Genomic DNA, 72,089 nt, shown 5'->3' with positions numbered 1-72,089 from the left:
AGTCTGGTCTGGTCAAGCTGACCTGTCAACGGGTCTGGACAAATTGACCTGTCAACAGGTCTGGTCTGGTCAATCTGACTTGTCCACAGGTCCTGTCTGGTCAAGCTGACCTGTCCTCAGGTATGGTCTGTAGCAGTCCCAGAAAAGCAGACCTTGGTGTAGTATGATAAGGATAAAGTGAATTTTCAAGTCTGCTAATTTAAAAAAAAATTAACATAGATTGGCAGTCATAACATACATTAAGGACTGCTCTAAATAACTTTGAACAGGTTAGGACTGCACTAATCTGTATAGTGAAAATTTGGCTAAAGTTGATATTTGTGATTTATTTAGCTCAATCTTGCTCATACGAATAGATACGGTTCTTAGAAGAAATTTTCTCAGTTTTGGATTGAACAACCGAAACTTTCACAATTTCTTAATGGATTAGAGGCGGTTCTAGTCATCAAAATATCTTTTTAAAGTTGTTAGTCTATGTACCAAATTTTACCTATATTTCCCAAAACTCAAATTTTTCACTTTCATTGAGGTATAACAGATAATTATATTAACAAATACACATTTTTTCATATTTGTCTATACATTTTGTATAGTTTTGATGGCCGTTGTTTATATTATTTAAGAAAAATTGATCTTTTTCAAATGAAAATCCCCCCCCCCCCCCTTTTTTTTTTGTAAAATCGCATACATTTACTCGGGAAACTCATTTAATGATGGGTTTCCACTTTTGCGATGAAAAATTGAATAAGGAAGACAACAGATGCAAGTTTGTAATCATTCTACTGCAAGAGAGTATCTAAATTAGAATTAAATATCAAATGTTTTTTTTTGTCATGAAAATGGTTAGTTGCTTTGATCTTGATTTCCAAAAAACTGCGCCATATTTTCTTTAGACTACCAAATTGATTTTAAAGTACACCCATTTTCTTATCGAATGATATATGATATAGCCGTGCTGTAGTTCTGACGATTAAGTTTTAAAAATCCTGACACTGGTCACCGGGCTATTAAACCGATGTAGACATATGCATTGTTATAATGGACAATTTTGCTTACATTATGTATGTTTAAATTGTTCCTCCACGAATCCTACCAATGAATAAACATTATATGTATAATAATGAACTCTAAGTTATTGTTTTTAAACACCAACTTGCTGATTTGTTTTGATTTATTATTACTACATTGTTTGAAAACTATATTTTGACTTTCTACAAGATAATTGCGATGTCTTTGAAGTAATATAGATGAACATAACGAACCATTACACGCATTTGCTACTCACTCAAATGGTTATTTTCGTAAATCCGATCCTGATTATAAACGTCCTGCTTGAAAGGTTTTGGTTTCAAGACATTTTCCGTTGCAAAGCTTAACATTAAATTAATTTATACATATTAAGATCATCAAGTGAATTGTGCGTCTTTAAAAGTAAATTCTCAAAGACAGTTTGAGCAAGAAAGGAAATTATTTAATGGGTATAAAACCATAATGAGTTAATCACGCACATTGTAATAGTTAGAAATAAAGGTAAAATATGAGGGATTTCCTGATGTTAAGGATGTTATCGCCTAAATAATTTCAATGCTACAACTTTTGACAGATGATTGATTGATGCTCTAGATCTCTTGACGCACAGTAGCAAATACTTAATGCATAAACAGGACGAGAACAAATAGAAAATAAATACACAAATTAGGTTTTGCAGAAATGTACGACATGGAGGCATTCGACTGCCACTTGAAAATAAATATAAAATGTTTAAGGGGCAAAAATTGTGCGAATTTTTACATCCCGTACAGCCAGACTGAATCCGCTGGCGTAGAGTCGTTATATCTGTTTGGCTCTGGCAGATATTATTGACGAAATAGGTGACCAAGATATCCGTATGATGTAAGGGAGAGAACTGGCATAGAGAAGTCGTGTCACTAAGACGGAGAAACTGTGACAAAGTTGTATAAGTTTTGAAATCCGAAAGTAAAAGAAGGCAGGAAATCGATTGTTCATTTTTTTATGTTTTAGGGTGACCGTTCCAATATTGACGAATACATCCGACACTTTATAATTTCTTTTATTCATATTTATAAAAAAAACAAATTGTGAAGACGCAATCAAAATCAAAATAAGTATAAACAAATTCATGCAAAAAGGTTCCCGTGTTTTGTTAATTGTGAAAGAAATGTTATTTATGCATAATTCAAAAAAACAAAAAAAAATGAAAAAAAACAAAAATGTGCAGACAATTACACATGATACTTTCCGCAAAATATTAATTTCATGGATTCCATTTTTTTTTAAAGTCATTTAGGCCTGGTTGGCTAACATACCACACATTAATATTCTTATACTATGGTTGAATTTGTTAATGTTTTATTTGAATAAGCCAAATTAATTGGTTTATAACAACATGGTTTAGTCGGCGTTTTCATATTTTCATTCAACGACAGAAAGATCAATTACATTAAGAATTATTTTACAATTTACTTCAGAAAAATATTTCTGTGTACTTTGATCGAAAGAAAATAGAAATTATTAGGTAAACACAAACATTTAATACTGACCACATACATATGTAAGCCATCGTTGAAAGTACAACAGACATGCCAAATCAAACATTAAGCTTATCTATGTTTACCAGCATATCTGAACTCTACTTAGTCGATATCAGCAACAACAAAGAGCTATTCTAATAACAATATTTTAGATGTAACTGTCTTGTTGTCATGTGAAGAAAATTACCCAAAAAGCTTACAAACTAAAAGGCTAGCGACTAAAGTACAAACCTTGTATTAACTTTTCATGCTTGCATTGTTTCAATTATATGTTTTTTGAGGCTTGTTGTTATGAACACACAATAGTTCAGTCAAAGTGATAATCGAATTAAACGCCAATTAAAAACCTTTCTATCGATAAGATTAATCAATAACCCTTTTCACGAAGTCCTATTCTACAGACTTTACAAAAGTTTACTTTTCAACTAATTTTTATAGCTTGTTCTTATCTTGTGCTGTTAAACCACTGTGCTAGTTTTGAGGAGGGTTGACGTGCCAGCAAAAATGTTTAACCCCGCCAAAAAATTTGTATGCCAATCCAAGTCAGGAGCCTGTGATTCACTGGTTGTCGTTTGCTGCTGTATATCATATTTGTTTTTTCGTTTATTGTTTTGTTAAAAAATCAGGCCGTTAGTTTCCTCGTTTGCATTATTTTACATTTGTCATTTCGTTACTTTTTAAAGCTAAACATGCAGTCTAGGTTTTGCTCATTGTTGAAGGCCGTACGGTGACCAATAGTTCCTTAATGTCTTCGTCATTTGGTCTCTGGTGGAGACTTATTTCATAGGCAATTATACCACGTTTTACATTTGTATATGCTGTACGAGAACATTTGCATTACTTTTATATTACGGCTTCTGCATCAATTGTTTTCAACTATGGTTGCTAGTTAGTATTTTAAAACTGTTTCTGCAACTTATTTTGTAGAGCTTGTATATATCAAAGTGATGGCATGATTGACAACGATGGTGTGCGATTCTTCACTGTTGATGTTAGATTATCATTATTTAACATTTATCATACAGACTTGCAAATGCCATCTATTCAAAGGCTTGAAAAAGGTCGTTCACTCATTCTCTAGGGTGAAACAAAATTTGTTCTGTCTTGTTTTGTTTAGCCGAATGGTACATGACTTTGTATAAAAAGTTGCTATGATTGGGAAGAAAGTGTATAAATGTATTAATATATATATATATATGAAGGTCAGTTTAGTTATGCGAATACATTATGAGGTGTATACAGGCAAGAATACAGTAGATCTTGGTGGCGTGTCCCTTTGCCAAAAAAACACCTCAAATTAAAAACAATGTCGGGAATGAGAAAATGGACTTTTAAAACGATGTTAAACCCATATATTTGATTGAATAGTGTTAGTATCAAGTCAAGGATCGATATGGCAGTCAATCGTTATTAAGTACTGGTCAGTGTTATAAGGATCGCATTAACAGCAAGCACGCAAATATGTAACACTCAAAGCTTTTTGTTCCGTTTCTGTTCCGTTCATTAAAAAGTCATTTGCACTGAGAAGAGTGGACACAACACCTGCATAAATGTTATTTATTACTTTTTTACCACCACTTTATATGATGTTTCATATTTTATAATTGTTGTATTGTGTATAAATTTGTATTGAATTAATTATATGCCTTCAGCCGCTCGGGGTATACATATGAATTTCATTAAAAAATAAACAGAAACGTGTCCTTTCCCTAAACAGTGTCCAACCCCCAAAACGTGTTCATATGTCGTCACGCTACGCCCAATAATGCCTGGCTGGAATCTTTAAGACACCCGAAAGTGTCCTTTTCATGATTGCCTATCATCTCCTTATTTTGAAAATACCCAAAGTCTCCACTTTTACTGATGATTTATGAAATTGATTCGTTATCAATTGAGTGTAGGCTGGAATACCCTATAGGGGACGACCATTTAATTCTTAGGGAGGGGGTGAGGTGGTGGAAAATTTAATGAAGTCAGAATATTTATTTTCTACTTTAAAGAGATCATATAATTTATTTTCACTCCGACCAGGCCCAGAGTATTTATTTTCTGCTTGTCCAGAAAGTGACACAAAAACTACTCCCCTCCCCACGAATCAAATGGTTGCCCTCTAAACTAATTAAGTTTTTTTGATACAGATCACTTCTTGTTAGGATATACATTATATTGCCATAATTGTGTTATCACAATATAATAGCATCACAATCAATGAGAATCAAGGGTGCTATGAAAGGATAATTTAAAATGGCAAAATGTTTTTTAATCGATTTTAATCAAACAATATATATGATTTCCATTAAAAGGGATATCTATGCTCCCTTGCATTTGCCACTGCCAATATGTTCTTAACTTTTGCAAAACGAGTAGGGTTATATTTACGTCCAGTGGCAAATATTCAGTGCATATTCAGGACCAGAGCAAATTTACAGTTTATACAATTTGAATGTGTTTTATAAATGTCACTGTAGGTTTTATCTATTATCCTTTATGTGACTTTTCAGACCATCTCTGCCATTTTACGAGGGCTCCATTTTGGACTTTACCTTGTAACTCAGAAACTCCGAGTACCCAAACAATTGTTGCATTGATGTCCTTGAATAGTGCTTTTGCCTTTTTGTCTTTTGAACTCCAGGAAAACTAGCTTTATATTAAAAAAAAACAATTTTGCAATTGAAAATCTATGCTTTACTTATTTTCAAGGAAATCAATCATTCTAAGTCAAATCTTAAATTTGGTTCTACATCAAATAAATCATACTATAAGCAGACAGAGTAAATACAATAAATATATTAACACCCGGTGTAGCTAACTTTTACGAATTCCGTCTATCTGTTATAGGTATATAATTCCTTGACGTGGTGTATATCTATTGTTTGTTCTTATCGAGGCTACAAAATATAAAAAAAATATTCAATTAACGTTTAAATGTTATGATAGCTAATAAGTTTAAGATGCTGCGTACGTGATGTTGAAAAGGAATACCAGCATACAAAGGTATAAAGGTTTCATTATCTTTCTGTTCACAAATTTCCGTTCATTATTGATATAAAATCAAAATGATATTGGAAATAAGTTTTAAATGAGGATGTAATGGGAGACTTTGAATAGTATACGGCAATAAAATAAAGAAATTTATTAATTAACTACACTGTTATTGGACTTAATATGATGAAAACTGTCTATGCAATATAAAGGTGTCAACTCGGCCAATACAGAATAACTCGGACAATATAGATTTTTTTTTCTGTAATGGCCGAGTTCTGGTCCGGCCAATACAGGATTTCGGAACGTCTCTAGTTTTTAGATCGAAAGTCACGATAAACACAAACTGAAAGTAAACAGTTGTTTGGAAGACGGAGTTTTCATTTACTCACCATTAACATGCTGAAACGTTCAGTATGGCATATATTTCAGGCTAAAGAAGGTCACATTCATTTAAAAAGCATTTTGAAAGCAGACGATGGAATTATTTCAGGTTTGGGGAACGAGTAGATTATCACAAAGTTCCTTTCTTGTCGACCTCATAATTTCACGATGGTACAAATCGATTGACTGTTTACTTTCGCTTCTCATGTTTTGTAAACTGTCATTTATTTTAACCCGAACCAGGCATATGAATTCTGGAAGGGTGACCTGTAACTGTGCAAATCTTCGTTCTTTGGTCAGTTGGCTTATGGATAGTTGTATCATTTTCAACTCCTACATTATTTTTTTTTAGATATATTCAATTTGTTTCTGCATAACACATGCAATAGCAGTACCTTTCCAATTACTATTTATGTGTTGTGTCTAAATTTAAATTATAACACTTTATAGTGACTGGAAAGGGTAGAAAAATTCATCAGATGAGAAAATGCTGAAGACACCTGGAAACGGCACCAGATCATTAGATATTGCATCTTATAAAAAGAAACTGAGATTTTGATAGTTCCACTTCAAAGTAAAATGTTTATCTCTTGTGAAATGAAATTAAAAAAATATTGTAACACTTTAGTTAATTAATAAAGATACTATTCCGTGTATTTCTGTATTGGCCTTGTTATTGGTCCTCGGCCAGCTGTAATGGCCTTCGGCTTCGCCTCAGGCCAATACAGCAAGCCTCGGACCAATAACAAGGCCAATACAGAAATACTCACGTAATAATATCCTAATATGGCCTAGGGTTTGGACATATGTCTTTTCTAAGACCGTTCGTTGATCTTCTTGATGTTTTGTTTAACAGATTTCAGTGTGATGTTGTTGTCACAATGACAAGATTGTGGTATACCAAAACCTCCTTTAAGAAAAAAAAAATTATATACCTGTTTGTGAGTGTGTTTGTGTTTGTGTGTTAGTTGAAATGTAAACAAAGGACAGCCGTATCTCGAATGAGCAGATGTAAAATAACAGTTTTTTTTTAATTGCATGAGGTATACGGTTGGTGACGCTCGTAGAGTAGTTACTCCTTACCCTCTCGTGATCGTATATTGTAGAATGCGTTGTGTATATAGAGTGAAGAAAGACGTCTATACAAATGAACGATTTAATGATAGAATCACAATGGCGTTTACACATAGATACCATGACGTTACATTAACAGCGCTAACGTGTATAAGTACATGTATAATTCCCGCGGTACTTTCAAAGTCTCTACTTAGCCCCATCATATTCGGTGCAGTGAGTTTATGCAATTAAAGTCTCAATGAGCAATGTATCGAAGTTAAGAAAATTGTCTGTGAAATGAAAAGAAATAAAATGACTGAAACTTTACAGTTCATAAATCACATATGAAATTATCACTGAATCATGTTGCGTTTGAAATTGTGCTCCTTCTTCCATCTCGTCCGAAAGTGTTGTAGTATTTTTCTAGTGTCCTTGAGGTCCCTGTGTTTATTTGAAGTTGGTGGATATGAGTGTAGACAGTCATTTAAACTCGGACTCTTTGTATTCGCGTTACAACTGTAATAATAAACAATTCTACTCTGAGTAGTTGTAGAATCTTTGTTGACGGGGTGATGCGAAATGTTATGAATGTGCTGTGGCTCGTTGTCGGGTTTGTCGTTTTCTTTTAATCCAAAGGACTCTAATTTCCCAAAACCTTTCACTATCATGATCCTCTCCTTCATGACTTGTTAATACATGCATCATGTTTCAATTACGTTGTCGTCTTGCACATGAAGTAAGTGGTGCAGATAACAAATATCTTATTTTTGAACTCATCGCTGTCGGTCCGTTGCCTTGAAATATATCGTCCTTAATGTCATCCCACTAGTGGTTTGCTCAAATGAGTAATGAAAGTTCAAAGCTATTATCCTCTGACAAAGGGTGGGCTAATTTAAATCCCTTCAAATACTGTAGTTTCTGTAAAGTGAACCTGCAATTATTCTGGTTCGGTGCTGCTATGATAGGTACAATCAATACCTGTAAAAATATTTTCTCTCCTGAGTCTGCTTGTAAGTATACTGTGGCCTTGTTCATGTGGCGAACATTCTTGTTTGAATCTTCAAAGGCGAATATGTTGAGGGTTTTCTTTCCGTCTGGCTTGACTTTCAACTTGTCGGCTTATTCCTGTTCTATAAAGGATCGTTGAGCTACTTCGTCAAAAAGTATGGTAGCGTCGGCGCACTGACTCTGTGGCTATATGGGAGCTATTGCGGTTTTCAAGAAGACGGTCGAATTTTGTTGAATAGCAGATGAATGCATGATCGGCGTGCTATTTTCTCTATCACTAGTTTTCTGACTCTGTGATTGCTGATCGGATGCTTCTTTGCACAAACTTGTGTGGTGCTTACGGTTACATTTACGACAGGTGTTTTTCGATCTACACTCTGATATCTTATGGTTACCCAAACAATTGAAACATAGATGTCTCTTCTTTACTATTCATTCTTGATTTGCTGTCTGTGAAAGTTTTACAATCTGCAGGGAAATGTTGATTATTGCAATACATGCACCTTTTACTTTGAAAATAGTTGTCAGTTTTTGGTTTATTTCTGTTATTTCTCATACTTATTCCTGCATGAAAAGTTGCGGTAGGGATCAAATTTTCTGCAGTCTCATTAGCACTGGCTTCTTTAATAGATATTTCTCTTTGTATAGCCAGTTTTTCCAAGTATCCAGTCATCGTTTCCGTTTTCTCTTGTTATGTTAATTTTTACGGTAATAGGGAGCTTACCAAGCATAACTGGGATCAAGAGGGAACCATACGTATCTTGGCATTGTCCCAAAGCTTCCAATCCACGAATATAGACCTCTGACTTATCAGAACAATTACTGAGACTATTTAGTGTATATGAGGGTGCTTGCAAATCTAATAGTGCTTTCATATATGCGTGAACAATTGTATGTGCTTTCTCAAAGCGATTTATTAATAATTCTACGGCTTTGTGGTAATTTGCGCTTGATAAGTTCAAACATTTATGACATTCATGGTGTTTGCATCAAGAAGTGACTGTAGGTAAGTAAATTTTTGTACATCAGTTAGAGTATGATTGTTGCGAATGGTGATTTCGAACGAATCCTAAAAGTATTGCCACTCAAGAATATCCTTAGAAAACTTAGGTAGGGGTAGCTTCGGACAGCGGTGATTTTGACTTGACAGTAAACTGGTTTGTGATGAAAATCTTGGGATGAATTCTGTGTTCATTACAGGACGTGTTTTGGGATTGACATCAAGCATGTTCATGACAGGGCGTGTGCTTGCGATGCTTTCATGAGATAGTTCTGTACATGTACGTGAAGTTTTTTAGGCTAACTTCTTATAACGGCGTAAATTTGTTTCAAGTTCTAAATTATACTCATCTGCATCTGTGATTTCAACTTCTACATCCTAATCCGATGTGTTTTCCAAGATCTGTTCATTCAGTTCAAGAATAACACTTTGTTTTTTCACTAGAGCATCAATGATTGGACCTGTAATATCAATGTCCATCTCCGAGTCTGTGTACAACTCATCGAGTTTCTTAAAGAATTTCGTGACGGCGCCTCTATTTCCAGCTCGAATAGACTTTATTCTCGTTGAATCCATCTTTTATCCTGGTCTCGGTACCAATCTCGTGATCGTATTGGGTAGAATGCGTTGTGTTATGTATAAACATGATAAAGTGGAAAAAGACGTCTATAAAAAATTAACGATTTAATGATGGAATCACAATGGCGTTTACACATAGTTACCATGACGTTACATAGACAGCGCTAACGCGTATAAGTACATGTATAACTCCCGCAGTACTATCAAAGTATGTACTTATCCTCAACAACCCGACCAGAGCCCAAGAACTCATCTCCGCATTCAGAACTAGATTCATATCGCTTAGTACTTATTTTTTTCTGCCCATGTTTCAATTCTTTGCCTTTTTATCATTTGCATTTTAGCCATTCTGTTATCTGTACTCATCCAATTCAGTAATTTAGATTTTAGAGTTCTGATCTTCTTGTTATTCTTTTAAATTGTTTTCCTAAAGATTCACTCTATTGGTAGAGCAGTAGAAATATCATTCCGAACTTAAATTTAGGCAAACCAAAAATTGGTGCGATGGGAATTATTTTCTCTGAAATAACTAAGAAAATGTATTAGATGAATCATAACAAAAACAAACCTATTTATAATAACATTTTATGCAAAAAAATCCTTGTTTCATTCTTATGAAAATAGAGATAAAAACACCGTGACAATCATGCTTGTCTTAAGGATTTCTATCAACGAATATGGATATAAAATTTGTTTGTAAAACGTGTGATAATACCAAAACATTTTATTATTACAAATATAAAACTATGTAAAAGTAATTTGTTAAGTGGTAAATTACTGTCAATACACATTTATTTTACACGAATAGATGAAGCAAAAAAAAAACATAACATCATTGTTAGATTGAAGGGTCAGTTATCTTCAATACTCAGAACTATATGGAACAAATTGAATAGATACCAGTAAAATTAAAGAGTTTATTTGAAATTCATATTTAAATCGTCAAATCTCAGTGATTTAATTACAAGATTATGTGTACAGTTACCATACAAACAATTTTCAAGAAATATTGCAGACTTCATAATAGCATGACATAAAAGTTAACTGTAATTAAATAGAAAACAACCCTGGTTTACAGTACGATTCCCTATATGCATGTTGCATACCTCGTACTTGGATTATCGTCATGTTCAACCAACGGACTTCTTATATGGATTATATATCGTAAAAAACGTCTTCTCACGAATAGTAACATTATCATTGCCAATCAATCAATCAGCGATTTCTTATTAGGAGCGACAATAGCACCTGTAAAAGTAGCCCACACTCTACAGACAAACTTTACTATTGTTGGGTATGGATGCTTAGCACATCAGGTCGTGATGATTTATATACCACTTGTGTCTATACTTCATTTGGTGGTAACTAGCTTTGGAACGATATCGCAATTTGTGCGATACGAAAAAGTCAAATATCATAACAAATAGTAAAGTAGCCGTATTGATTGTCCTTGCATGGACTGTTCCACTCTGTGTGTCTGTAGCACCATTTTCAACCGCGGACGTGTTTTCTTACGGAAACAATTCCGACCCATCATGCTTTACGCTTGATCTTCTTTCCTGTCCTTATATTGCATTTGTTTTCACAGTTATTGACTCTACTTGTATAATAATGACTGTGTTATATGGAATAATATCAAAAATAGCTTGTCGTCATGCCAAGGAAAGACGGTGTATAAACGTTCAAATGTGTAAACAGAAAAGCACTAACAACATAAGAGAGTTGAAAATAGTTGGTGTATTAATAGTAACTGTCGGTTATTTCTTAATATCATGGACACCTTTCACTGTTGCTGTTTTTGAACAATGCATATCTTCCGGATATTCGTTATATTAGTATCCTGTTGTGTTTCTTGCTTATTTCAATTCTACAGTTAATCCAATGATTTACGGAATAAGAAACAGGGATCTGAGAATGTCATTGATGGAGTTATGTTTTGGTAGGAAGCATGATGCACAAATTCCTAGTAACGTTACAAAAGTAACAACAATTGCACAATACGAGGATTCCACTGGACATACAGCTTTTTAACTTAAAGTTTGTAATAATGTGGCACATATGGTCCGGGTACACAGTTATCGTCCTTTGATTTTCGTTGTCCACGAATATAGTCCCTAGTGTGGACAGTGTGTTACTTGTCGATTTTTTTTATACCCCTTCCGAATTTATTTCTCCATGTTTTATGACTCAAATAGTAAGTAGTGGGGTGAAATGACACTGTAAAAAAATTTGGGTCTTGAATTTTAAAGTAAAGTAGTGATTTGGTCCAGCTGAAAAATGTTAAAAATGAGCACTTCGGAAGCTGTCAAAAGATTTGAAGACCCCCTTAGCATGAAATTGTCCATATTTTGAGTTAGAGCCGATGAAGTTTTCTATAATTTTGATATAATTTGTCCCAAAGTAGTACAACACACTGTAAAAATATTATTGAGAAAGCGCAGGTGGGATTTTTTTTATTTTCATTTATTGTCTAAAAGAAATGCACTACGAAATAACTGTGTACTCGGACCATATTGCTAAGTTTATTTGATAAAATGTACAATGACAGGATGAAGCTAACGGTGCAGCCGTAGTGTTTTTTTTTTTGCTGTGCTTAACTTTAACCCGGAGCATGTGGAACGAAGACGCCGGGATTTATTTTTACAGAACAAAACTATATTGTCATAAGCAACATTTGTTACAAGGATTTTTTTTCTAAATATTATTGAAGAAATATGAGAATATTAATTTTAAGACATAGTTCTGTCTGTACCTCTACATGCACTCTAACGCTGCGGAATATTGTTTGCATAGAAATAGTGGATGATAACCTTAAATTCCAATACCATTTTGTTCACTCAGTTATATATAGCTACAATGGACAATTCAAAAGAATAAATAACCTAACTGGCATATTAATACTGAAACAATAACGAAAAAGTATGGTAGACAGCACAAACGACTATCCCTGAATTAGTGGCTCGTGACATGCGGAAAAGAATGTGACGGTTTTGGGAGCACTCAACCACCACCTTACTGGAAACAGTGGTGTAATAACAAAACGCACCTAAGAATAAATCAGGTTGAAAGTGCTTGCCTCTTCAGATATCTACTGAGTACGTTAACCACAAACCATGCTATCGTCATGTACATCGTACTGATTTAATCTGCTTGTAATGTTTTGATATCTAATAAATTATTTCATTTTGAGATTGATAATGGCAGCCTAGTAAAACTGTTCTTACTTTAGGTAATATATGTATTTATTAAATAAAGCTGGGATGATTGGTTTACATGATTGACTTAAACCACAGTTTTTACTTTTTTGTTTAAATTGTATTGAAAAGAAATATAAGGTTGCGACCTCTAAATAAACTCATCATAGATACCAGGATTGAAATTTTGTACGCCAGACGCGCGTTTCGTAAAAAAATACTCATCAGTGACGCTCGAACCAAAAAAGTAAAACGGCCAAACAGAGTACGAAGTTCAGGAGCTAAGAACAGGTTTACTTTTTTACATAATTGATGTAGTAGTACTTCGAATCCACCAGGATTTAACTATATTGACTGAGTTGTTGTTCCTATTTAAGATAGTAATTATGGTGATTCAATTTGTACCGTCTTTTTGCAGAATTAACTTTTCATGGTTAATGAATGACAGTGTAAGAGAGGCTAAAAATACCAAATTGACATACAAGCTCATTAGTCAAAAACAATCTAACAATGCCATAAAAAGACAAACAAAAAAAAAACATCAAAAGACAAACACCAGAGACAATTAATAAAGGAAGTGAATATAAGCACCACCTGGTCACCCATCATACGTACGACCTTTAACAATAAGGTGAACTCATACCTGAAAGTATAGGCTATTAACACATTTACCAATTCATATCGATGCTTGATATATTGTTTCTATGGAACGCCACAGCTGTCTTATGTGGTACTCTGATATTACGTTATGTTGTTTTATTATTACTTGATGATATTTTGTCTTTACATAATATGGTTTTGACATTACGTAATGATGTTATGATATAACGCAATATGGAATAGTCATTACTTAATGATATTTCGATATTACATTATATGGTTTCGTATTGACATGATATAGTTTTGTCATTATTCAATATGGTTTTGTCATTACTCGGTGTGATTTCACAATTATTTAATGTTGTTGTGTCATTAGGCAATGAAGGTTTTTACATTACTTGATGTGTATGTGGCTTAGCGTAAAGTAACTGATTCATTACATGGTGTGGTTTTGTTATTTCGTAATGATGATTTGCCAATTCTTTAAATGGCTTTAACAATACATAATGATGTTTCAAAATTTGACGATTTCACACTACATGATGTGTTTGTTCCAGTAATTGATGTGGTTCTGTCATTCTTTGATGTGGTTATCACATAACGTGATGAGGTAAAACCACGTGACAATTTGGGAAAAACTAGGTCTATTATTAGAACCAATTTCCATGTTTAATGTGCCTCGGATGAGTGTGGCCATCCATCCAGTTAGAGTTAAAATTAAAGTAAGAGAAACCATTCGAGTTAAACTTCGAGTTAGTCTTCGATTTCGAGTTAGAATTTAAGGCATAATTAAAATTAAAGTTCGAATTAGCATTGAGTTTCGTGTTGAACTTCGAGTTTGAGTCACATTTGAAGGCAACGTTCGAGTTACAATTCGAATTTAACTTTGAATTTGAGTCACCTTTCGAGGTAGAGTTCGAGTTAGACTTCGAATTTGAGTCTCATTTAGATTAAGATTTTGAGTTGAAATACGAACTTCATATAAGTTCGTATTTAAATTTTCTATCGATGATCGAGTGATTTTACTCGGGCTTCCGAAAAGAGGGCTTAGGGGTATGCGCACAAAAGATAAACAATGTTACAGTATACAAAACACAACATAGAAATCTAAATAAAATAAGAAGATGTGGTATGGTTGTCAACGAGACAACTATCCATCAGAGTTTAAATGCAGTTTATTTTAGCAAGTATAGGCAATCGTACGGCCTTCAATACACCGTATAGTTGGCTATAAAATGCCACCGCGTGAAAATGTGAAACAATTCAAACGAGAAAAGTAACGGCCTTATTTATAACAAAACGATTTACGAAAAACAAATATGACAAACATGCACCAACGATTACCATTAAACTACAGTCTCCTGACTTAGGAAAAGCAAATACAGAATGTGGCGGAGTTAAAACATGTCTGTGAGCGCTCAGCCCTAACCCTAACCTGGGACAATAGTGTAACAGCACAACATAAGAAAAAACGATAAAAATCAGTTGCAATTGGCCTAACTCGACAGATCGGTATGACTGGGCAATATAAATCCACCAAAATCCGGGGGGTGATCTCGGGTGCTCTGGAAGGGCAAGCAGATCCTGCTCAATGTATGGCACCCGTCGTGTTATTCGTGAAAGTACAAACCGAGTGATTTGGTCTAATTCGGTAGGTCACATTGTCGATTAGTCCGAATCCACCCCCGTTTCCCTATAAATTACGTGTGAGTTGATTAAAAGTGTCTCATTTGTTGACAATACAGTACAAGTCATTTGATTTGTGTCGAGTCTGCTACATTAATGTCGCGTCGGCGTCGTCATCATTTAGATCGCTAGGTTTCTCGTATGAATTGTTTTACATTTGTCATTTCGGGACCTTTAATAGCTTACTATGCGGATGGATTTTGCGTATTATTGAAGACCACAAAGTGACATATGGTTGTTAACTTCTAAGTCATTTGGTATGTGGTGGAGAGTTGTCTCTTTGGCAATCATACCACATCTTCTTATTCTTATATAAGTTTTTTTGCAGGAAATATTACTGTTTTGTCATGATAAATTTGTAAACCTCCATGAATTATCATAAAAATTTGTATAAAAGTTAATATTCGAGATATATACAAGATAAAGCATCTACAGAAAAACAAACTTTTTACAGGTAAATGGACTTGTTACAGTCAACATTACACTTTTAAACTGACAGCAGCAATCTTAAGCGAGACAGAGGGTTCCATGGAATCATTCACGAATTAATTATAATACTGCTTCCATTTGAGAACTAAGGAGAAAAAAAAAAACGGCCGGACCAAGTGGTGTGAGGATATCTCCCTTATGTCCGAAATGTTGTTATTTTTTTAATACTTTTTTTTCTTATTTTTGCCTGCCGTTCCCCTTTTTCATACCAAATAACTCAGAACAACGAATCGAACTTTAATTTGAACTTTAACTCAATGGATAGCGACACTCATCCGAAGCACATTAAACAGATGGAAATCGGTTTAAAGATAAAACTAGTTTTTCCCAAATGGTCACGTGGTTTTACCTCATCAAGTAATGTGATAACAACACCAAAGAATGACAGAACCACACCATGTAATGAAACAACTACATTATCTTAAGCCACATACACAACAAGTAATGTTTAAACCACATTGCCTAATGACACAACCACATTAAATAATTGTGAAACCACATCGAATAATGACAAAACCATATTAAGTAAAGACAAAACTATATCAAGTCAATACGAAACCATATCATGTTATATCGAAACATCATTTAGTAAAGACAAAACTGTATCAAGTCAATACGAAACCATATCATGTTATATCGAAACATCATTAAGTAATGACTATTTCATATTGAGTTATATCATAACATCATTACGTAATGTCAAAATCATATTATGTAAAAACAAAATATCATCAAGTAATAATAAAACAACAAAACGTAATATCAGAGTACCACATAAGACAGCTGTGGCGTTCCATATGTTTCCTTCATTTTCGATCGTTTCCTGCTCCACCATCTCTCCCTAAACGAAATGATGTCTTGTTGATTCTGACGTCAATGTGTTTGTTGAAAAGGACATAAATTTGAAGACCGAAAGGACATAGATTTGTGACGTCTATAGCGCAATATAGAAAAAGGACACAGATTTGAGAAAAGGACATAAACTAAAATATTGAATTAAATAGTATATATTGTCATATTTAACAAGTGATATTTTCAATAAAGACGGCCGATTTTTCCAAAAATTAACAGACATTAGGTGCTGATAGATTTATAAAATTTATATACGTTTCCACAATATTTCAGGCGAACATTTTACACTGATATATCCGAAACTTTAATCCTTTATTACATCAAAGAAATCATAGTAAATTTTCTCGCTAAATCACTATGAGATGTTTGCAAGAACAATTTTCCTTAAAATAACTTATTTGATCAGTCGTTCATATCAAGTCTGGATGAATTCCCTGATGGTATTTTACCTAGTTAGTCATATTTTCATGCCATTGAATTTGGTTTCAAGATAAAGGAAGATTTGTATGAGTAAATGTCAATTTAATGTATTAGACAGCAGGTGTCCTATTTTTAAAACAATTACGTTGAATTAGGAACATGCAAATCATTAAAAGATCAAAATATGAAAATTATGATTTTCTCTATGATTAGCTGATGATCTCGATCATTATTGTTTAAACACAAACGAGCACAATTATGTTACGCAAACATTTTAAGAACGACCTAACTTATACCACTACTATTTTGAATTTGTTTTCCTACATGCCCTTAGTATTTGTTCCTCAGGTAATACATATATTTAGTAATTTTTAATGGAACTAAAATGATACCACCCATAACTAACTAGTTAGAAATCACGCAGTAACCATTCGGTCAAGATTAAGTTATTCGGCAAATGTGTGCCTTTTCAATTGTCAAATTAGCCACATACACAGTGTATTAATGTATATAGAATTTAGTTTTGTAATGTTTCACCATGTAACAAGTAACAGAAGATTGACATAATCTAATTACTTTTCCATGTCCACGTCGTCTAAAATTAAACTGAAATTGAAAGTAAAGGTCATTCACGTCGGTTTGTAAAACGCATGTTTTCGACATCAAGTATCAGTTCACGAAATAATTGTTTTAAGTCATGCTTGATGCTCATTCTAAAAAAGATAGAACTTAAATTTGCCAATGTTTTTATGCAGTGCATTAGCATTATAAACTTTTATTTATTTTTCTACGACTTCCTATTACACGACATATAAAAGTAAGGAGATGTAGTATGACTGTCAATGCTTCACTTATCACATCTATTATAATACATATTATGGCCTACAACAATGAGAAAATCACATACTGCATAGTAAGCTCTAAAAGACCCCGGAATGAAAAAATGTGAACTATTCAGATAAGAAAACAAACAGTATGAATAATTCGAAAACAATCAACAAAATACAAAATGGAAGATAGTAACTGACAGCAACCACTGAAATACAAGTTCAGTTGTTGGGAGAAACACTTAAAGAACGTAGGAGGTCAAATATGTTTGACGCGACCAAAACTTCTTTGAGGCAATTCTTTTCCTTTATAACAAACTTAGTCCCCTTAGATTAATTCACTCCCTTAAACTGTCATACTATTGTATTAAGAAAAATTACTCTCTGGAAAACATCTTTCGAAATGCGAAAGATAATAAAGGTTATACGTGTTTGTTCAATGCCTTCTTAAATATTAATTTATCTTAACCAGTGTTTGCTGGAACGTGGAGTAATCCTAAATGTGCTCCTGGTAGACACACCATTGTTCATCTTTTTGAATGGAAATGATCGGATATTGCAGCAGAATGCGAGAGATTTCTTTGACCATACGGTTATTATGGTGTACAGGTACGGCTGAAATGTACAAAAAAAATTAAAACAAAAACCCAAAGGATAACTGCAGACAAATCATGATATATTTTAGAAGTCTTTAGATTTAAAAACATTCATTTTGAAAGAAATATTTAGTTTTAAAATTGAAGATGAATTGGTGGTTACTTACTGGCCAACAGATACAAAACTAAAAGAAAACTTTTAAAGTTTAAAAAAAACGGTTTATTCAATTAAGAATGCGACGTCTGTCATTAAACTATTGTCTTAAAGCTATGCAACCATCGATTATTTTACAGGTGTGCGAGCATAAATGGCGTGAAATCTATAACGTGGTGGCATTCAGAAATGTTGTCATGGGAACCAATATGCAACATTGGTGGGATAATGGCAAATGCACTGGTACAGAAGTGCATGTAAATGGAGATGGAACCGCTCATTTCAATATCAGGAATAAATAAAGGCAACAGTAGTATACCGCTTATCCAAATTCATAAATCGATTGGAAAAAAGCAAATCCTGGTTACAAACTTAAACCGAGGGAAACACACCACATATAAGATGAGAACAAAGACACAACAGAAACACTAAAATGCAACACACACAGAAACGAACTAAAAGATAACAAATGATTCAGATGATCCAATGATGGCAATACATATAGGTATGTATGAATTTGTATACAAATTAGTATTTGTAAATTTAGTTCTATCATGTTAAGAACAGGAAAAGAGGGGCGGAAGATACCAATAGGATATTTAAACCCATAATTGGAAGACAGATTGAATCATCATGTCAAAATATACCCCAAAACGAAAAAAAAAAAAACATTTGTACAAAAAAAAAAAACAACATAAAAACTAAAAGCAAAACACACTCCATCAAAAATCGGGGATGATCTCATGTGTTCCGGAAATGGTAAGTAAGTCCTTTTCCACAGATGGAACTCGTCATATTGCTCTATTTTATTCCTTTGAATAATTTAGATAAACATAAGCTATAACTATTTATTTAAATGTTACATATTATCTCTGTTCAGTTCAGGTGCTAAGAAAGGAAGTCAAAATATTGGAAAATAAAACAATGTTCATTTCTATTGGTAATCACTTTAATGGGTCTCTTTTAAGTACTAGTGTTGATTATATTTACTCTGCCTTTCGATATACGTAGTGGTTAAAATTTATACGAATAGTTATCCGTATCAATACTGTATTTGAATATGCATTAAATGTTTACATGTTATAGAAATCATACAGTCGCATCCGAAGAAAAAACGGAAATGTTAAAACAATTAAAAAAAAACCACCCACACAACGAAAATGGCAACATGGCATCCAGCAGAAATTTCAGGCAGTCTGATGACGCGCTGAAAATAAGGTCAACATACAGATACTGGGTAACGTAAAAAGGCATGTTGGTATCAGTTGGTTACCGTCGTAATAACCTCTAATTATCCAGATAATTGTTATTTTATGATTCCTTAACAAAATAACTGTAGATAGCTCCAGCGTCTGAGGTACAACATATATAAACAGACGCATCAAGGGATAAATAATGTCAATCCCAGGTCAATTTTATGTCTTTTCTTCTCAAATTTCAAACGCCTATCTTACAACTTTCCTGAGAACTAATAGGACATCGTAAAAAGTAAATAAGCGAAATCCAATTAATCTTCATGCAATATGACATCAACATTATTGGAATCTAAGACATCTACACTACGCACTAAAACTAATTTGCATTCAAATATCAAGAAAAGAAATATACAAAAATATATACACGATGAACATAATATCAAAAATAGAGATTTGGGACTTTTACAACGATAAAAAGTATTTTACTATCTCCCTAGCGCAGAGGGAGACAACAACCTATATAAGGTTAAATTTGGGAATGAGATATGAAATAACTTTTAATTGAAATAGCCAAATACAGATGCTTGCAGGTTTAGCCCCAAGTTGATGAAAATAATAATAGTAACCACAACTACCATTTGTTGTCAGTACATAATTCTAATCTTGCTGAATTGTTTTCACATTTGAAACTCAGCTTTCCTCAATCAGGTGAATTGTATATGTATTTAGTATAGCAATTTTAGGACTATCTCCCTATCGTCTGGCTAAGATGATCCGCTAAATGGTCTGAGGTAACCACTCCACTACGAAAAAAAAATACCGTTATATGTCTAAATACATAAATGATCTTGATAAAGGCAAACCTTTGTCTGTTACAAAGAAAGATCATTGTGAGCTACAGTACAAAGTCTTTCTCTTATCTATATATTTAGCAATAAAAGACACTGGATATAACAAAGAACAAATTTTTAAATACAGGAATAGTAACCCCATATCTTAACAGGTCGGTTTTGGATTTTATTAAAAAAGAAACAAAAACGCATAGCTAGCATAGATTTGAATCAATATCAAAATTATCAGGATTAGTACATTCTCCACATTGGAGAAAACAGAAAAAAAAGCCATAACACATGCAGCTTCTAATAATACATATGTGAAATGGTTAAAAAACCAGAGCGTAATAATTCACACATTTATTACAAAACACAACTTACATGTAATTGGCAGACGTATTCTTTTAGGACTATGAATTTTATTTTTACTTTAAGCCATTCAAAACAGATTTAAAACCCAAAAGAGATGTTCCTAAAGTTTTTCCAGAGGATTAAAGCAACCCTTAACAAGATAAAAATAATGAAAGCAACACAAATAAGATTTGATCGTTGAATATCTCAGCTTTTTTAAGATTCACAAAAAGTTACAAAACGCCTAATAAAGATATCCAGAAACAGGTGAAAAACGTGATTTACTTGTAAACCATGTACATAAGGGTGAAGGTTTGGTACCATTAAAACTTTTAAAGCCGCTGCAAATGTTTGCGCCTGTACTAAGTCAGAAATCTGATGTTCAGTAGTTGTCGTTTGTTTATGTGGTTCGTAAGTGTTTCTCGTTTCTCGTTTTTTATATAGATTAGACCGTTGGTTTTCCCGTTTGAATGGTTTTACACTAGTAATTTTTGGGGCCCTTTATAGCTTGCTGTTCGGTGTGAGCCAAGGCTCTATATTGAAGACCGTACTTTGACCTATAATTGTTTACTTTTATAAATTTTGACTTGATAGGAGAGTTGTCTCATGTTGGCACTCATACCACATCTTCTTATATCTACACCCTTGTAATAATAGAAAAATAAAATGCGACTAAAATCGAACTTTGTTCAGGTCTTTATTGCATTAGCCACGGCAAAATTCCATAGACCATATATCGCACTGTCCAAATTATCTCCTCGAAAATCGGGAACTGTGTAGGAAAAGGGTGTACATCTAGAACCAATTGACGAAATTTCTGTATATGTGAATAACACTTAGAGTCTGCTATAGCATTAAGTTTCTCTGAACATGTTCACAATATGTAGCAAAATTCCCTTGCGCTGCATACATTATAAGTCTTGTTATAAGTTCCCTTATAGAAGGTTCTTTATCACGACTTTTCGACAAAACGTTAGCAGTAGCCAGAATATCTATCACAAAGAAATAAAATGCGTTTCCCTGTCCAATTTTCTTCCCATAATACTGCTGATACAAATATAGGCTATAGCTCTAAAACGCCATAGTTAACTTATTATCTTCTTATTTTGGTAAATCATTCGGCCATATGTCGCATAACCATTTACCTTGATACAAGCCACCATAACCTATTGTACATGATGCGTCTGATAAAAGTGCATACCATCGATAAAATAATGAAGCGGTCCAATTTGGCATTGATAACATCATGTATTCTTCTGAATTAAAAAATCAAATTTGTTGTCAGTAAGATAATTAATATAAGAATAATCATTTTTATTATGTGGTGAAGATCAATTTAAAACCAATCTTTGCGCTGTGAGTATTTTGTGGTATAAGTATCAAGTCAGCAAAACTTCCATAATAGAATTTAAAAAAGATGTTTTTCCCTCCAGCATATAATATGTGTACATAGATGTTAGCTTCTAGAAGTTGAGTGCATGTTAATCCTTAGTCATCAATCATGCCATTCAATTTGTTTTAAAACAAAGGAAGATTGTTGATGGTAAATATTAATTTGTACTATTACACTACAGGCATTATAATAAAAATGATTAGGCACATACAAAGTATTGAAATTTCAAAATATAAAAATCATGATTATAATGATCAACTGATGACCTTAATCATTATTGTTCAAGACGCGAACGAGCAGAACTATGTTATTTAAACATTAAAGGAACGTCCTTATTTATAACACAACAATTGCCCTTTGACTTTGTCTCGAGTTCCTATTGAACGACCTTTTATCAGTCTACTTTTTGATAAGAACTTTACAGTATCCGGAATTTGAAGTCTCTTAAACGCCATGTTAGCAACCTTGATATGTCTACTTAGTATTTGTTCCTCAGTTAATATCCATATATATACATATATATAGTATTTTTTCATGGAACCAAAATTTAACCACCAACAACTAACTAGTTAGAAATAACGCAGTAATCATTTGCTCAAGATTAAGTTATTCAGAAAATGTTTGCTTTTTCAATTGGCAAATATGGAAGTAACAGTGTAACAGTGTGTTAATATATGTAATATTTAATCTTGTAATGTCTCACCATGCAGCAAGTGACACAAAATTTAAATAATCGTATTACCTCAGCATATTCATGTTGCTTAAAAGAAACTTGAAATTGAAAGTATAGTTATTCATGTCGGTTTTCAAAACACACATTGTTCATTAATGTTTTCGTCATCAAATATCGGTCCAAGAAATGATTATAATTGTTTGAGGTCATGTTGTATGCTAATTTCAACGAAGGAAGACCTTCAGTTTGTCAATATCTTAATGCAGAGTATAATATACATTTTTAATAATTTTCCTGCTATGTCCTATTAGAGATTTCCAATAAAATGACTTTACTCGACATAACCGACCTAACTCAACGTATTTCGTCCTATTGCATTGAAGCATGACGGAGGGGAGCATACACTAAATGCATTTTTTGTTCTTTCGACACGCATTTCTTGCTGATATAGACTAAATGTAAAAATCAACCCCAACTCCTTTTTTTAATCTTTAAATATTTTGTTATTAAATTTTGAATGATTTTATTGACAAAAATATTTTAATGGAATAAGCAAGCTAGCAACTTGTAATCAAATACACCCATCATTTCTTGTCATTTCACTTGACCCATATTTCAGTTCTTCTCAAAATATGAATTTTAAAAACTACCAAGTAAAAATTTAGCATGAAAATATTAAAATAATGAAATCCGAAGCGAGAAGGTTATCTCTTTTTTTGTTTTTATAAGTTTTAACGCTTAAAAAGTAGATTCCAACACACCCGAATGTAAAAGGTGTACGCGACTAACTTTTAAAAAAAATTATTTTTCTATAATTTAATTCAAGATAATTTGACGTGAGCAGAAATTCATATCATTGATACATTTATCAAATAGTACTTTTTAGTCTTTAACTATAATAATGCATGGAACGAGGTTTTTGTCCATGTATACCTAAACGTGCATTCGTAGATACAGGGGGAGAGGGCGTACTCCCCCCTTTCGATCGCCAAATAATTTTGAAAATCTCGCGTTTTCCACGTTATCTATACAAATGTTTAGTATAAAATCGTCAAATTTTTTTTCGCGTTGCTCCGATGATTGTCGTTTGACTTTGATAAATACGTTTTAAAAACAACAATGTTTGAATATTAGACATCTCGCACGGGATTTAAAAGTTTAAGGCTACATGCTGAATTGGATTTTTTCCTGGATTTAGAGCTCACTTAACACGGAAATATGATACTGGCGTGTAATCTAATGGACACATATTCTTGTTTCTGATGTTTCTTTTAATATAAATATTCATTTATTAGGTTATATATAATTCCACTAACAAATAATCATGTATCTTTTACTGATGAATTATCATTACATTTTATAGAAACTACATATAATCTACTATACAGTTATGAACACTTATGGTCCTACCGACACTCTGTGCTTTTGACATGACACAAGGTCTTGCTTTTCTAGAGAGTTTATGTATTTTTTTACTTAATTTGTGATATGTACAAAAAAGATGTAGTATGATTGCCAATGAGACAACTCTTCACAAGAAACCAAATGACACAGCAATGAACTATAGGCCACCGTACGACCTTCAACAATGAGTAAAGCCCATACCGAATAGTCATCTATAAGAGGCCACAAATGACAAATGTAAAACAACTATAACGATAAAACTAACGGCCTAACTAATGTACAAAAAAATGAAAGAAAGCACAGCAACAAACGATAACCAGGCTTCTTACTTAGGACAGTCACATCCATACATAATGTGGGGGGGGGGGGGGGGGGTTAAACATGTTAACGGGCCCTCTTACCTGGGACAGTGGAGTAACAGTACGAAATAATTGATTAATATTCTAGACTGGTTAATTATTCTGTATTTATTAGTTGTAGTTGTTTTTAAGATAGTGTTCAGTAGCTGTGAATACTCTAAGACCGGTACATGGAGTTTATTTGGTAATACTAGTAATTGCTGTTTTTGTGCTTCGTTTTAGTCGGACGAGTCAATCCCTTTCTTACTGTTTTAATTGTGAGTAGACATGATCATTTGATAAACATACTTGTTGTCAGGTCATTAAAGATTGCATATTTTGGCGTTAATATTGATTCACTTATAGGGTCTTTGCATCGGCACTAAACACAATTATTTAAAAACCAGTTGTTGGCATGACACGGGTTATGTTCTTCTCATATATGTTATGATGGTATGATACTAAACCCCTAACGGGAAGGATTGTTCCTGATATTCATATGATGAAGACATAATCTTTCAATCAGTTTAATTGAAGTCTGGAGCTGGCATGTCAGTTAACTGCTAGTAGTCTGTTGTTATTTATGTATTATTGTCATTTTGTTTATTTTCTTTGGTTACATCTTCTGACATCAGACTCGGACTTCTCTTGAACTGAATTTTAATGTGCGTATTGTTATGCGTTTACTTTTCTACATTGGCTAGAGGTATAGGGGGAGGGTTGAGATCTCATAAACATGTTTAACCCCGCCGCATTTTTGCGCCTGTCCCAAGTCAGGAGCCTCTAGCCTTTGTTAGTCTTGTATTATTTTTAATTTTAGTTTCTTGTGTACAATTTGGAGTTTAGTATGGCGGTCATTATCACTGAACTAGTATATATATTTGTTTAGGGGCCAGCTGAAGGACGCCTCCGGGTGCGGGAATTTCTCGCTGCATTGAAGACCTGTTGGTGACCTTCTGCTGTTGTCTGTTCTATGGTCGGGTTGTTGTCTCTTTGACACATTCCCCATTTCCATTCTCAATTTTATTCTATGATCTCTATTGCTTTTAACTTAGACATTTATAAAACTTGAACTATGTAGCAAAGAGATGCATGCGTAACATAAGTTCTCGACATCCACTGAATTGAAAACTCCTGACTTGGGAAAGCAAATATAGAATTTGGCCTGATTAAACGCGTTTACCAGCGTTCAACACTCTGGTGTAACAGCACAATATTAGTAATAAAACCGGTAAAATTCAGTTGGAAATAGCTCAACTAATCAATATTGAATTAAGCCCTAAACAATTACATTTTTATGATGAAAGACACAGAGTACCGATCTTAAAGTACCCCCAGGTACTGAAAGCTGATTCTTACATGTTAAATTACCTGAGAATATTAAACGTATTTAGTTAAATTAAAAAAAATAAGGAGATATGATATGATTGCCAATAAGAAATGAAGTGGATGTAAGCAATGATAGGCAACCGTACGGCCTTCATCAATGAGAAAAATCCATACCGTATAGTCGACTATAAAAGGAACCAACTTGAAAAATATGAAACAATTCAATTGAGAAAACTACCGGCCTGGTTTAAAACAAAACAATTTACGAAAAACAAATATAACAGATATGAACCAACGACAACAATTGAATCACAGGCTCCTGACATGGGACAGGCACATAAAGAATGAGTTCTCAACCCCTCCCCCTAAGTCTGGGACAGTGGTGCAACAGCAGGACATAAGAACAACCTGGAAAAACCTTCTTTCACAGAGCTTGGTTTACACATATATACATATTTAAAGTAATTATGAATATAAAATTTGTTTTCAGTCGTGTATCACCTTCACTGGTGATCCTATGCATGGATATGTCGTAGAGTTTAACTTTATATATAAATATATATCTCTAAGGCGAGACAAAAATTGAATCTAAAAATTTATGCTTCCCTTAATCAATATGTTATAGTTTAAGAATCCACTTCTAATTGGACTAGTAAGAGTTGTCTTAATCCAAAAACAACTATGACAATATCAAGCCTTACTAATTAAAAGTACATTTTAAAAAGAAAATTACTGTAAAGACTCAAGTGGCATTATAGTTGTCTTAAAAATGTAACAAGTATATAAATTGGCATTCTCGTCCACTTTAAACCAGAGATACTTGAGGACAGGACATTTTTTAGCCAATTACTATGTACTATAAATTGATAGTTTACTATCCACAGCGGTCAATGTTTATATGCAGATTAGTCATCTATTGCTAATCAAGTACACCTTCCAAATTACAATCTATATAACGAATTGGTGTACACATTTATTTACATATATCACTTTCAATTACAAAATTCTTTTTTTTTAATGTTAGTTGACTTTCATTTGAAAGAAAAGGATATGTCAACAATTAGAATTGAAAGAAGTACAACACCTGTATCAATTTTTTTAAATATACACATCCCTTTGTCGAACGTTTTTTCTGGGAAAAAAATCGGAGATTGTAAATAAACAAGATTAACTGCAGAAGAAGAGAACGTTTGAAATGATGCTTAATAAAGTATGATGCAATCCCAGTTATCAACTTTAACAGAGACAAATTCTGACTAACACTGAATTCGATATTTCTGAAATTGCTAGAAAAATCTCTGTCTAATAATAAACACCAACGGAAATTAAATATTATAAAACATTAAGAGACGAAAGGAAATAAAAAAGGGACACCAATCTGATAACGACAAATAAAAGCATGTCAAATATTAAATAATAAAAGGTTCATTTGCAAAGTATATCGAAAAACAAAAGCATGGTCAAAACCATGAAAGACAACTCAAATCAATCGTATGATAGGTAAAGATACGTGTATATACGTGGTCTTATGACATTGAAGTTTTGGCGGGAATCTCAATAATCACGTGATATATAAAAATCATGATTTCTCTTTTTTTCATCATCTTAGAAATACTTGATATTGATAAAATTTATCATGAATGGGTTTAATAGTTTAGGAATTCTTAGTTAAAACTTGAGTGACGTATTTAACAAAATTAATAGGTTAGCAATAACCGGTCCCGTTACGTGCGTACGTCGAGTTAGGTACGTATGTCATTTTATTGGAAATCTCTAGTAAACGGAAAACAAACACAAGGACATGTGGTACGACTCTCCGTCATACATTGTACAATTATCCATCAGCAAAAATAGGACGAGGATGTAAACAACGATAGTCCTTAGGGTGGTCTTCAACAATGTGCAAATCAAAATCTATATAGTAAGCTATAAAATGCCTCAGAATAACAAAATGTGAGACAATACGGACAAGAAAACAAACAGTCTGAATAATTCTTAAATAATAAACGGGAAACACATTTGGAAGATTGCAACAAACGACTTCCACTGAAATACAGACTCAGGGGTTAACTGAGGCACTTGAAGAATGTTGCTAGGTCAAACATATTTTGTAGCTCTCAAAGCTTGTTTTTAGGCAACTCTTCTCCCTTAAATTTCATATTGTATGTAGAACAACTGCTTTTTGGGAAACATCCGTCATAATGCAAATGAAAATAAATGTTATCCTTGTTTGTCATTGGCCTTCTGAAATATTTATCTATTCCTAACCAGTATTTGCTGGAACGTGGAGTAATCCTAACTGTGCTCCTGGTAGACACACCATTGTTCATCTTTTTGAATGGAAATGGTCGGATATTGCAGCAGATTGCGAGAGATTTCTTGGACCATATGGTAATTGTGGTGTACAGGTAAGTCTAAACTGTACCAAAAAATAGGAAAACCAAAAAAAGGATCACTACAGGCAAAACCTGATACATCTCCAGATTCTTTAAATCTAAGAACATTCATTTTGAAAGAGATATTTAGTTTTTAACTTTCAGGCAGTTGAAAATGACCATTACATATTAAAGAAAAATCTGTCCTTCAAGATCATATTAACAGCATCTAATCAGTAGAGTATCATACAAGTGATCGTTTTTGCAAGTTTTCTTTCACTGTCTTTTTTGTGGGTTTGCATTATTATTGCTACTTATATTCTCCACTATATATCTTACTTTCAGTTTGGTCTCGAATGGTTGTTTTATTTGGTGTGTTAGTTTTTTAATTCATGTATATATATTGACATTTACTACTGAGTCTGAATTTGTATGACAGCTGATGCATAATTGGCAAAAAAGTCTACACCAGTTTCGTTCCAATTGTCATTTGTGTCATTTAATAATAATAATACATGAAAATGAAGTTGCTTCTGTCCTCAGTTCTAATGACTGTTTAAAAAAATAGCTGGTTAGTTCCATATGTTCTGTTGATATAGGGTTTAATAATTTAATAATTGTTTGGTCTTCTAGAAGTGGCATAAATTCGTCTTCCCATTTATTTTTTTTAAATAGATCCGATCTTGATTTATTGTTTATACTACAGTCAAAGAGGAAATGTTCCTTCGTTTTCAAGTACACTGCGTAATTTGCAAAGTCTATCTTCTCGAAGGATTTTCAAATATTTAACCTTTTCAATTTCAAGAGTGTGGTCACTTATACAGAGTTTGGTGAAACACTTTCTTAAAATAAAATCGTTGAACCATAAGTAAAAATTCTTTATCTTGACCAACAGCTTACTTTTTTCATCATCACTATTACATTCATTTTAATCAAATTTTTATGTTTGTCTTATGTTTCTTTCTTGATGATAATCTTGAGAGGTTTAACTTTTTTCAAATTTTTACAATATTCTATTACATGTATATGTAAGATATTGCTACCAGGTACAACATTCTTGACATATGAATACCAAGAATATGTACTGTTGTTGTCAAGTGATTTTGACAACACACTAGCTATAACCTGCTTTAGAAATGGATTTATGTTTTTGATGTAAGGTCTTGCTAAATAAATCAATAACTGAATTGAAATTAATTGTTCTACATGGCAATGTTCCAATGTCAGATCGTGGCCCAATATTTGAAGCAGATTTTGTTTATTTTTCCAATCTATCCTTAATGTATAAATAAGTACATCAGAATGAAAAAGCTTTGTATATGCTTTATAGATTTACAAAAAGTATTTGATTATGTATGGAGAAATGGATTTTTTTATAATTTGGCAAAAATTGGAGTTTGGAAAAATTTATTTAATGAAATAAGAAAATAATTTTCTAGAACTGAAACATCTCTGAAACTGAATAATCTTAGTTCATATTCATTTGAAATATTCAGGGGAGTGAAACAGGAGGCTATCAGTCCAATTCTCTTCAATATTTTTATTAATGTTTTAATGCAAGTCACTACAAATGAAAACTCCAAGCTACCCTTAATTGGTTGATTTAAACGTTGGATCACTTTTATTTGCTGATGATTTAAGTATACTCCCAGAGAGTAAAGAAGATTTTCAAATCGGTGTATATTTAGTAAAAGAGAGACGACAGATGCCATAGGGATATTTAAACTCATAAGCCGAAAACAAACTGGCAATGCCATGACAAAAAAAAACAAAAAGACAAAGTACAGTACACAAAACAAAACAAAACATAGAGAAACTAAACTGGGGTCGATCTGGAAATGAAAGCAGATTCTCCTCCACATGTGACTACGGTAGTTTTTCTCATGAAAGTGCAAACCCGGTTAGAAGTATAATTCGATAGGTCACATACGAGGAAAGGAAAACGGGATTGTGGTTACGACAATTGGGACATATTCGCCGTCAGTTGTGGAATAGATATTCCAATACGGTTAGCCAACCCATGATATCGTCCTTACAATTTTCAAATGGATGGTTTCAACTACGAGTACTCTTAGACCAGTACTTAGCGTCTTTTGTTTCCTTGCTGGTTTTCTTTGCTGCTTCGTGTCCATCTGATGTGTCACACTCTTTTAAAAAAGGGAAAATAACATGTTATAAATTTCATCTTTCCGAAGCGTTCTGGATTTACCTTCATCAGGAACGCTCAAAACTGAATATTTTAAAAGATGTATAATAATCGAAACAGTTGAAGTAACTAATTTTACAGTTTGTTCTTATGTTGTACTGAAACACCCCTTTTCTAGGTTAGGAGAGGATTGAAAACGTTTACTACAACCACATAATCATTATCATTATTATGTCTCTGAAAATCACCTATTTCTTAATTGAAAAAAATGAAATATCAAAAATAAGTTAATAGTTAATGTCAACAACGTGTACACTAAAGACTGACAAAATTGAGCAAATTTTACCATGTTATACTGTTCAAACATTGGAAAAGGAAATTAAAAAAAAAATCTCTGTTTTGTTGGATATCTGATAGGGAATGTGCTGTTTTTACATTTATTTAAGATTTCTCCACCGAACGAGAACCGTGTTGTGACATCACCAAACCGACCATGGTGGGAAAGATATCAACCTGTCAGTTACAAATTAGTCACCAGAAGTGGAAATGAGGCTCAGTTCACTGATATGGTACACAGATGTAATAAAGCTAATGTGAGGTGCAACAATAACAAGGCTAATTGTAACTGTGATCTTCTTCCATTCACATGGTCTTTTTTTCCCGTGTTTTTTTGTTGTTGTTGTATTTTTTGTACCATCAAACCTGTAGATATTATCCTTTTATCACAATTTAATCTTCCAAACTATGTTTTCAGAAGCTGCAATCTTTTTTCTACCCTGTTATTTAGTATTTTAAAACCTATAGTTTATTGATTGTTATTCCAACATCATTTTTCGTTATAGTTTTCAATAGCTACGATATATCTGTCGTATACCCTTTAACGTATTGTTAAACCAACTTGTTATTTCGAGTTTTGTCTTCGTTTTCTAATAAATGATTTTTTCTTTATTATTGGAACTGAGACGAAGAGTAACTATTCCAGTGATAAAACATCATCAAAGATACCAAGGTTATCATTGTGTTCGTCTTCAGAAGACACACCAGTAACACTCGAATCAAAAAAAAATAAAAAGGTCATGTTTAGTGTTGAAAAGCATTGAAGACCCACAATTCTGAAAAGTTTAGCCAATTAAATCTAAGGTAATAAATTCCTAGCTTAAAAAATTCATAGCTTTCTACATTCTAACAAGTCAAAGTTTTGTGAACAGTTAATTCATAAATATAAGTAGATCATTGATAATAAATGTCAACACCAAATATTGGACTACTAGGCTGATGATATTCTTAAGATGTGCCCTATGTTCCCACCCTTGTAGTGAAAAGTTTCTTTCTTCACCTTCATTTAAAAACGTAAGAGTAAAATTAATAGTCATAAGGTTGTTTTCAAAATGTCTTAAAAAAGAATATACATGCAAATGATGGTATTGAGGGGCAATTGGGTTCCCACCATAGACTGGTGGAAATATCTAGTTTGCTGTAGCTGAAGAGAATGTACCAAAAGTAAAGAGCTTGTGAGGAGTTTCGATATTAGAACCCTTATTATAAATTTGCTTTTCATGGTATTTCATTTGTGTAAAATAAATATTTTTTTTCTTTAAAATCTTGTCTAGACTAAGAATGATTCATTACTTTTCATCTGGTAGAGACATCTGTATATCATTGAGGAATATATAGATACACACCTTTCATAAATTCTCCACTGATAATTTTTGAAATTATTAAAATAATAGGATTCCTCAGGCAAAGTGAATCTTAGAAGGGTTTATCTAATCTTTTATGTTCGATTTGGTTACACAGCTCCTCAACTACTCAAATTTGTAAATACGTTGCTTAAAAACGAATAGGATTGAGTATTACAGATGAAAATAAGTCCAGAAATGCAAATAATTAGGTCTTTTCACTTTTCATGGAAAGACCTTTTGCTTTTGTTCTGATTATTTTTTTTTCTTCTGCCGTCTGAGATGTTTTTTTTTTGTTTCGCGACACATTGTAAGGATTTTGTGCCAATGATGTCGTACAGTGATGGGGATTTCCCCATTCACCCTGTGTAACCGAACACTTATTCTTATAGGAGTTACCCCCCGCGACCCCTTTATTTCTCTGAAACCGTAAAAGATATCAATAAACTTTCTCCACCAAATTGTTCATCTACTCTTAAAGATGTTATGGTTTAGTTTAACCGAAGTGATCCAATGGCATCTTATGGGAGTTATTTCCCTTTAAAAATTTAACATGAGTGATATGTTGAATAATTTCATACACCATAAGTCATACAGGTCTGAAGTCTTTTGATATGAAGTCATTGGTCCATTTGGAGGAAATTGAGGTCAAGGTCAAAGGTCAAGGTCATGTTCTATATTTTGAACTTTGTTTTCTTTATTCCAAAGAAACCGTAACAGTTAAGGATACAATGCGTTTGGTAAATAATTATTTACGACATGGCTCAACTTCAACCCATTTAAGTCGGAGTGTTTCGGTCTCCCTTCATAGGAGTTTTCTTCCCTAATGTATTTGAAATCAGTATTACTCCTCAAACATACAAGTGACTGACCTGGGATCTTTCGATTTGAGATCACTGACCAATGACCTTGGAATTGAGGTCAAGGTCAAAGGTCAATTTTACGTTCTAGATTTTGACCTTTGCTAAAAATTCATACTGGTCCTTCATAAAACGATTTGGTCTTTGCATTTGGTTAGTAGACATTTGACCTTTTAAAAGGTTAACTGAAAGTTACATTATTTTAACCGGAAGTAGTCTATTTCATACTAATTCAATGAAAAAGTACCTGTAAATTTTATTTTTAAAAATTAGTTTGAAGTAACAAATTATATGAACCAGAAGTGACATCTTCTAACACCGTTTTTTTTTTAAATTTCATTCTTTATTATCGAAGTTGAGGTGGAAAGACCTTCAATTATTCTCTGAACAATTGGTTTTTAATTTTATAAAGCGTTCTTTTTATCAACATCGAGATGATCTCTGTATTTGTTGTGGTATGAGATCAAGAGGATAAAAGGGTTAATGAATGAGAAAAAAAAAACAGTAAAACACAGCATCCGGGGGTCAACATCCGATTGTGTTTTGTTGATATATGATCGATGTAAACCTTTCAGAAAATAATTTTAAAACAACGACCAATTAATAACATGGATAGATATTTTATTTTAGATACACTTCTGATACAATTTACAAGTTTTTATGTCGTTGTTATAGGTTAGCTGATCACTGGAGTATATCCACAATCATGACAATGGTTTAACTGGCAATACACTTTAATATCAATACGAATTATTAGAGAAATCTGTACGCATGCGGGTAAGACATGCGTTTGTTTTAAGTTGCCTTTTTCTTACGGTTTATTTGAATACTTTTTCTATGTTGTAGAAAATCAAAAAGGAATTCAAATATATTGCGTTTTTATTAAACAGAATGTTACGAAATCAAATTATTTAAAGTTATTAAAAGGATTAACTCCGACGCTGTAATAAACCATATGACAGGAGCCGGTGGGCAGGGAACAAGAACAGGAGGATCCCACTTGGATGGTGGCGCAATGAGTTACCCAGGCGTTCCTTTTTCATCGTAGTATTTCAACGGAGGAGATGAATGCCATTCTAGAGATTTAAATATCCATAACTATGGAGACAAAGATGAAGTACGAAATTGTCGTCTTGTTACCTTGACTGATTTAAAACTAGGAAAAGAATTCGTTAGGAGCAAGATAGCAGAATATATGAATCACCTTATCTCCATAGGTGTTGCTGTTTCCGCGTCGATGCTGCTAAACATATGTGGCCTGGCGACCAACATGCTATTTATGGAAAATTACATGGCTTGAATTCACAGTATTTCCCTGGTTCCCCGACACCTTTCGTTTTCCAGGAGGTATTTGATATCGGCGGGGAAGTAATCAGCGCATCGGAATACACAGGCTTTGCACGTGTTACAAATTTCATCTTTGGAATTAAACTTGCCCAAGTGTTCAAACGACAGGATGCGGCAAAAAATTTACGGACCTGGGGTGAGGCCGGTGGTATGCCAAAAACCACAGACGTTGTCGTATTTATTGACAACCATGACAACCAGAGAGGTCATTGTGGGGGAAGTAAGTAAAACTAACATGTATGTTTAGTATCCGTTATGCACTGGATGTGCTTCATTGGAAGAAATACAAATTGTTTACATATGTTATGAATTTGAAAGTGAATACTAGTAAATATTGAAATTCTGATTTCTGATTTTTTTCTTTGTAAACATGAGCTGTTATCAAGAATTATATTTTTTGAATGCGTCTCAGAAGATGTTTTATACAGCTATTAGTTCGATCATTATGAACGTTTAATTACTTGCCTAGAATTATTTTAAGTCGAAATTCACCACTTTTAATATTCCAGTCATACAATCGTTTGACTGAGAGAAAATGATATCGTAACGTATTGTCACGAATTTGTTGTATGAGTATTTTATCTTTATTTGACCAGAAATTGACCTATTAATTAAACTTTTTAATCTTTTGGGTGATGTCGTTGGAGTATATTAACTCTTGATGAAATTGGTTGCAGAAGAGGAACAATTCAGGCTTTCTTTGAATATAAATGATTTGACTTAAAAAAAACGAATCTTGGATCAAGCAAGGACTGGGAAATCATTAATAAAATGAAAAACTTTGAAAGCCAAAGCCCCCATCATAATGATACATATTCGAAACTCTGCTTGTTTGGGTGGACATTCGTATTTTGCAAAATTGAATTCCCCAATTAGCATCACTTTCAATCCCTGTGCATTAATTTTTAAGATGGGGTGCTTCCAAATAAAGATCAAAGTGCTTTATTCAATTTTTTTGGTTATGATTTGGAAACCAGACATGCTAATGTATATGTTACAGGCATTTTTTTTAAATTTAGGCATTTTGAAAAATTAATTTCAACGCTTGCATTTTAAGAGTTTTAATTATAAAAAATAAATTCTAAAATTCACACAAGCACAGAACTCGATATAATTGTTTACAACTGAACACGGCCTTGTATGGTGAAACCTATGCTATATATATGAATCAATTTGGCTGTGCAGGATGTATAAATTGCACTTGTTGTATGAATGAGGACATTATATCTGATGCCTCGTGTAAGGAGAGTGCCGAACTCTGCACGTTAAGAACTCTTTGATCTTCCAGTGAAAGGCAAATTAAGACATCAATAACAGTCAGAATTACATGGAGTTTTATGAAATTTGGACAGAAGCTTGTGACCAAAAGACAGTATTTATAGCAATATTTATATATTTTTTTTAATTTCATTTTTCCGTATTTTACCGATGAATGGACATCAATTACTTTGTCAAACCTTCATAGCATTATTAACTTTGTCTGAAGTTTTTTATATGATTAACTGATAGAAGGACTTTAATTACTTTGTCAAGCCATCATAGAATTTTATGAATCTTTGGCAGACACCTTTTTAATAAATTTTTCTAAGCAGTAGATTACGTAGCTTTGCTTTTACAAGGTAGAATATTTGATATTCACATACATCAAAAGTAATACAATTGAAAAAATTGATTCACCATTCACAGCAATAAATTTGAAAAATACGCTTCAAAGGCATTGAGCGTGAATCGAAAGAGACAAAAAAAATGTGGATTGCGAAGGGAATAATAAATAAACTATACAAATCAACTATATCAAATTTAAAATAAGAACAAATCGAACAAATACCTGACATTTATATCATTTTAGACAGCAATTCACTTTTCAGGAGGTGTACTGACACATAGCGACCCTAAAAGATATAAAATGGCAACTGCTTTCATGTTGGCACATTCGTATGGTTTCACAAGAGTGATGAACAGTTATGGTTTCAGCAGGTGATTACATATTTATGAGTTCCATAATTAAGGTTGAGAATTGTCATAATTCCATCTCTGATTACAATGGATTACGACTTGTGAAAAAGGGCTAGCCTTGACCTATGTTTAGTGTAATTGTAAATTGATGCTTATTAGACTATCCATATATCTATAAATTATGCATATGAATAATAAGAAACGCAAAACAAGGTCAGATACCTCCCTCTACTTCACTCCTCGATAAAGAAAAGACAAAGCAAGCTACGAAAAAACTAAAACTGAGGAAATCCAAAATGAGTAGCACCGGATGCATTGACAGGATAGAGTATTAACTACGATATGTTCATTTTAACAAACACCATTTGACGGAGCAGAAGGTTTGTAACCTCTGGGAAGAGACAGTTGACAATGGAAACGTTGCAATGATCATGTTTGTCATCAATTTTAGTTTGAGGCCGTCTGTTGAGGAAAAGATGTGGTACAAACCTTTCACGTTCGTTTGTACATTAACATCATTTTCACTGGCATATGTGAGATGTTAGCACGGATTGCGATCTGGAGTTTTGAGTGACAACAATATAAATATATCTGAAATTGAAATTCAAGACTTAGGCAAGATATTTTTTTTTCTTTTTTTTGTAATGCGAATGTTCTGTGTGAGTACTGCTTCATATGAGTACAAAATCTAATCGGTCAATAGTAGTGCACAATTAGTGCTCATCAGAATGCCGATCGTATGCTGAAATATCTATCAAAATATTGTGTTGTCGATAAAAAAAAAGTCCAGCATTTAGATAGTATGATCTTTGGTATATTTATTTTGGGAATCACAAAGTAATATTTTTCAGACCTAAAACAAGGAATTTGTATCTACAAAAAAAAATAATGTAGTCAATATGTATACTCGTATTGATTAAGGTTACGTGTGTCCAAAAACTCATAAAAAGACATTATAATAGAGTTGTCTGAGCAGTTAAAATGTATAATCTGCTGTTGACCTTTTTCAAGTAAACTTTTTATTAAATATATGTCTCTTTCTAATTTTCATTCAAGATTTTCTAAGAAGAACGTCTAAGATAAATACTGTTTTTGTTTTACGATCACCATCACGAATGTGTTGCACGATTTAATATGTCGGTGTCTATACCCATTTGGACATGTATTATCACTCAGAGATCTTTAGATAACATTTTGATCGTCTTATCTTTATCATTCCTGGTCGTGACATCATGATTGAGTGTGATTTCGTATAGCGGGTGACATGCATAGCAGGAGACGGTTACAATGTCGACGCACCCGGTATCGACTTTTGCAGTTTATGGTACTCTTTTGATTATGGTTGTTACCTTGATTTGTCTTTTTAAATCGATTCATGAGATCTGAACATCAGTCAACCACAATCGACTTTATATACAATAATATTATATGAAATGAATAGAAAAATAAATGATGTCAAATCAAACGTAAATGACATCACCAGAATGTGTTGAAGAGTTACTTGTTTGTGTATATTGTTACAGTCGCTGCTTTTTGATGTTTTTGAAACAATCAATCATGTGAAAATATATATATTTTATATAGCTCTGACGAAGGACCTCCACATAACGGTGATATGTCTATACAAAATGTAAACTGGGGATCAGACAAAAGCTGTAATAATGGTTGGGTATGTAAAATTTTGAATAAGATGGGATAGGGTGCATCATCGTCCATCATCGTCGTCATCGTCATCATCATCGTCATCATCATCGTCAGCGTCATCGTCATCATTGTCATCATTGTCATCGTCATCATCGTCATCATCGTCATCATCATGGTCATCATCGTTGTCGTCATTGTTATCATCATCGTCATTTCATCATTGTCATCGTCATCATTGTCATCGTAATCATCATCGTCGTCGTCATCATCGTCATCGTCATCATCATCGTCATCATCATTGTCATCATCATCGTCATCATTGTCATCATCATCGTCATCATCATCGTCATCATCATCATAAACGTCATCATTGTCATCGTCATCATCATCATCATCATCATCATCGTCATCATCATTGTCATCATCACCATCATCATCATCATCATCATCATCATCATCATCATCATCATCATCATCATCATCATCGTCATCATCATCGTCGTCATCGTCATCATCATCGTCATCATCATCGTCAAAGTCATCGTTATCATCGTCATCGTCATCATCCTCATCCTCATCCTCATCCTCATCATTATCATCATCATCATCATCATCATCATCATCATCATCATCATCATCATCATCATCATCATCATCATCATCATCATCATCATCATCATCATCATCATCATCATCATCATCATCGTCGTCGTCATCGTCGTCATCGTCGTCATTGTCATCATCGTCGTCATCATCATCGTCATCGTCATCATTGTCATCGTCATCGTAATCATCATCGTCGTCGACGTCGTCATCATCGTCATCATCATCGTCATCATCATTGTCATCATCGTCGTCATCATTGTCATCATCATCATCAAAATTGATATATACAAACATGAATTACACGGTTTGGTATTGACATATAATTGTTTAGTTTTAACACATTCATCAACATTGTGACTTGGATGGATAGTTGTCTCAATGGCGCTCTTACCACATCTTCTTATTTATATTGACACAGAAGACTGTGAAGTGTTAAATAATAAATGTTTTCCAAAAGGAGGAAGACCGAATGCATTGACAGGGTAAAGTATTATCTACGATATGTACATTTTAACAAACACCAAAAGATGGAACAGAAGGTTTGTAACTTCTGGGAAATAGGCAATTGTCAATTGAACGGTTGAAATGACCCCGTTTGTCATAGATTGTGGTTTGAAGCCGTGCGTCGAGGAAAAGTTTTGTTACTACTTTTTTGAAATAGATATGTACACGGTTTGCTATTGTTAACACAGAAAACTGTGAAGTGGTTTATAATATATGTTTACCAAAACTTCTTTGTTTAATTATAGTGTGACTGTTGTATCGACCACAAGAAACACAAAGAGGAACAATTCATAGTAAAAGAAATATGTTTAATAAAGTCATTTGTCCTTATACACTTATCTTTAAACCAATCAATCGTCAATCAATTTATAGGTGTTCGAGCACATTTGGCGTGAAATCTATAACATGGTGGCATTTAGAAATGTTGTCATGGGAACAAATATAGAACATTGGTGTGATAATGGCAACTACCAAATAACGTTTTCCCGAGGAAATAAAGGATTCATTGCCATAAATGTGGACACGTCTGACCTGAATAGAAATTTACAAACTGGATTCCAACAAGGCACCTACTGTGATGTCATTTCCGGAAGTTATGATGGTATTAAATGCACTGGTACAGAAGTGCATGTAGATGGTGATGGAACCGCATATTTTAATATCAGTAGCAGTTCAGATAACCCAATGGTGGCAATACATAAAGGTATGAATGTAATGAAATTGCAAACACATTTATTTAGTGTTTGTAAATAAAGGCAACAGTAGTATACCGCTGTTCGCAATTCATAAATCGATTGAGAAAAAAACAAATCCGGGTTACAAACTAGATTGTAAATTAGACTCATAAATCAAAGGAACATGTAAAAAGATTTATCACAATTCTTCGCATTATTTAAATTTTTTTAGGGAAGAAAAGTAAATACAGTGGATTCAGTATCACACTATAGTTACTTATATGCATAGATTCATCCCAAGAGAGTCGAAAGATACCATAGGGACATTCATACTTATAAGTGAAAAATAAACTGACAACGCCATAACAAAAAATTAAAAGACCAACAGACAAACAACAGTTCACAAAATACAACATGGACAACTAAAAACTGAGAAACACGAATCCCCTAAAAACCGGGGTTGGTCTCAGATGCTCCGGAAGGGTAAGCAGATCCTGCTCCACATGTGGCATTTGTCGTGTTGCTCATGTTAATACAGACCCGGTAATAAGTCTAATTTGGTAGGTCACATTCGAGTAAAGAGAGAGGGGGTTGAAGTTACAACAATTGGAACATATTCGCTATCATCTGTGAAACGGATATTCCATAACGGTCAACAAACTCGTGATGGCGTCTTTGAAATTTACAAACGGATGATTCCAACTTCACCAAATAGAACTCTTGGTAAAATAGCTTCCTTGTGAGTAGCAACCCTCTACCAAGGAAATCATGATAGGAAATACACGCCCTGAAATATATACTTCGTATGCAGGCGTTGCTGGAATGTTGCTACATTCAAATGGAAAGTTCACAATTGGGAAGCTGAAATCATCCCTGTTGTCGTAAAGGTTTGTTCTCAACAGGCCCTCATTGTCAATTTCTAGATAAAAGTCAAGATATGAGACAGACTTAACATTATCTGCTGTATCCTTTATCTTAAGTTCGATGGGATAGATGCGTTCAACATAGTCAACAAATTTTGATTTATTTAGTGAGAGAACGTCATCTATATAGCGGAAAGTAAAAGTATAAGGATACTGCGAATGTTTTTTCTTTCATCTAAATAAAGAAGAACACAAAATTCTTTTTTTTTCAGGTGCGAAGAAAGGAAGCCAGTAGAAAGTAACAACGTAAAACGACCACTCCTTTTTTTATTTCTTAACAATTGTCAATCTTTAAAAATGTATAATTAACATGTTGATCTTACAGTTTATAGAAATATAATAGCACTTGGTCTCAAACAGAAATCCAAAATATATATTTTATTTTGATCAAAATGCATAAAAATAGGAGCAAATATTTGATTCTCATCAGCAAATTTAAACAAACCTATGAAATCACAGGGCATTTTTTATTTATGTGATGATTTTTATGATTAAAAATCTTCTACAACATTTTATTTTTAGAATTGATGGAGTGATAACATTTATGAAATCTGTAACGTGATATTATAAGTCCAACGCTATCATCCTCTCTGGTTCTACTTGTTCCTAACTAATTATAACAAATTTTGAGTTTGTGATGAAGGATAATACAGAAAAGAGCTATGGACGCATGAAATTTAAAAAGTATTGTTTTCAATTTTTTTCTAACAGCACTGGGTCGATTTCGTTCCTGGTGGACTTTGATTCCCTGAGTGTATCAACAGCTCAGTAGTCAATACTCTGGTACTGTCATGATTAATAACAAACCTTCCTTAAATTGTCCTTTTTGGTCATATAGTTCTACAACTGTTTCAATTCTTATCAATCATTTGGTTTCAAACATTCGTCTATTAGCGTTCCTGATGAAAGTGCTTTAAACAAATCACATTTATACTGTATTGTTTTTATCTTATGTAGAAATGATAAGGGTAGGTTTTCTACATTTGATCCTTAATTTCTTTTCCATTAAAAAAAAAAAAAAAAAAAAAACAACAAACAAACAAAATGGCGACCAGAAACTATTTTTTAAACTATTTGGCTAATTTTAAACAAAAGTCTATGATTTGAGTATATAAAAAAAACTTGATGGCCTGTCATTGATTCTGTTTGTCCAACTTAAAAAAAACCAAAAAAATAACCAAAAGAAATTACATAAAAGATTGACTTCATGCCAACAAGATTCGGCGTAATACTGTTCAATTCGGAAAACAAAAATGCTTTTTCAACACAAAAGTGTAACCACTATTAGTGTATTAATAGCAACTGTCGGTGACTGATACAATATTATCGTAATTATTACATGTACGGGCATATTTAAAATCGATTACTCCTTTGCCTGTTATCGGTGTTAATACGATCCGAACGAAAAGTTGAAGGTGATCTCATGTGATCCGGATCGATTCGGTAGGGTGAGCATATCCTGCACCACATGTAATAACATGTTAATAACAAAAATATTATTTTAAAAACATGATCATTGAAGAATTTTGAAGATAAAATTAAGGAAATTGAAATATATCAATATAAAAGTATAAAAGACTTATGAACATTGTTTTTTCGCTTTGATATTTAAAATGTATTACAAAAGACTTCTGGAAATCGCTTTTATGAGGACAATAAAAGCAATACCAACAGCTCTTGTCAGAATTTAATTTATCATGATAGATGAAGATGTAATTTGCCTAGTTAGCAATTCATCTTCTTTGAGTCCATTAAACCGCTTTTGAAATCTTTTGGTAGCCTGTACTACTCGATGATGTACGCTAGTCGATCCTCGATATATGGTAGTGTGAATCATCCCGCTAGTCCGTCAGTCAGGTTGTTAGTTGGTCTGTCCATTAGGTCGATGGTTCGTTCGACCGTATCAGGTGAATGTTTTGGTTAAAGTTTTGCTGAGAGGTACAACATGTTTATAAAAATATCGAGATATGATATGATTGCTAATGATTATAAAAAAGAAGATGTTGTATGATTGCCAATGAGACAACTCTTCACAAGAGACCAAATGATACAGAAATTAACAACTATTGGTCACCGTACGGCCTTCAACAATTAGCAAAGCACATACCGCATAGTCAGCTATAAAAGGCCCCGAAATGACAAATGTAAAACAATTCAAACGAGAAAACTAACGGCCTAGTTATTGTACAATAAAAATGAACAAAAACAAATATACAACACATCAACAAACGACAACAACTGAATTACAGGCTTCTGACTTGGGACAGGCACATACATACTGAATGTGGCGGGGTTAAGCATGTTAGCGGGATCCCAAACCTCCTCCTAACCTTGGACAGTGGTGTAACGGTACAACATAAGAACGGACTATAAAAATCATTCGAAAAAGGCTTAACTCATCAGATGGATACAAATAGAAATACATCTAACAAAAACACAGAGTGGACGTGTCTGGGTACTTGTGCATCCCAACAACAAAAAGACAATAAGTACAGATCTGAGAGTACTTGCAGTTACTGACAGCTAGTTCAAAGCCAATAACAACTAATAAAAAAATCATGCATCTAAGACTACATTATTATTCATTACACATCCATTATCTAATGAGACAACTATCCATCAGATTTCAATGAAGTGGATATAAGCAATTATAGGCTACACTACGACCTGACCTTAAACAAAGGAAAAAAGACTCATGACACTTTACTGAGCCAAGATCCCGGTTACGATGGTTACATTGGAGATCTCACGACGGACGATGGACGGACAGGAATAGATACGAAAATTTCAACACTTTATCGGATGACACAATAAAAACAAACAAACACAAAAAGACAAACCAACATTTACTTTTGTGTATTATGTAAAACATAATATATATATATTAAATAAGATTTAACACAACACAACTTTCGCAAATCTTTGGCATTTTAAGCACTTACTAGTACATTTGTAGCAGATGCACTAGTTTGAACTAAGATTGACGTCTATGTCTAGTCTGGCAGATCGGTGAAAAAATTGTGGGTTTGATGATAAAAGTACCAAATTTGGCATGGCAGTAGTTCTTGGTGTTTCAAATAATATTAGCTATAGACCCACCTTGAAATTTCAAAATGGCGGCCTTTTCAAAGATGGCCGCCATAATATATAAAAATCAACATATATCACTTATACAAGGTCAAATTTATGGTCAAATTTGACATGGCAGTAGTGCTGGTTGTTTTGAAACATATTAGCTATGAACCCACCATGAAAATTCAATATGGCGGCTTTTTCCAAGATGGCCACCACAAAATATCGAAATCAACAAATATCACTTACATTAGTTCAAATTTGTCATGTTAATAGTTACAGGGTGCTTCGAACAATATAAGCTATGGACCCAACTTGAAATTTCAATATGGCGGATTTTTTCAAGATGGCCGCCATAAGATATCAAAATCGACAAAATTCCCTTACAAGGTTACAAAGTGTTTTGTTCTGACGTAAATTGAGTAAAGCTTAGTGCTTTATAACACCAAGTGCATGCCACATTTATTTACTTAAGCCAAACATAAAACGATTTGTGAGGAAAGTAAAGAAATATCGTAACTACGCTACCGTTCTGGCAGAACAGAAGTCTACAAAGAGTGATCACGTATAGACACTGGTGTAATTCCAATATTTAATTTAAACTTAACTAGAATGTATACTTCTCGAGTCGAACAGTTTTCTCTTTTATCAAGTGGTTCAGGACATCGTAATTAGTTACGGATCTAAAATATGCAGAAGTATCAGGCTTGACAGGCCATTAACATGGCAGGTGCTTGCGTCTTTTGTGTAGTGAATATTTCGGTTTTGTAATTCAACAAGCAACCATAACAATTTGTTTATATAACGACGATACTTAAAAACGCTGCACATGCAGGTAGTTCAGGAAGAAAGAATGTAGATAAAGTCTTTTCAACAGTCACTAAAAACATTAGTTAAGAATCGTTTGGCCAAATATTCAGATGCAGTGGAGATATTCCATTAAGGTAAATATGACATTATCCATTTCAAAGTTACTTCTGTTTTATTTCTATATTATTCTTTAACATTACATTAAACTGAATTAAAACCATCTCATTATGTATATAGGCCTTCTGTTGGATGCTAGGACATGGAAAGGAGGAGGTACAGTCTACGTTTGTCGTTTATGAATGATCAAATTATCCATTTATCTACAGTACTAAAAATTCAACATTAAACTATGTGGTTCGTCCTACGAAACCTGGTGATTTTACAACATCAGTCGTGGACACTATTGACAACAACAAGAGTTTAACTACGGCTAACGAATCGTTCCATAGTACAATTTCAGTATTTCAGCATTTTCTTAGTCACACTTGGCAAATTCGTCATAACCTTTTGCTTTGAAATTTATGCATGCGTTTCATACTTACATCTAATAATAACCGTTTTATAGACATGCACTCTGTCAATTGTCTTACCAGAAATACATGTATGTCAACCTGGTATAATTACTCAATTGTGCAACACTATCCTTGCATGGTATAAATAAGTTAACAAAATGATAACACAAATGGCTTGAGGAAGATTATAATGAAAACGTTAAATATGTCTGGACAGCATTCCAAGCATGTGAGCCAAGACAAATGGTCATCAGCCTTTATATATCAGTCCGCATTGACCAATGTTACAAAAAGAGATCAAACTTGTCACAAAGATTCGACATTCCATGAATATAATCCAGCAATGTGTTATTTTTTTCCGAGACATGTATCAATTATCACTTGTGATCAATTGTTTTTTGTTTTTGCAAAATCGGAACAGTGGAACTGGCCAAACATATTTCGAGCAGAAAAAATAGTTTTGTTTAAGGTCCTTATATAGAAATGGCATCTTTCAGAACCTGATGTGATTGGTTAGAAACAGTGGAAGAACAAGTGTTCGATCAAGAAAACAAAGTACTTATTGAATAGCAGTCTTTTTAGAGGCTCTCATGCATCACGAACAAGACATTTCCATAAGGTTACAGTATGTGTATTTCTCATTCTTATGCAAAAGATCCTGAATTTTTACTGAGGAACGGGACCCTGGTGAGAACTATCTAACATTGAAAAAAATGGAGTAATGGAAGGGAAATATAAAGCCCACTTAACCACAACTGGTCTGCAACATTAAAGATTGAACTGGACATTTTGATGTGAGATAATTAAGAAAATGGTCCTTCTAGGTTTACAAAGATTCTATTATACTACTTATTCATCGGTTAATTGCATTAAACTAATGGCTTCCAGTACCCCTGCGCGATATTATGACATTTAACTATACAGTTTAAGTGTTGCAATCGTAATTTGAAAATGGTAAATGTAGATTAATCCCAAAAGCAGAATTACACACTTGTAAAAGGTATGGCATTCCAATTGGCTATCAACATCGCACAACTACAGCATTTAAAAGTATTTTGTCAAAAAATGGCCTTAGTAATTAACAAGATTAAACCCACCTTTGAAATAATATAACTTGATCAGGTACGCCACATGTTCTACACCAGGAACGTCTAAGAGCAAAAACACAACATTCTCAAAGCATGTGAAAGCTTTAGGTGGGGGAATGTTTCGGTCTTTTACCCAGAGTGTTACTTCGAGGAATGCGGATGGCATATGCCTATTGGATATTTATCACAGAGGTGTCAGATTTTGTAATGAGGTAATAAAATGTGGATAATAGATATAAAACAGATGTCACGTCAGAAGAAAATGTCAAGGACAATGATGTTATATACGGTCCTGTTTAAAATGTGCTGGAGAATGAGGCAAACACTGAATGGGCTGTCCTAAAGAATCATTTGTAAACTGCTGCGAACATATGTGTTGTTGTTTAGATGATAAAACGATAGAGAAGATACTTAGGCACTCAAAAATCATTAGTAAAACAAAAAAGATAAGAACATGGAAAAAAACGCAAAAAAAAAAAATGCTTACACAAATCACTACACAAAAATCTAAAAGAAAAACCAACCCCACCGAAAACCGGGGATGATCTAAGGTACTCTAGAAGGGTCATACCTAGGTACTCTTGTTTGTATATATTGATGAGTCATATCCAGTAATTAGGCATATATATTTTATAATAGTGGATTTAAAAATACCTCTTTTCTCACCCTTGGAACCACAAAATTTAAAAACATGTAAAAACCATTGGTCTATGTAAATAATCCTAAGCTTGACCGAAGGTGAACATTTGAAATGAAGTAAGGTTTTCCATGCCGAAACTATGAATAAACAAGAATTTCACTGGTTGACAACACAGACATTGAAAAATAAAGAGCAAATAACTCAACATTGAAAGCAAAAGTTCATTTGCATCAAAACTAGGGATCAACACAGGTGTTAAGAAGGGTGTGTAGTTTCATGCCAACTGGTAACATTCGCGATGTTACTCATTTCAAGTAGAAATTCGGTGATTAGTAGTATTTATTTCTCATCTTGATGTTACCACAATAGAGGGAAAAGAAAGGATTATGGCAAGGAGAAGTGGAACATTCCCATTATCATTTGTGACTTAGATGGTACTAAACGGTCAACATATTTTGATGGCGTCCTGAAAACGTTCAAACGTTTCCATTTATGGGATCTTTGATTACATTGCCATGCAAGAAGAATCAATGTATCATGAAAACGCTTTCTCTAGAATATTGTATGAACTGCAAAGTGCAATTCGATAGAAGAAATGAATATCATCAAAGCATTGTCTCATTTTTGTTCATTTTCACTTTTTGGCGGCCATTTAGAAATTTTCCGCCATTTTGAAAAAAAAACCAAAAAAGTTGAATTTAACGTCATGACTTACTAGAAACGTTCGATTACATTTTATATGTTTTTAAAAGAAATGGTTTCTATAATATTTGCTCTAATTTATACATGGTTGTGAAATTTGGACTGATTGGCAGACATCTTGAAAATAGCCGCCATATTGAATTTTTCAGAGTGGGTCCATAGCTTAAATTGACAACCAAATATATATTTACAATTGTGCAAAGTTTCATGCTTTTATCATCAGACCCACAATTCTTCTAAAGATATGCACGAATCAGCTGGACTACAAGTGATATTTTCATTTAAGGCGGCCGATTTGTCCAAAAAAGGTGACGAAAACCTTTCCCAAATTAAGGTAACACGATACCAAATGGCATATCTCCCGGTTTCTAAATTTTTTGGCACACTTGTACTTTGATTCGAGTTACATCGGAATATAAAATAAAAAGTGGGGTTCACCATTTTTGTTTTTTTGTAATTTTCATAAGAAAACGTCAATTTCGGCGACGAATTTACATAGATATAAAGGGAAAATGTCCATTTTTGATATAGTTTTGTTAGATTTTTCAACGGATGGCTATGTTCTTATATACGAAGAAAGACCAAAAACTAACATAATATCCACGATTGCATACTGATTCAAAGCATGTATAGAAACACATATGTCTCCATCCTTGTTTTTTTAAGACTCAGAGGTATTGACAAAAATATGTAACCGGATCTGAATGTTTTTTTTTAATTTTATTTTCATTTCATTTGTCGGGTTTCGTAAATTTCTTACTTATTTAATATAACATTCCATTGATTTAATTTTATTTCGTTCTAACTGGATGCACATTTATCTTTTCAAAACTGAATCTACCACTCAACTCTACGAAACTAGGCAAATGTGGTGCCACCGCTGCATCAAGTGCTTCAAAATTTGATTATGTATATAGTGATGTTGAAGTACAATTTGAATGGATTGATTGATGGTTGTCTAACGTCCAATGGAAAATATTTTATGCATGCTCGGGACGATATAATACAATTTGAAATAGTTGTGTCCAAAGGACACATTTGATGCACCTTTCAGTAAAGGTTTAACATTCTGTTAGTTGTGAAAATTTTAAAGAAAATCAATATTCTGATAAAATTCACATTCTAAATATAGTATACTTTGTATGATGTAAACATGTGAGTTGTGTGCGTAGTTAATCGGACAAACCTTGCAAACTGTATGGAAAATTTCACTTAAGAAGACAAAGTTCCACATTCTGTCATTCATGGAAAATTATACAAAAAACACTTGAGAATATAAAAGTATTAATACACTCGCCGCAATATAAAAAAAATCAAGCTTGAACATGTAGGAGGATGAGTAAGCCGGACTTTGCGTGCCTTTGTATGTTATCAAAATACCTAATTCAGCAACCTGTAATTTTTTTTTAAAAACAACCCAATATCCTGACAATATGCGTACCCTTAGTATACGAACAAAACCAGGTACATAATTCAAAAGCTGAAGCTTAATAAATGCAGTTCTAAGAAATTAGCCGTATAAACCCTATATATATCAAGTGCGGCACAGACGCTTCAATCATTTTTTCGAGGGATCAAAATAGATATTAGCGTAACTATATGATGATGGTAACATCTACCTCATTTGGTCTTTGATGGAACGTTGTCTTATTGGTAATCATACCACATCTCCTTATTTCATAAAGTTTTGAGTTTTCTCGTGAAATACAAGAAGTTTAAAGACATTAACAAATATGTACTAGGTGACTGAAATATGTTACTGTTATAAATAACATCTTAGTTACTATTGTTGTGAACATTATCATTTTAAAGATTTGATACTGGCTATGATACATATACTTATTAACTTTCCAATTCAAGGGACTTAAGAATCTTTACTAAAACTACAACTTCGCAGTGAAAAATACTCGTCCATCCTGCATTAGTTATGGGTTATCTAGATGTCTTTGGTTTTGTGTGTCGTTAATCGACCAGTTGCTGTCTTGTTATATATCCCACATCTCCTATTATTAACACAAAGAAATACCAACACTTATTTTACAAACGTACTTGTATAATTGTAATAAAAACTCCTGATAAGACTACAAATACCCTCGGCCGTTTTAATAATAAAGGTTAATGAAAATATTTGTAATATGTTTGCGTTTGAAGCGCTTTTCTGGATTTAACTCCATCAAAGCACGATCATTCATATATAGTGCGGCCATGATATTTTAATGAATCGTTAGATTGTAAATTTTGGAAAAAAAATCTATTTCAGAATGGAATTCACAAAAAAATATGTAACGGGAAATGAATGATTGGATTTTATTTCTTCCTAACCGAGTTCACATTTAGTGTTGACATCTACTCTGCTTGTATGGTACATTTTTCGCTAAATTCTATCTGTATTCTTTCCATATAAATTTTCTTTTTCTATTTAGCTAGCGGCATTTTTCGGCGACCATTTTTGAACGAATGTGTTTCTTAACAGAATTGCAATAATAGTGGTACAATTTCACTTATTTTCAAACATTTTCCTGCGTTTCTTTAATTTGGATTTCTACTTTCAAAACAAAATTTCACGGGGAAACGGCATGAATCATAGATAAGACTTTATTGCAAAAAAACAAAAAACAAAACAAAAACAGAGCAACCCAGAATAAAAAACTCAGTCTGTTTTGCATAAGAATATATATATAGATGTACACATGCTTGCTTAGAAACAGAACATTTAAAAAGATATATTGAAATGTAAAGAATGAGAGAAAGAACGAGAGGAAGACGACGAAGCAATAAATGTCATATAATGTATTGCATCAAACCTCTCGGCACTCTGCATCTATGCAAAGTTACGATTGAAAATGTTTAACAAAAATAAAAGTTATTTTATTATTTTATTATTTTCGCGATAAAAGTACAGCGTAGGGCCTACATTTGCAGATTTATTTCCTAAGTCTGATATGATTCTAAACGATATAAAATGTCCATATTTAGGATATTATGAATCGTGAAAGTTTTAAAATAGTGCGAACATTTTACACGATTATGTAATACAAATATTATATATAAGTATTTGTTTTTTATTCAAATTTGTTTTTTTTTTTCTAATTTTTGTTCTTTCATTTGAATTGCATCTATGTAAAGATTTTGATTGAATATGATACGTATAGAAAGCGGCGCTAAAATGAAAGTATTCTTAATAGACAATCATATATATTTGCACATTTGAAATAAAGAAAAAAATAACTTTCAACTATTTTATACCAGACTGAGTCATCATTGTTTGTTTAATTCGTTCTAAGTTATTATAAAACATCAGGTTTCAAGTTTGCCGTCAATTTCATGGATGTCGACAACAGCAGGAACGATAACTCTTGGCGTAACGTCATTCGGTATCGTGTAACCTTAAATGACCCTAGGTGTTGATAGATTTATAAAATGTATATACGTTTCCACAATCTTTCAGGCGAACATAAACTGATATATCCGAAGCTTTAATCCTTCGTTTTATTCAAAACATCATAGTAAATTTTGTCGCTAAATCACTATGATTTGTTTGTAAGAACAATTTTCCTTAAAATAACTTATTTGATCAGTCATTCGTATCAAGTCTGGATGAATTTCCTAATGTTATTTTACCAAGAATTTTCCCCTGCACATGAATATTAGCTTTAGAAGTTGAGTGCGTGTTAATCCTTAGTCATAAATCATGCCATTGAATTTGTTTTTAAGACAAATAAAGATTTGTATATCATTGAGTAAATGTCAATTTATCGTATTAGACTGCAGGAGTCTTTTTTTAAACAATGAAGTATGATTCAAAACTGTGGTTTTACTCAATCATGTAAAGCAATAATCCAAGATTTCAATAATGTATATCATATTTGTTTTTTCGTTTATTGTTTTGTTAAAAAATCAGGCCGTTAGTTTCCTCGTTTGCACTATTTCACATTTGTCATTTCGTGACCTTTTATAGCTAGCTATGCAGTATGGGTTTTGCTCATTGTTGAAGGCCGCACGGTAACCAATAGATGCTAACTGTCTACGTCGTTTGGTCTCTGTTGGAGAGTTTGTTCAAAGAAAGTTATACCACGTCTTAATATTTATATACACTGTACGCCAACATTTGCATTATTTTTATATTACGGCGTCTGCATCAATTGTTTTCAACTATGGTTGCTAGTTAGTATTCTCAAACTGTTTCTACAATTCATTTTGTAGAGTTTATATATTTTAAAGTAATTGCATGATTGTCAGCGATGGTGTACAATTCTTCAGTGTTGATGGTAGATTATCATTATTCAACATTTTATCATGTAAACCTGCAAATGCCATCTATTCAAAGGCTTGAAAAAGGTCGTTCACTCTCTCGTTCTGTGGGTGCAACCAAATTCATTCTGTCTTGTTTTGTTTAGTCGAATGGTACATGTATAAAAAGTTGCTACGATTAGAAAGAAAGTGTATATTTGAGTGTCAGTTTAGTTATGCGAATACATTATGACATTATACAGGCAAGGATACAGTAGATCCTACCTTGGTGGCGTGTCCTTTTGCCAAACAAAATCTAAAATTAGAAACAATGTCGGGAATGAGAAAATGGACTTTTAAAACGATGCTAAACCCATATATTTGATTGAATGGTATTAGTATCAAGTCAAGGATCGATATGGCAGTCAATCGTTATTTAGTAATGGTCAGTACTTTGAGTATCGCATTAACAGCAAGAAAATATGTAACAATCACAGCTTACTATTCCGTTCACAGAGAAAGGACACAACACCTGCATAAATATTATTACATTTTTACTACCACTATATATGATGTTAAATATTTTATGATTTTTGCATTGTGTATATATTTGTATTGTATTGTTTTATATCCCTTTAACCCCTCGGGGTTTAATGTGCATTTCATTAATAAATAAACATAAACGTTTCCGTTTCCTAAACAATGTCCAACCGCTATACTTTACTACCACTATATATGATGTTTAATATTTTATGATTTTTGCATTGTGTATATATTTGCATGGTATTGTTTTATATGCCTTTAACCCCTCGGGGTTGAATGTGTTTTTTATTACTAAATAAACATAAACGTGTCCTTTTCCTAAACAATGTCCAACAGCTATGCTTTACTACCACTATATATGATGTTAAATATTTTATGATTTTTGCATTGTGTATATATTTGTATTGTATTGTTTTATATGCCTTCAACCCCTTGGGGTAAAATGTGCATTTCATTAATAAATAAGCATTAACGTGTCCATTTCCTAAACAGTGTTCAACCCCCAAAACGTGTTCATATGTTGTCACTCTACGCCCAATAATGCCTAGCCGTAATGTGTAATACACTCGAAACATGTCCTTTTCATAATTGCCTATCATCTCCTTATTTTGAAAATACCCAATGTGTCCACTTTTACTTATGATTTATGAAAGTGATTCGTTATCACGTAAGGGTAGCCTGGAATGCCCTATAAGGGACAACCATTTAATTCTAAGGAGGGGGAGGTGTTGTAAAATTTAATGAAGACAGAATATTTATTTTCAACTTAAAAGCGACCATATTATTTATTTTGACTCAGACCATGGTCAAAGTATTTATTTTTTTGCTTGTTCAAATTGTGACGCAAAAACTACCCCCCCCCCCCGAATCAAATGGTCGGCCCCTAAACTAATTCAGTTTTTATGATACAGATCACTTCTTGGTAGAATATACATTGCATTGCCATGATTGTGATATCACAATATAATAGCATCACAATCAGGGCGGATCAAGGGTGCTATGCAAGGGTAATTCAAAATGGCAAAATGTTTTTTTAGTCAATTTTAAGCAAACAATATATATGTTTTTCATTTAAAGGACTCTCTATGCTCCCTTGCATTAGCCACTGCCCATATGTTCTAAACTATTGGTAAATTTTTACGAGTAGGGTTGTATTACTGGGGACGTTGATTTACGTCCAGTGGCAAATATTTAGTGCATATTCAGGACCAGAGCAAATTTATAGTTTATTCAATTTGAATGTGTTTTATAAATGTCACTGTAGGTTTTTTCTATTATCCTTTATGTGACTTTTTGGACCATCTCTGGTGTTTAAGAATATATGTCGATGGATTAGTTTATTTGTTACTTTATATTCAAAAAAACAATTTTGCAATTGAAAATCTATGCTTTACTTGTTTTCAAGGATCCAATCATTCAAAGTCAAATCCTAAATTTGGTTCTACATCAAATAAATCATCCTATAAGCAGACAGAGTAAATACAATTAATATATTAACACCCAGTGTAGCTAACTTTTCCGAATTCCGTCTATCTTCTATAGGTATATAATTCCTTAACGTGATGTTTATCTATTGTTCGTTCTTATCGAGGCTGCAAAATATAGAAAAATATTCAATTACCGTTTAAATGTTATGATAGCTATATAATGAGTTTAAGATGCTGCGTACGTGATGTTGAAACGGAATACCAGCATACAAAGGTATAAAGGATTCATTATCTTTCTGTTTACAAATTTCCGTTCATTATTGATATCGCTAGCTTGGAAATAAGTTTTAAAGGAGGATGTAATGGGAGATTTTGAATAGTATACGTCAATAAAATAAAGAAATATATGGCCTAGGGTTTGGACATATGTCTATTTTTTAAGACCGTTTGTTGATCTCATATGTTTTGTTTTACATATTTCAGTCTGCTGATGCTGTCACAATGACAAGATTGTGGTAAACCAAAACCTTCTTTAAGGAACAAAAAAAAAAAAAATATATACCTGTGTGTGAATACATGTGTGTGTGTGTATTAGTTAAAATGTAAATCTAGGTCAGCAGTATCTCGAGTGAGCAAAGGTAAATTACCAGTCATTTGCATTGCACGAGGTATACGGTTAGTGACGCTCGTAGAGCAATAACTCCTTACCCGACCAGAGCCTAATAACTCATCGACGCATTCAGAGCTAGATTCATATTTCTTAGTACGCATGTTTTTCTGCCCATGTTTTGGGACGTTTCGTCCCCGAGGGTATCACCAGCCCAGTAGTCAGCACTTTGGTGTTGACATGGATATCAATTATATGGTCATTTTAGTCAATTTTTTGGAATTTTGGGTCCTCAATGCTCTTCAACTTTGTACTGGTTTGGCTTTATAACTACTTAGATCTGAGCGTCACTGATGAGTCTTAGGAAGACGAAACGCGCGTCTGGCGTATTAAATTATAATCCTGGTACCTTTGATAACTATTGGTGCAATTCTTTCGCTTTTTATCATTTTCGTTTTAGCCATTCTGTCGTCTGTACTCATCTAATTTAGTAATTTAGATTGTCTAGTTCTTATTTTCTTGTTATTCCTTTAAATTATTTTCCTAAATATTCACTCTATTGGTAGGGCAGTAGAAATATCATTCCGAACTCAAATTTAGGGAGAAAAAAAAAATTGGTGCGATAGGAATTATTTTCTTTGAAACCACTAAGAAAATGTATCAGACGAATCATATCGAAAAAAAAATCCTATTTATAAAAATATTTTATAGCAAATCATTGTTGCATTTTTATGAAAATAAAGACAAAAACACCGTGGCAATCATGCCTGTCATAAGGATTCCTATCAACGAATATGGATATAAAACACGTTTGTAGGTGTAATACCACCATTGATTTTCCCCTATTAGTTTTTGTTAAATTTGCACTTTTCAAAAAATTGTGCAGAATTTATCTTTGTTTCAAATAAAGAAATACTTAGCATGAGTAACGTTTTATCCAGTCCAGTACTATAGACAAAATTTCATATAACATTTCATTGCATATAAGAAAATAACCATCACTGGAAGTTAAACAATCAAAATTTCACCCTTTTCTTTCCTGTGTACAAGCTTTAGTAACCATGTAACCTCAAGTTTCCAAAATATTCTATAGAATCACAAAATAAAAAAAAATAGTCCTTTGAAACACCCAAGATATATGTTTATGATTCAGAATTTTTTTACTGCAATGAAATGTAGGATTAATTTCCTACAACTGTCAAATTCAAGGGAATGATTTTTTTCGACCCTTTTTCGTATGCAACCGGATGTGACGTACTATGATTTGGTGTTATTACACCTGTAAAACGTGTGATAATTCCGAAACATTTTATTATTACAATATAAAAATATGTAAAAGTAATTTATAAGTGTTAAAATACTGTCAATACACATTTGTTTTACACGAATATATAAAAAAAAACGAAGTATAACATTTCCAAACACAGGCATTTAATAAAAATTTATAAAATATTGTTTTTAATTTCGTTTGAACAATAATTCAAACATTTTCAATGAATTTGTGAACATAACATAAGACATTAAAAAGAAATAAGAAATAGCAATAATGCCTTCAGGAACCTCAATTGAAACATTTTGCTGACGTAAATGCTTCAAACTAACAGGATACTTTTAAAAGGAATTAATTAGATGTGACATTTGAAATGCATCCTGTTGAACATTCTGCAAATAGCATGTATCAGAATTAAAAACCATACAAAATGTTATTTTCCAACGTAGATTAGGAATCCTTGTCTGGAACCCGTTAAATTATGGTTCATTACAAAAAAACCAACAGTGAATCTTATACTTAACAATAGCTTTAATATCCTTATCATTGTTAGAATGAAGAGTGAGTTATTCTCAATGCTCCGAACTATATGGAACAAATTGAATAGATACCAGTATATTAAAAATTAAAGAGTTAATTTTAAATTCATTTTTGATTCGTCAAATCTCAGTGATTTAATGACAGGAATATCTGTACAGTTACCATACAAACAATTTTCCATAAATATTGCAGACTTCATAATCGTATGAAACAAAAGACTCTAATAAAATAGAAAACAACCATGGTTTACAGTACGATTCCCTATATGCATGTTGCATACGTCGTACTTGGATTATCGTCATGCTCAACCAACGGACTTCTTATATGGATTATATATCGTAAAACACGTCTTCGCACGAATAGTAACATAATCATTGCCAGTCTATCAATCAGCGATTTCTTATTAGGAGCGACAATAGCACCCGTAGAAGTAGCCCATACACTACTGACAGACTTGACTATTGTTGGGTATGGTTGCCTAGCACACCAGGTCGTGATGATATATATACCACTTGTGTCAATACTTCATTTACTGGTAGTTGCATTGGAACGATTTGTGAAAATTGTGTACCCGCTTCGTTATGTTATTATTATAACAAAAAATAAAGTTGCCGTTTTGATTGTCCTTGCTTGGACTTTTCCACTGTGTGTGTCTGTAGTACCCTTTACAACTTCGGACGTGTTTTCTTCCGGAAACACTTCCGACCAATCATGCTCTACGCTTGATCTACTTTCTTGTCCTTATATTGCATTTGTTTTCACAGTAATTGGCGTTACCTGTATAATAATGATTGTCTTATATGGCATAATATTAAAAATAGCCTGTCGTCATGCCAAGGAAATTCGGTGTATAAACGTTCGAATCTGTAAGAAGAAAAGCACTAACAGCATAAGAGAGTTGAAAATAGTTGGTGTATTAATAGTAACTGTCGGTTATTTCATAATATCATGGACACCTTTCACTGTTGCTGTTTTTGAACAATGCATATCTTCCGGATATCCGTTATACTGGTATCCTGTTGTGTTTCTTGCTTATTTCAATTCTACAGTTAATCCAATGATTTACGGAATAGGAAACAGGGACCTGAGAATGTCAATGATGGAGTTATGTTTTGGTAGAAAGCATAATGCACAAATTCCTAGTAACTTTACAAAAGTTACAACAATTGCACAATACGAGGATTCCGCTGGACATACAGCTTTTTAACTTAAAGTTTGTAATAATGTGGCACATATTGCTAAGTTTATTTGATAAAATGTAAAATGACAGGATGAAGCTAACGGTGCAGCCGTATTGTTTTATTGCTGTGCTTAAGCTTTAACCCGGAGCATGTGGAACGAAGACGCCGGGATTTTTTTTTACAGAACAAAACTATATTATCATAAGCAACATTTTTACATGGATTTTTTCGAAATATTATTGAAGAAATATGAGAATATTAATTTTAAGACACAGTTCTGTCTGTACCTGTACATGCACTCTAACGCTGCGGAATATTGTTTTCATAGAAATAGTGGATGATAAACTTAAATTCCAATACCATTTTGTTCACTCAGTGATATAAAGCTTCAATGGACAATTCAAAAGAATAGATAACCTAACTGGCAGATTAATACTGAAACAATAACGAATAATTATGGTACACAGCACAAACGACTAGTGGCTCGTGACCTTGGACATGCGGAAAAGAATGTGACTGTTTTGGGAGCACTCAACCACCACCTTACTAGAAACAGTGGTGTAATAACAAAACGCACATAAGAATAAATCAGGTTGAAAGTGCTTGCCTCATCAGATATCTACTGAGTACATTAACCACTAACCATGCTATCGTCACGTACAACGTACTGATTTAATCTGCTTGTAATGTTTTGATATTTAATAAATTATTTTCATTTTGAGATTGATAATGGCAGCCTAGTAAAACTGTTTTTACTTTGTTTAACAAAGGTAATATATGTATTTATTAAATAAAGCTGGGATGATTGGTTTACATGATTGACTTAAACCACAGTTTTACATTTTTGTTTTAATTGTAATTAAAAGAAATATACGGTTGCGACCTCTAAATAAACTCATCATAGATACTTGGATTGAAATTTTGTACGCCAGGCGCGTTTCGTAAAAAAATACTCATCAGTGACGCTCGAATCAAAAAAGTAAAAAGGCCAAACAGAGTACGAAGTTTAGGAGCTAAGAACAGGTTTACTTTTTTACATAATTGATGTAGTAGTACTTCGAATCCACCAGGATTTAACTATATTGACTGAGTTGTTGTTCCTATTTAAGATAGTAATTATGGTGATTCAATTTGTACCGTCTTTTGGCAGAATTAACTTTTCATGGTTAATGAATGACAGTGTAAGAGAGGCTAAAAATACCAAATTGACATACAAACTCATTAGTCGAAAACAATCTAACAATGCCATAAAAAAACAAACAAAGAAAAAACACCAAAAGACAAACACCAGAGACAATTAATAAAGGAAGTGAATATAAGCACCACCTGGTCACCCATCATACGTACGACCTTTAACAATAAGGTAAACTCATACCTGAATGTATAGGCTATTAACACATTTAATAATTCATATCGATGCTTGATATAATGTTTCCCTCATTTACGATCGTTTCCTGCTCCACCATCTCTCCCTTTACGAAATGATATCTTGTTGATTCTGCCGTCAATGTGTTTGTTGAAAAGGACATAAATTTGAAGAGCGAAAGGACATAGATTTGTGACGTCTATGGCGCAATATGAAAAAGAGACACTGATTTGAGAAAAGGACATAAATTTAAATATTGAATTAAATAGTATATACTGTCATATTTAACAAGGGATATTTTCAATAAAGACGGCCGAGTTTTCCAAAAAAAGTGACGAAAACTTTTCCAAAATTAACAGACATTAGGTGTTGATAGATTTATAAAATTTATATACGTTTCCACAATATTTCAGGCGAACATTTTACACTGATATATCCGAAGCTTTAATCCTTTATTATCTTAAAGAAATCATAGTAAATTTTCTAGCTGAATAACTATGAGATGTTTGCAAGAACAATTTTCCTTAAAATAACTTATTTGATCAGTCGTTCATATCAAGTCAGGATGAATTCCCTGATGGTATTTTACCTAGTTAGTCATACATCATGCCATTGAATTTGGTTTTAAGATAAAGGAAGATTTGTATGAGTAAATGTCAATTTATAGTATTAGACTGCAGGTGTCCTATTTTTAAAACAATTACATTGAATAAGGAACATGCAAATCATTGAAAGTTCAAAATACGAAAATTATGATTTTCTCTATGATCAGCTGATGATTTCGATCATTATTGTTCAAACACGAACGAGCACAATAATGTTACGTAAACATTTTAAGAACAACCTAACTTATACCACTACTATTTTGAATTTGTTTACCTAAATGCCCTTTGACTCTATATAAGTATATGTCCCAAATTCGTAATCTATCGACTGTATATCAGACAAACGTCTTATAAGAACTTTACAATATCCAGAATTTCATGTCTTTTGAACGCCATGTTAGCTACCTGAATATCATTACTTAGTATTTGTTTCTCAGGTAATACATATATTTAGTAATTTGTCATGGAACCAAAATGATACTACCCAGAAATAACTAATTAGAAATCACGCAGTAACCATTCGGTCAAGATTAAGTTATCCGGCAAATGTGTGCCTTTTCAATTGTCAAATTAGCCACATAAACAGTGTATTAATGTATATAGAATTTAGTTTTGTAATGTTTCACCATGTAACAAGTAACAGAAGATTAACATAATCTAATTACCTTAGCATGTTCACATCGTCTGAAATTAAACTGAAATTGAAAGTAAAGGTCATTCACGTCGGTTTGTAAAACGCATGTTTTCGACATCAAGTATCGGTTCACGAAATAATTTTTTTAAGTCATGCTTGATGCTCACTTTAACAAAGAAAGAACTTAAATTTGCCAATGTTTTTATGCAGTGCATTAGCATTATAAACTTTTATTTATTTTCCTACGACTTCCTATTACACGACATATAAAAGTTAGGAGATGTGGTATGACTGTCAATGCTTCACTTATCACATCTATTATAATACATATTATGGCCTACAATAATGAGCAAATCACATACCGCATAGTATGCTCTAAAAGACCCTGGAATGAAAAAATGTGAAACTATTCAGGTAAGAAAACAAACAGTATGAATAATTCGAAAACAATCAACAAAATACAATATGGAAGATAGTAACTGACAGCAACCACTGAAATACAAGTTCAGTTGTTGGGAGAAACACTTAAAGAATGTTGGAGGTCAAACATGTTTGGAGCGCCCAAAACTTGTTTGAGGCAATTCTTTTCCTTTATAACAAACTAAGTCCCCTTAGATTAATTCACTCCCTTAAACTGTCATACTATTGTAATAAGAACAATTACTCTTCGGAAAACATCTTTCGAAATGCAAAAGATAATAAAGGTGATACGTGTTTGTTCAATGCCTTCTCAACTATTAATTTATCTTAACCAGTGTTTGCTAGAACGTGGAGTAATCCTAATTGTGCTCCTGGTAGAAACACCATTGTTCATCTTTTTGAATGGAAATGGTGGGATATTGCAGCAGAATGCGAGAGATTTGTTGGACCATACGGTTATTTTGGCGTACAGGTACGGCTGAAATGTACAAAAAAATTAAAACAAAAACCCAAAAGGATAACTGCAGACAAATCTTGATATATTTCAGGAGTCTTTAAATTTAAAAACATTCATTTTGAAACAAATATTTAGTTTTAGACAGTTGCAGTTGATCATAGCAAATTTGAGAAAAGAAGTCCTTAAAGATTAAATAAACAGCATTTTCAGTACAGTATCAGACAAATGATCTTTTTGGAAAATAAAACAAATATTTCTTTTACTGCCTTTTTTGTAGGATTGGTTTCTTATTGAATTTCATATTATCATCTATATATTTACAAACATGTTTGGCTTCGAAGGGTTGTTTTATTTGGTGTATTAGTTTTTTAATTATGTTTATATATTGACATTTTCTACCGTGTCTGGATTTGTATGGCAGAAGAATCTAACACATTTTCGTTCAATTTGGAGTTCGTGTCATTTCCTAATTAATAATAATAATAATAATAATAATAATAATAATAAAAATAATAATAATAATAATAATAGGATAACTATTATCATGATAATGATAATTTGAATAATAATAATTTACTAACAACTAGTTATGATTATAATAAATCAAATGAAGAAAGTTAGATATTTTACTTCTTATATATTATGTTATATAGATACAATGGATAAGCGTGGATTCTTGAAAAAGAAACCATGAGCCCGGAGGGCGAATGGTTTGTTTTTCATGAATCTACGCTTATCCATTGTATCTATAACTTAAACTATTGTGTTAATTTCTTTTCAAAATTAAAGCCTTTTCTTAATTAGAAGGTATTGTAAGTGAGTTTAAATAACCATGTTATCGTGTCCAACGATGCATTGATAAATCTCAGATCACAATTAATTGGTTAACAAAATAAAAACATAATACATGTAATACTTCTACCTTTAAAGATCTTTATATTACCAGGCATATGAATATAAACAAAATAAGACATATTCGAAATTATTTCTAATAAGATTGAAAGATGAAATGGGGAACGTGTCAAAGAGACAACAACCCGATCAAAAAGCATATATAAAGTATATATAATAAGTATGTTATCGAAATTTTTCTAGCACTCTAGTCACATCACGATTTTCTCGCATAGGAATTTGCGAACAAACCTTTGTTAAATTATGTAGTAAAACAGATGAAACCATACTATATTTATAAAACAAAAATTGACAAATAGAATGTAATCATTTTTGTTTCAAACATTTGAAATAGCCAATAATAATTAAAAAAAACCGGTAAAACTCGCTATTATTTCAAAAATATCCACTATAACATGCAAAGTTAGAAAAAAACCAGGATAATTTAAGAATTGGAACAACAGAGAGAATACAGGGATTCGAACCTAAACCGACAAATCCCTATCTTTAACTCATTGATTTTAACCATGCTAACCTCGCGGCAACCAACTCATACTATACAACTGCCTATTGTGTCTATATAAAGGTACAAGCCCTGTGTGTCCGATGAACCGATGTATATCAGATGTTCATTTAAATATATAAAATAGACATCTTTAGTGTAACCCATTGGTAGCCGGGAGGTTTCGTCGATGTGTTGATGTCCGTCACGCATAACAGATTTCAAGGAAGGGTTCGACTCCCAGTGAAGGCATATAAAATTACAAAAATTAAAGGTAAGTTTTTAAATTAATTCCATTAGTGAACAGAAATCAGTAAATTAGCCTATTCAGCCTTAATGAAATTAGGCACACAAAGTAAACAATTTAATATAATTTGGTGAGTCAATTTCAGCGGCAGATTTAGGAAGCGTTGATTCTAGAAAAAGAATCTACGGTAAATGAATAGGCTGACGTCACCACAATGGTTTAAATTGACAAAATAAAGGACCCACTTCGGTAGACTCATATTTGTTTCATTTCTGTCAGTGATGATGTAAAGATAGTTTGTCTGTAAGAAATATTAAGTGCATAAATCCACACAGACTGTCTAACCTTTTGGAACTAGTTTTAGTATTGATATCAATAATGTGCATTTAGATAGGTACAATCTAGTACAACTGATAAACCTAAATGAGAAGGAACATAAGTTTACCATTTCATCAAATTCAATACAGTTTTTAATTGTAATGTTATGAATGGAAATAAATGTAAACGTTGAGTTACGATCAAACAAAGAATTCACGGTCTACTACATCACCTAAATAAATTGAGTTTTAAAGGTATCAGGCAGATTTGACAGGTGATTGCCTTAGTGATGTGTACTGATTGGTGAGCTAATATAGGAAAACAGGATTTATCTAATAATTGATTGTGAACTACCTTTCAGTAAAAGAGATATACCAGAGCGATATTCAAAATCATAAGTCGTTAGCAAACTGACAATGACATGACAAAAAAAAAAAAAAAACAGAAGACAAACAACAGTACACAAAACACAACATATAAAACTAAGGACTGAGCAACAAGGACACACCAAAATCGCGGGGGTGATCTCAGGTGCTCCGGAACTGTAAGTAGATCCTGCTCCACATTTTGTACCCGTCGTGTTGCTCATGTGGGTATTAATTTTTCTCATTCGAGATATAGTTTAGACAATTGGAACATATTTGTCGTCATCTGTGAAACAGATAGTCCATAACGGTCAACCAACTTGTGATGGCGTACAATCGACGGAATTGTTTCAAGTACTTGTACTCTTTACACCAGTTCTCAGTGTCTTTTGTTCTTTTTGTCATTTTTTTTCTGCTTTGTTTGGATCTTATGTGTCAAACCCTTTTAAAATGAGTTTTTAGTTTGTTCTTATGTTATGCTATTATTGTTAAAGCACAAATTGGACCGTTCCAATTTTGTCATGTCAAGGTTTATTTTGCCTAATACTGTACTATACGGTACGATTTTTTGACATATTGTAGTAGGCAGCACGGAGAACTAAACTTGCTTACATTCAGTTGTGTGGTCTCTGGTGAATTTGTATCTCATTTGACGATGATATAACATCTGTTTTTTTTTTATATCAATACTTATTTGAATCTTTATGTAGAACAAATGAAATAACTCCTGTCGGTTTTTGTTCTGCAATCTAAGTTCAGTACCTGTGGTCCTTGTTTGTCAACAATTAAATCTCTGAAAATCAGTTATTTCTTTATTAATAAAAAAAACATCAAAGACTTGTTAATAATGAATATCAACAGATTGTACATTTAAGACTTATGAACTTGAACAATTGTTTTCCAGGTTATACGTACTGGTAAAACGTCAGAAAATATAATTAATCAATTTGTGTTTTGTTGGAGATCTGATCGAAACTTGTTATATTTAAATTTATAATTAGATTAAAACATCTTTTCTTAACGTATTGTGTCACTAGCCTGTCAACACGGAAGATGTCAGTTCGAACCCTACACGACTCATATTTTAGTTGACTAGGATTGTCAATTTTCCTACTAAAGGTCGGTGGTTATCTCCGGGCACTACGGTTTCCTACAGCAATACAAAACTGACCGCTACAAAATACCACAGTAGTGGTGAAAGTGGAGTTAAGCATCAATCAATTAATCAATCAATCAATCAATCAATCAATCAATCAATAAATCAATCTTAACGTATTGTTATATTTTTATGATGCATTAAGGTTTCTCCGCCAAACGAGAATCGTGTTGTGACATCACCAAATCGACCATGGTGGGAAAGATACCAACCTGCTAGTTATAAATTAGTCACAAGAAGTGGTAACGAGGCTCAGTTTACTGAGATTGTATAAAGATGTAATAAAGCTAATGTGAGGTGAGAAAATTATTAAGCTAATTGTAACTATCTTCCAACATTCATTTGCTCTTATAAAGTATCATTAAACCTGTAGGGCTTGTCGTTTGCTATTACAAATTTATCTTATAATGAATGAGACATAAACCGTCAAACATAAAAAAAAAGAGGTCAACATACGGTGTTGTTTGGTTACTATATGATATATGTAGACTTAAAATTGTCCTGCATTGATAGTGTAAAACCTTCAAAAAATAAATTGTAAATCAATGACCAAATGATAACATGGATGAATATGCTAGTTTAGCTACAGGCCTTACACTAGTTACAACCTTGAATGTCATTATCAAAGGCTAGTTGATCTCTCGGGTATTTCTTAACACGATGGTTTGAATGGCAGTATACCATACTATCCATACGAATTATTAAAGGAATCCATATACATGCGGAAGTAACTTGCCTTTTTTTTTGCCTTTTGTGTTGTTCATTTCTTCTATGTTAAGGAATATCAAACGAAATCAAATATATTGCGTTCTTATTGAGCAAACTGTTACAAAATCAATATATCTAAATTTAAATTTCATCTAGGATTTACGTGGATGCTGTAATAAACCATATGACAGGAGCCGTTGGGCAAGGAACAGGAACAGGCGGATCCCACTGGGATGGTGGCGCCCTGAGTTACCCAGGCGTTCCTTTTTCATCGTGGGATTTCAACGGAAGAAGTGAATGTTATTCTGGAGATTTGAATATACATAACTGGAAACAAAGATGAAGTACAAAACTGTCATCTGGTGTCCTTGACAGACTTAAAACTAGGAAAAGAATTCGTAGAAGCAAGATAGCATAATATATGAATCACCTTATCTCCATAAGTGTTTACTGGTTTCCGGGTGGATGCTGCTAAACACAGGTGGCCCGGTGATCTACAAGCTATATATGGACAGCTTCACGGCTTAAATTCACAGTATTTCCCTGGTTTCCCGAGACCCTTCCTTTTCCAAGAGGTAATTGATATGGGCGGGGAAGCTATCAACGCATCGGAATACACAGGATCTGCACGTTGTTACGAATTTCATCTTTGAAATTAAACTTGCGCAAGTGTTCAGGAGACAGAAGGCGGCGAAATATTTACGGACCTGGGGAGAGGCCTGGAGTATGCCAAAAACCACTGACGGTGTCGTATTCATTAATAACCATGACAACCAGAGAGGTCATGGCAGGGGAGGTGGGTACAACTAAAATGTATATTTATTATTCGTAAGGAACTGAACGCATTTCATTTGAATCAAATAAACATTTTACACAAGTTATGAATTTGGAGGAAACATATATTGTATGAATGTGTTTCAGGTCTGGTCTGTCTGTTCTGGATCAGATTTGTCAATAGGTCTGCAGCAGTCCTCAAATAACAAACCTAGGTCTGGTCTATCAAAAACGAAGTTAACTTGCATGTTTGCTTAAAATTTTATAAGTTATTCCGAATTTGAACTAATTAATTTTTTTACATCTTCAAATTCATTCAAACTGTTAAGATTAATTAAATACTATACAATATAAAACACAAAATCTAAGGAGACGTGGTTTAATTGTTATTGAATCAGACGACTATCCATACAAATCTAAAGACAACAATGTGAACAATTACAAGTCACATTACGACCTTTAACAATGAGCAAATCCCATATTGGAAACCCAGGTTTGACAAAATTAAAACATATAAAATGGCAACAGCCTTCATGTTGGCACATCCTTATGGTTTCACAAGAGTAATGAGCAGTTTCAGTTTTTGCAGGTGATCTTTATTATATATCTACATGCATGTGTTCCATTATTCATTCTTCTAATAAGTAATTATAAAGAAAAGTTAAGGGTTGTGTACTTAAATCCCTAGACTAGCATTGACCACAGTTTTATTACATTGTAAATTGATGCTGATTAGACTATATGTTCTAATTAATATTGCATTTAATAAAAATAAGGACGTCAAACTAAGTCATTGACTTTTACCCCCCCCCTCCCCCCCCTGAAAAAGAAAGAAAAAAAACCCAAAAAATACAACACATCACATGTCGAAATATGATTTGAGCTTTGGTGTCGAGGAAAAAAAAAGTTTACTATGCCGAAGGTAAATTTGTTCACATATTTTTATTACTGAATAGAAAATAAAAGTTACAACAACTATGTGTAATTTATCTTGTATAATATTCTTTCGAGAAGGTAGCCCTTATTTTAGTTACATAAATTTTCTAAATCTTTGGTAAGTTTGAATCAACCATTTTTTGTTTTCTAAAATAAACTCTTGTCTAACAGATTATTTAACTTAGTTGCACGCATAAAAACATTGTTGCAACTGATAATACCAGACTCATCACTTACTTAACCATGGTCTAGCCAACAAAATAGTAATTAACGAGTTTAAACTTTCTTAAAAGATACGGTAAATAAATTACATCAACATGAAGCGATTTTACATGTTATAGTTTATCGGGTCTTGCATACCCATACTTATCTTTCGTTTGTAATCTTTTCTTATATCCGGGACATGTTCCTATTTCCAATGTTATGTATCACACGGGATGGTAAATTTTGCATCTCACGGGGACGAGGCATTTATTATAACAAAGATAATTTCGCCTTCTATTCTGTCCATATAATATATCATTTATATGTGAATAATTATATGCATATTAATATTATTTTTTGGTCTGTAAACTAATTTTCAAAATTGATTTTACTCAAATTCAATATTTCAAATTGCAACAATGACACACACATTATACTGAAATACTGTAGGTTCCCGTATCTAGAAATCAAACTGTATATTCTTGATTTTTATATGCATTAAGTGCCAATCTGCCTAAGAATCAGGCAGTGGTGAAAATATGACAAACAAAAACCCACTCAAGTTTACATTAATGTATGTTCAAAATGTATAATGATGCTCGGATTTAACATTCGTTTCCTTTTCCAGTTCTGGTATTTCAAGATACAATTTTTTTGAAATGCACTAGAAATTACCAATTAAGGGGAGGTAGCTCCGTAATTTGCTTTAATTCTAACCAAAAGTTAAGTAGAAATTTCTGGTATTACCAGACACGTAGAAACAAAAGACCTATCATTTCTAACTCAGGATGAGGGTAACTTCAACATAGGACTGTTAGATCGTTGGATTTTTTTCGGCAATGTTTTGAAAATATTCTAAATTGCTCGATTCTTTCAAAGCCTGGCATTTAAATGTAAATAATACATTCTTTGACAGTTTCTCGCATGATCAGGTAGAGTTAACGATTATGATGACTCAAAGTATCAAAAACATGGAGCAAAACCACGGAGCAGATTTCCATATAAGATTTGTGGGAAGCCGCTAACATCTAACCTTCATCAGATAACCTTTAGCAGAATCATCTTGAAAGCACACGTGCATCCTGCTAAAAGGGACTTACACAAAAGTGAAGTCGCATGCTCACTTCACAGAAATATTCCCAGGCTTTTACAATTACAAATACAAGAAAGGCTGCAAGAAGATTCCCAAAGAAAGTAGAAGGACTTCAACTAGCTTCTGATTTCTTTCATTTATTTGAGGAGGGTTAAAAAATGTATTTGTACAAGATATCCAAAATTAAAAAAAAATCTTCTTCACCGTACAATACCTTATATTTCTATGAAAAAACAAATTAAAAACCATGAAATTTTAACGGGGAAGAGGGCAATAGGTGTAATTCTTTAATAAGAATTCTTTTCTATTTAACATATACAGAAAAAGGTCGCCAAACATTTTTTATTCTGAAAATTGCGTAGGAAATCTCAAAATCTTCGACACGGAAAGGAAGGATGTCTGAACAATGATCACATCTGCTTCTGCTTGTCAGAAATAAATAATGGGTCAGTATCTTCCGTAAAATACTTTTTTTGGTGTTAACAGTAAAAAAAAATGATGATTTTGCTGATTATTTTAAATATATTGTTTCTGATGTCAAAACTGAGTTCAAGTTCATTATTGGAGATACTCATTTTAGTCTTTCACGATTTACTGACCTTTATTTTACAACGCCACTAATAAATGTAAATATATACATTACATGTATGTTTCAGTAAAATTCGTACTTATGATTTGCTTGATTGACTGAAAGCAATCGTGAGACATTCCAATATAAAATTGAATTTCTCCACAAAATTCACCAACACGTGCTTGTCATGACAACGTTACAACAATACATACAGTACGGTATGGTGACCTATAGGTGTTAATTTCTGTGTCATTCGATCTGTTGTAGCCCGTCGTCTCATTGGCAATCATACCGCATCTTCTTATTTTTATAGGAAACCAAAATAATTTGCTATAGCTCGTAATTTCATAGTTGTATAGCATACAACTAATGTGTATTGAACTCGTCCTTGTTCTTTGTTTTTCAAACTTCGGAAAGCTTTTTTTTAAATTCTGACCATAAGATGTGGTGTCCAAAAGAAAGATAGAAATGATTATACTTTCATTACTTCTTATAAATGATGGGCTGGATGGGTTGTACTTCATTTCTCTAATGTATTTTCAACATTGCCATATAAGCGGGAGGTTTGGCTAGCCATACAACCAGGTTCAACCCACCATTTTTTTCATTAAAAGTCCTGTACCAAGTCAGGAATATGGCAGTTGTTTTCAATTAATCCGTTTCTATGTATGTTGGCGTTTGTTTTTGTAGCAGTTCAGTGTTTCTGTTGTTCCGTTGTTTTTCTCTTATAGTTGATGTGTTTCCCTCGGTTGTGGTTTGTGACCCGGATTTGTTTTCGCTTAATCGATTTATGACTATTGACAGCGATATACTACTGTTGCCTTTCTTTATATGTTTGCCCATTTTGCTCAATTCTTTATATTTTACCAACCCACTTTCTATATTGTTTTTTTTGCCAATATTTTTTTTTAATTCTCATTTATTGGACAATTTTTTCTGTAGTATTTGTCCATTATTCTCTATTCTATAAACCCGACCAAGACCCTTATACATAGAAATTTATATAGAAAGCTTATAAATTCATCAATTATGTTCGATGTTCTATCTCAAGCAGAAATAATCTTTTTTGAATCGCACATATTTGAAAAAAAGTTTCATCAACCGACAAAGAATCCTGTATGATACTGTCGTAGCGTTCAATTTTTATTACACATTTGCGGTAAATCGCACGATTAACAGCATGGCAGCCTCCGTCAACAGGAGCATGGCAACGAGCAAGTGCCACTGTTGTGCAAAATAATTTAACGGTTTAAAACCCATTATTATGTTTATATTGCTTTTTACGTTTATTTTTTTTTTTTTTTTGTAGATTGTCGTATTGTTATTGTGGAGTTCTTTCGAAAATTAATATAGAATCTAAAATCATCTGACACATGCATTATTATCATGGACAATTTTGCTTATTTTATGTATACTAGTCAACAAAAGTAACGATACACAAGTTTGAAGTCCAATTTATCATAAAATATAATAAATAGGAAAGACTGTTAAATTATCTTATGAAAAAAATTCATTTGCAAAGCAAATGCATATGATTAAAAGAATCTGACCAAATTGGAGAGTGAGAAAATACCGTGTTATTGCACATAGGGGTCAAATTTATTTTGCGGAAAATGATGACAAAAGTCGGCACATAATTTCGAAGATGAGAATTAAGTATTCATATATCTGCAAAGACATTAAAAATTTTAAGCAGACGATGCTTAAGTTTTAAAGATTTAAGTTTTAATATCAATTTGTGAATTTTTGGGTGAAAATACGATTTTTGAAATAGCAAAAATGCCAAAATGAAAAATTCGCATATAAGAAAATAACACTGTAAATATTAGATCAATTGGGCAATTAATAACCTTGGTATAGTGTATCCAATTTCATTATATAAGGAAAATACATTGCCATGTATCGTTTCTTTTGTTGACTAGTATATGTTTAAATCGACCACGAATCATATTTTAAATGAATAAACAATATAGGTATTATAATAATGAACTCTAAGTTATAATTATTTTTGATCACCAAACATGCTGATTTTGTTTTGGATTTTTTTCACACTACATTGCGTGAAAACTATATTTCGCCTTTCTACAAGGTAATTGTCATGTCTTTGAACTATAGTTTAGATGAACATAACGAACCATTACACGCATAGGCTAATCACTCAAATAGTTATTTTCGTAAATCAGTTTCTGATTATAAAGGCCTTGATTGAAAAATTTAGGTTTGAAAACATTTTCCTTTGCAAAGCTTAACGTTTAATTAATCTATATATATATATATATATATAAGTGCCTATAAATAGCAGCACATGACATACAAATCTATGGGAGTGTGGATTAATCAGTACAGAGATTAATTCAATTACACAAATAAAATTATAGATTGCCTAACAATGTAATTTTAACACACTATTTAGTATGTAAATATAAGAATGTTTAAAATATTTACAAAATGATGAAAATAAACGCAATATTTCGCTAGACTAACTAGCTTTATCAAGCGTGCATCTATCCAGGTGAAATCGGATGTAGATGATAAGAAACTTTTGCAGCTCAATGTATATGTTGCACTTGAATTTAGCTGCCTTGAAAATAATACATAATTTGGATGAAGTTCAAGATTTTTACAAAATTGGTAGTTGAAGTTAGCAACGTCCATTGGCCAATATTACAGGATAAAAAGGACGATGCTGTGTACTAAATTATTCTTTATCTTTCCTGTATCTTTTCTCATCTTTTTCGTTAAGACCATCAGGTTCTAAAGTGTGGAGTTGGTAAGAGAAAATTTTTGGATCCACCAACTCCACACTTTAGAACCTGATGGTCTTAACGAAAAAGATGAGAAAAGATACAGGAAAGATAAAGAATAATTTAGTACACAGCATCGTCCTTTTTATCCTGTAATATTGGCCAATGGACGTTGCTAACTTCAACTACCAATTTTGTAAAAATCTTGAACTTCATCCAAATTATGTATTATTTTCAAGGCAGCTAAATTCAAGTGCAACATATACATTGAGCTGCAAAAGTTTCTTATCATCTACATCCGATTTCACCTGGATAGATGCACGCTTGATAAAGCTAGTTAGTCTAGCGAAATATTGCGTTTATTTTCATCATTTTGTAAATATTTTAAACATTCTTATATTTACATACTAAATAGTGTGTTAAAATTACATTGTTAGGCAATCTATATATATATATATATATATACATATATGTATCAAGATCATCAGTTGAATTCTTCGTCTTCAAAAGTAACTTCTCAAAGATGGTTTGAGCAAGAAAGGAAATTATTTAATAGCTATAAAAGCATAATGAATGCATCACGCAAATTGTTATAATAAGAAATAAAGGTTAAACATTAGGAATTTCCTGATGTTATATATATATAATATGTGTTTTCAGCCGTGTATCACCTTCACTGGTGATCCAATCGATGGATCTGCCGTAAAGTTGTCACTTGTTTAGACGTACTTATATATATATATTGTTGTCTGTTTGGTAATAAATTAATAATATGATCCATTTTGTTACATCTGGTAATCCGTTTATTTAACAATCGCCAATGGCATTCAGCAGGGATTAAGAACATCAGTTGTTCGACCTGCTAG

General features: G+C 32.8%; 2 pseudogenes; both read left to right on the top strand.

Annotated features, from left to right (window-relative positions):
- Positions 1-20,733: 20,733 nt before the first annotated feature.
- On the top strand, positions 20,734-40,845 carry LOC127726109 (alpha-amylase-like; annotated as a pseudogene).
- Positions 40,846-57,032: 16,187 nt separating this feature from the next.
- LOC127726125 (alpha-amylase-like) lies at positions 57,033-66,268 on the top strand (annotated as a pseudogene).
- Positions 66,269-72,089: the final 5,821 nt, after the last annotated feature.

The sequence above is a fragment of the Mytilus californianus genome, unplaced genomic scaffold (assembly GCF_021869535.1).
Source record: "Mytilus californianus isolate M0D057914Y unplaced genomic scaffold, xbMytCali1.0.p SCAF_16, whole genome shotgun sequence".
NCBI classification, from domain to species: domain Eukaryota; kingdom Metazoa; phylum Mollusca; class Bivalvia; order Mytilida; family Mytilidae; genus Mytilus; species Mytilus californianus.
Note: the sequence above shows the minus strand (reverse complement) of the source record. Positions and strands in the feature narration are given on the sequence as shown.